Below are 71,657 nucleotides of genomic sequence, written 5' to 3' on the forward strand. Positions count from 1 at the left end.
TGGCTGTTGGCAATTTCCACCCCGCCCATCAGCGTAGCAAGGCTCCCATGTCTCCATGGCCTGTCCTGCATTTCTGGTTTTTACACATTTTTCAGCATGGCCCTTTTGACCTCTGGCAAGCCAGACTTCTTTGTAGCGCCGATTTGCCTTTCCGGCTTGCTTGGTTGGCCAAAAAGGGCGTATGCGTTTTTTCCTGAATATATTCAGGAAAAAACGCATACGCCCTTTTTGGCCAAGGGCATCATTGTCAACGCTTTGCCGCTTTTCATGTGCTTTCAAGGCGAGTCGAATCTACCTCCTGAAATCGGTTTCCTGCAATTCTGCCTTGCTTTCAAATCCTCTTCGTTGCCTTCCCTCAATATATTTGTGGACGAGAGTTATCATTTATAACTCTGCAGGTTTGTGAATTGCAGTGCCCCTGAGCTCCATGTGTCAACTCGCTTTTTTGGGAGCTGGCCGCAAAAGCGCAGGATTGCTTCAGGCCCTATTCTGGTTCCGGGGGGCAGGCTGAGCCTGTGGTTCATTCTTCTTCCTGATGGGAAAATAGGGTGACCTGTGCCTGTCCCAACACCTAGAGCTAGTCTCTCATTGGTTCCCCCTCTTCCCGTTCATCCTCGGGACAAATTGCGACCTGTACGAAACAGGAGGTCAACGGTGCTGATTCTCCACGTAGGGAGATTGTTAGTGAAGCGGCTGGAATGGCGAACCCGAGCACAAGGAGAGGAGAAATGAGGTGCGTTTTAGAAACCTTTCCCGATCACACGGTGTACCATCTTCTGGGTTTCCCAGGCATGTTTTCGATGTAGGAAGATGCCCTTGAACCTGGAGATTTGGGACCCATGGCATGGGTACCACGCAGTATTACTTTAAAGGGTCTGCGTTTGCTCACCCAACCTCACCAATCCTCTCAGCCCCAAGAGTGTCCAGCCTTATGTCTCATCCAGCTGTGGGTCTAGATATGGTCAATCCAGGTTGCATCAGAGCCCCTGAACGGATTTTGTAAGAATTTCTCTCTCTTTCACTGTCTTTGTTTTATGGGTTTTTTTTGAAGTAATCTATTTTTATAATGGGGTTTAGCTGCTTTTCCGTGCTGTGTTTATGCCGCTTTACACCCTCTTGATTCACTTCCAGAGAGATATCAATACATAGGTTTGAAGACTCTTCCTAGTCAGATATATTCTTGGGCGGTGAATAGGGGGTGTTGAGTCCAGTTCACTGAGCAGGGAGTAGGTCTTGTCTATTACATATTTGGCTTCTGGAATGGTATCTGAGCTAATTTCAAACCCTTGTTTTATGCATCGCCCCACCTCAGCTTTCCCGTTAAGCAGCCATAGTGTGTTTTCTAAATGTGTGACTCTGTTCTGTTTTGCAATTCAATTCAGGTGTAGCGATTTTGACATTCCCTCTACAAGTGATAACTTAGGATAAGTTTCCTTTTCTGTGTGACTTACTTCACTTAGAGTCATCGTCCCTAAATCCACTCATCATGCTGCTACTAGCCTTATGACACTGATTTCATGGCTGAGTGATATTCCATTGTGCATAAGTACCACAACTTCTTTATCCATTTTTCTCTTTCCTGGGATATTTAAGGTGTACCGAAGTGGAAGTTCTTGGAAACAGAGCAGCCCTAAACTTTGGGGTGCCTGTGTCTTGTTGATTTTTAGGTTTCCCGATTTCTACGCCCATGAGTGGAAGTGCCCTATGCTCTCTAAGCTGTGTTTATTACATGTTTCAGGACGCAGCGTACACTTCTCCAGAGTGGCTGTTGGCAATTTCCACCCCGCCCATCAGCGTAGCAAGGCTCCCATGTCTCCATGGCCTGTCCTGCATTTCTGGTTTTTACACATTTTTCAGCATGGCCCTTTTGACCTCTGGCAAGCCAGACTTCTTTGTAGCGCCGATTTGCCTTTCCGGCTTGCTTGGTTGGCCAAAAAGGGCGTATGCGTTTTTTCCTGAATATATTCAGGAAAAAACGCATACGCCCTTTTTGGCCAAGGGCATCATTGTCAACGCTTTGCCGCTTTTCATGTGCTTTCAAGGCGAGTCGAATCTACCTCCTGAAATCGGTTTCCTGCAATTCTGCCTTGCTTTCAAATCCTCTTCGTTGCCTTCCCTCAATATATTTGTGGACGAGAGTTATCATTTATAACTCTGCAGGTTTGTGAATTGCAGTGCCCCTGAGCTCCATGTGTCAACTAGCTTTTTTGGGAGCTGGCCGCAAAAGCGCAGGATTGCTTCAGGCCCTATTCTGGTTCCGGGGGGCAGGCTGAGCCTGTGGTTCATTCTTCTTCCTGATGGGAAAATAGAGTGACCTGTGCCTGTCCCAACACCTAGAGCTAGTCTCTCATTGGTTCCCCCTCTTCCCGTTCATCCTCGGGACAAATTGCGACCTGTACGAAACAGGAGGTCAACGGTGCTGATTCTCCACGTAGGGAGATTGTTAGTGAAGCGGCTGGAATGGCGAACCCGAGCACAAGGAGAGGAGAAATGAGGTGCGTTTTAGAAACCTTTCCCGATCACACGGTGTACAATCTTCTGGGTTTCCCAGGCATGTTTTCGATGTAGGAAGATGCCCTTGAACCTGGAGATTTGGGAACCATGGCATGGGTACCACGCAGTATTACTTTAAAGGGTCTGCGTTTGCTCACCCAACCTCACCAATCCTCTCAGCCCCAAGAGTGTCCAGCCTTATGTCTCATCCAGCTGTGGGTCTAGATATGGTCAATCCAGGTTGCATCAGAGCCCCTGAACGGATTTTGTAAGAATTTCTCTCTCTTTCACTGTCTTTGTTTTATGGGGTTTTTTTTTTTAAGTAGTCAATTTTTATAAGGGGGTTTAGCTTCTTTTCCTTGCTGTGTTTATGCCGCTTTACGCCCTCTTGATTCACTTCCAGAGAGATATCAATACATAGGTTTTAAGACTCTTCCTAGTCAGATATATTCTTGGGTGGTGAATAGGGGGTGTTGAGTCCAGTTCACTGAGCAGGGAGTAGGTCTTGTCTGTTACATATTTGGCTTGTGGAACGGTATCTGAGCTAATTTCAAACCCTTGTTTTATGCATCGCCCCACCTCACCTTTCCCTTTAAGCAGCCATAGTGTGTTTTCTAAATGTGTGACTCTGTTCTGTTTTGGAATTCAGTTCAGGTGTAGCGATTTTGACATTCCCTCTATAAGTGATATCTTAGGATAAGTGTCCTTTTCTGTGTGACTTACTTCACTTAGAGTCATCGTCCCTAAATCCACTCATCATGCTGCTACTAGCCTTATAACACTGATTTCATGGCTGAGTGATATTCCATTGTGCATAAGTACCACAACTTCTTTATCCATTTTTCTCTTTCCTGGGATATTTAAGGTGTACCGAAGTGGAGGTTCTTGGAAACAGAGCAGCCCTAAACTTTGGGGTGCCTGTGTCTTGTTGATTTTTAGGTTTCCCGATTTCTACGCCCATGAGTGGAAGTGCCCTATGCTCTCTAAGCTGTGTTTATTCCATGTTTCAGGACGCAGCGTACACTTCTCCAGAGTGGCTGTTGGCAATTTCCATCCCGCCCATCAGCGTAGCAAGGCTCCCATGTCTCCATGGCCTGTCCTGCATTTCCGGTTTTTACACTTTTTTCAGCATGGCCCTTTTGACCTCTGGCATGCCAGACTTCTTTGTAGCGCCGATTTGCCTTTCCGGCTTGCTTGGTTGGCCAAAAAGGGCGTATGCGTTTTTTCCTGAATATATTCAGGAAAAAACGCATACGCCCTTTTTGGCCAAGGGCATCATTGTCAACGCTTTGCCGCTTTTCATGTGCTTTCAAGGCGAGTCGAATCTACCTCCTGAAACCGGTTTCCTGCAATTCTGCCTTGCTTTCAAATCCTCTTTGTTGCCTTCCCTCAATATATTTGTGGACGAGAGTTATCATTTACAACTCTGCAGGTTTGTGAATTGCAGTGCCCCTGAGCTCCATGTGTCAACTCGCTTTTTTGGGAGCTGGCCGCAAAAGCGCAGGATTGCTTCAGGCCTTATTCTGGTTCCGGGGGGCAGGCTGAGCCTGTGGTTCATTCTTCTTCCTGATGGGAAAATAGGGTGACCTGTGCCTGTCCCAACACCTAGAGCTAGTCTCTCATTGGTTCCCCCTCTTCCCGTTCATCCTCAGAATAAATTGCGACCTGTACGAAACAGGAGGTCAACGGTGCTGATTCTCCACGTAGGGAGATTGTTAGTGAAGCGGCTGGAATGGCGAACCCGAGCACAAGGAGAGGAGAAATGAGGTGCGTTTTAGAAACCTTTCCCGATCACACGGTGTACCATCTTCTGGGTTTCCCAGGCATGTTTTCGATGTAGGAAGATGCCCTTGAACCTGGAGATTTGGGACCCATGGCATGGGTACCACGCAGTATTACTTTAAAGGGTCTGCGTTTGCTCACCCAACCTCACCAATCCTCTCAGCCCCAAGAGTGTCCAGCCTTATGTCTCATCCAGCTGTGGGTCTAGATATGGTCAATGCAGTTTGCATCAGAGCCCCTGAAAGGATTTTGTAAGAATTTCTCTCTCTTTCACTGTCTTTGTTTTATGGGTTTTTTTTTTAAGTAGTCAATTTTTATAAGGGGGTTTAGCTTCTTTTCCTTGCTGTGTTTATGCCGCTTTACACCCTCTTGATTCACTTCCAGAGAGATATCAATACATAGGTTTTAAGACTCTTCCTAGTCAGATATATTCTTGGGCGGTGAATAGGGGGTGTTGAGTCCAGTTCACTGAGCAGGGAGTAGGTCTTGTCTATTAAATATTTGGCTTGTGGAACGGTATCTGAGCTAATTTCAAACCCTTGTTTTATGCATCGCCCCACCTCAGCTTTCCCGTTAAGCAGCCATAGTGTGTTTTCTAAATGTGTGACTCTGTTCTGTTTTGCAATTCAATTCAGGTGTAGCGATTTTGACATTCCCTCTACAAGTGATAACTTAGGATAAGTTTCCTTTTCTGTGTGACTTACTTCACTTAGAGTCATCGTCCCTAAATCCACTCATCATGCTGCTACTAGCCTTATGACACTGATTTCATGGCTGAGTGATATTCCATTGTGCATAAGTACCACAACTTCTTTATCCATTTTTCTCTTTCCTGGGATATTTAAGGTGTACCGAAGTGGAAGTTCTTGGAAACAGAGCAGCCCTAAACTTTGGGGTGCCTGTGTCTTGTTGATTTTTAGGTTTCCCGATTTCTACGCCCATGAGTGGAAGTGCCCTATGCTCTCTAAGCTGTGTTTATTACATGTTTCAGGACGCAGCGTACACTTCTCCAGAGTGGCTGTTGGCAATTTCCACCCCGCCCATCAGCGTAGCAAGGCTCCCATGTCTCCATGGCCTGTCCTGCATTTCTGGTTTTTACACATTTTTCAGCATGGCCCTTTTGACCTCTGGCAAGCCAGACTTCTTTGTAGCGCCGATTTGCCTTTCCGGCTTGCTTGGTTGGCCAAAAAGGGCGTATGCGTTTTTTCCTGAATATATTCAGGAAAAAACGCATACGCCCTTTTTGGCCAAGGGCATCATTGTCAACGCTTTGCCGCTTTTCATGTGCTTTCAAGGCGAGTCGAATCTACCTCCTGAAATCGGTTTCCTGCAATTCTGCCTTGCTTTCAAATCCTCTTCGTTGCCTTCCCTCAATATATTTGTGGACGAGAGTTATCATTTATAACTCTGCAGGTTTGTGAATTGCAGTGCCCCTGAGCTCCATGTGTCAACTAGCTTTTTTGGGAGCTGGCCGCAAAAGCGCAGGATTGCTTCAGGCCCTATTCTGGTTCCGGGGGGCAGGCTGAGCCTGTGGTTCATTCTTCTTCCTGATGGGAAAATAGAGTGACCTGTGCCTGTCCCAACACCTAGAGCTAGTCTCTCATTGGTTCCCCCTCTTCCCGTTCATCCTCGGGACAAATTGCGACCTGTACGAAACAGGAGGTCAACGGTGCTGATTCTCCACGTAGGGAGATTGTTAGTGAAGCGGCTGGAATGGCGAACCCGAGCACAAGGAGAGGAGAAATGAGGTGCGTTTTAGAAACCTTTCCCGATCACACGGTGTACAATCTTCTGGGTTTCCCAGGCATGTTTTCGATGTAGGAAGATGCCCTTGAACCTGGAGATTTGGGAACCATGGCATGGGTACCACGCAGTATTACTTTAAAGGGTCTGCGTTTGCTCACCCAACCTCACCAATCCTCTCAGCCCCAAGAGTGTCCAGCCTTATGTCTCATCCAGCTGTGGGTCTAGATATGGTCAATCCAGGTTGCATCAGAGCCCCTGAACGGATTTTGTAAGAATTTCTCTCTCTTTCACTGTCTTTGTTTTATGGGGTTTTTTTTTTTAAGTAGTCAATTTTTATAAGGGGGTTTAGCTTCTTTTCCTTGCTGTGTTTATGCCGCTTTACGCCCTCTTGATTCACTTCCAGAGAGATATCAATACATAGGTTTTAAGACTCTTCCTAGTCAGATATATTCTTGGGTGGTGAATAGGGGGTGTTGAGTCCAGTTCACTGAGCAGGGAGTAGGTCTTGTCTGTTACATATTTGGCTTGTGGAACGGTATCTGAGCTAATTTCAAACCCTTGTTTTATGCATCGCCCCACCTCACCTTTCCCTTTAAGCAGCCATAGTGTGTTTTCTAAATGTGTGACTCTGTTCTGTTTTGGAATTCAGTTCAGGTGTAGCGATTTTGACATTCCCTCTATAAGTGATATCTTAGGATAAGTGTCCTTTTCTGTGTGACTTACTTCACTTAGAGTCATCGTCCCTAAATCCACTCATCATGCTGCTACTAGCCTTATAACACTGATTTCATGGCTGAGTGATATTCCATTGTGCATAAGTACCACAACTTCTTTATCCATTTTTCTCTTTCCTGGGATATTTAAGGTGTACCGAAGTGGAGGTTCTTGGAAACAGAGCAGCCCTAAACTTTGGGGTGCCTGTGTCTTGTTGATTTTTAGGTTTCCCGATTTCTACGCCCATGAGTGGAAGTGCCCTATGCTCTCTAAGCTGTGTTTATTCCATGTTTCAGGACGCAGCGTACACTTCTCCAGAGTGGCTGTTGGCAATTTCCATCCCGCCCATCAGCGTAGCAAGGCTCCCATGTCTCCATGGCCTGTCCTGCATTTCCGGTTTTTACACTTTTTTCAGCATGGCCCTTTTGACCTCTGGCATGCCAGACTTCTTTGTAGCGCCGATTTGCCTTTCCGGCTTGCTTGGTTGGCCAAAAAGGGCGTATGCGTTTTTTCCTGAATATATTCAGGAAAAAACGCATACGCCCTTTTTGGCCAAGGGCATCATTGTCAACGCTTTGCCGCTTTTCATGTGCTTTCAAGGCGAGTCGAATCTACCTCCTGAAATCGGTTTCCTGCAATTCTGCCTTGCTTTCAAATCCTCTTCGTTGCCTTCCCTCAATATATTTGTGGACGAGAGTTATCATTTATAACTCTGCAGGTTTGTGAATTGCAGTGCCCCTGAGCTCCATGTGTCAACTCGCTTTTTTGGGAGCTGGCCGCAAAAGCGCAGGATTGCTTCAGGCCTTATTCTGGTTCCGGGGGGCAGGCTGAGCCTGTGGTTCATTCTTCTTCCTGATGGGAAAATAGGGTGACCTGTGCCTGTCCCAACACCTAGAGCTAGTCTCTCATTGGTTCCCCCTCTTCCCGTTCATCCTCAGAATAAATTGCGACCTGTACGAAACAGGAGGTCAACGGTGCTGATTCTCCACGTAGGGAGATTGTTAGTGAAGCGGCTGGAATGGCGAACCCGAGCACAAGGAGAGGAGAAATGAGGTGCGTTTTAGAAACCTTTCCCGATCACACGGTGTACCATCTTCTGGGTTTCCCAGGCATGTTTTCGATGTAGGAAGATGCCCTTGAACCTGGAGATTTGGGACCCATGGCATGGGTACCACGCAGTATTACTTTAAAGGGTCTGCGTTTGCTCACCCAACCTCACCAATCCTCTCAGCCCCAAGAGTGTCCAGCCTTATGTCTCATCCAGCTGTGGGTCTAGATATGGTCAATGCAGTTTGCATCAGAGCCCCTGAAAGGATTTTGTAAGAATTTCTCTCTCTTTCACTGTCTTTGTTTTATGGGTTTTTTTTTTAAGTAGTCAATTTTTATAAGGGGGTTTAGCTTCTTTTCCTTGCTGTGTTTATGCCGCTTTACACCCTCTTGATTCACTTCCAGAGAGATATCAATACATAGGTTTTAAGACTCTTCCTAGTCAGATATATTCTTGGGCGGTGAATAGGGGGTGTTGAGTCCAGTTCACTGAGCAGGGAGTAGGTCTTGTCTATTAAATATTTGGCTTGTGGAACGGTATCTGAGCTAATTTCAAACCCTTGTTTTATGCATCGCCCCACCTCAGCTTTCCCGTTAAGCAGCCATAGTGTGTTTTCTAAATGTGTGACTCTGTTCTGTTTTGCAATTCAATTCAGGTGTAGCGATTTTGACATTCCCTCTACAAGTGATAACTTAGGATAAGTTTCCTTTTCTGTGTGACTTACTTCACTTAGAGTCATCGTCCCTAAATCCACTCATCATGCTGCTACTAGCCTTATGACACTGATTTCATGGCTGAGTGATATTCCATTGTGCATAAGTACCACAACTTCTTTATCCATTTTTCTCTTTCCTGGGATATTTAAGGTGTACCGAAGTGGAGGTTCTTGGAAACAGAGCAGCCCTAAACTTTGGGGTGCCTGTGTCTTGTTGATTTTTAGGTTTCCCGATTTCTACGCCCATGAGTGGAAGTGCCCTATGCTCTCTAAGCTGTGTTTATTACATGTTTCAGGACGCAGCGTACACTTCTCCAGAGTGGCTGTTGGCAATTTCCACCCCGCCCATCAGCGTAGCAAGGCTCCCATGTCTCTATGGCCTGTCCTGCATTTCTGGTTTTTACACATTTTTCAGCATGGCCCTTTTGACCTCTGGCAAGCCAGACTTCTTTGTAGCGCCGATTTGCCTTTCCGGCTTGCTTGGTTGGCCAAAAAGGGCGTATGCGTTTTTTCCTGAATATATTCAGGAAAAAACGCATACGCCCTTTTTGGCCAAGGGCATCATTGTCAACGCTTTGCCGCTTTTCATGTGCTTTCAAGGCGAGTCGAATCTACCTCCTGAAATCGGTTTCCTGCAATTCTGCCTTGCTTTCAAATCCTCTTCGTTGCCTTCCCTCAATATATTTGTGGACGAGAGTTATCATTTATAACTCTGCAGGTTTGTGAATTGCAGTGCCCCTGAGCTCCATGTGTCAACTCGCTTTTTTGGGAGCTGGCCGCAAAAGCGCAGGATTGCTTCAGGCCCTATTCTGGTTCCGGGGGGCAGGCTGAGCCTGTGGTTCATTCTTCTTCCTGATGGGAAAATAGAGTGACCTGTGCCTGTCCCAACACCTAGAGCTAGTCTCTCATTGGTTCCCCCTCTTCCCGTTCATCCTCGGGACAAATTGCGACCTGTACGAAACAGGAGGTCAACGGTGCTGATTCTCCACGTAGGGAGATTGTTAGTGAAGCGGCTGGAATGGCGAACCCGAGCACAAGGAGAGGAGAAATGAGGTGCGTTTTAGAAACCTTTCCCGATCACACGGTGTACCATCTTCTGGGTTTCCCAGGCATGTTTTCGATGTAGGAAGATGCCCTTGAACCTGGAGATTTGGGACCCATGGCATGGGTACCACGCAGTATTACTTTAAAGGGTCTGCGTTTGCTCACCCAACCTCACCAATCCTCTCAGCCCCAAGAGTGTCCAGCCTTATGTCTCATCCAGCTGTGGGTCTAGATATGGTCAATGCAGTTTGCATCAGAGCCCCTGAAAGGATTTTGTAAGAATTTCTCTCTCTTTCACTGTCTTTGTTTTATGGGTTTTTTTTTTAAGTAGTCAATTTTTATAAGGGGGTTTAGCTTCTTTTCCTTGCTGTGTTTATGCCGCTTTACACCCTCTTGATTCACTTCCAGAGAGATATCAATACATAGGTTTTAAGACTCTTCCTAGTCAGATATATTCTTGGGCGGTGAATAGGGGGTGTTGAGTCCAGTTCAGTGAGCAGGGAGTAGGTCTTGTCTATTAAATATTTGGCTTGTGGAACGGTATCTGAGCTAATTTCAAACCCTTGTTTTATGCATCGCCCCACCTCAGCTTTCCCGTTAAGCAGCCATAGTGTGTTTTCTAAATGTGTGACTCTGTTCTGTTTTGCAATTCAATTCAGGTGTAGCGATTTTGACATTCCCTCTACAAGTGATAACTTAGGATAAGTTTCCTTTTCTGTGTGACTTACTTCACTTAGAGTCATCGTCCCTAAATCCACTCATCATGCTGCTACTAGCCTTATGACACTGATTTCATGGCTGAGTGATATTCCATTGTGCATAAGTACCACAACTTCTTTATCCATTTTTCTCTTTCCTGGGATATTTAAGGTGTACCGAAGTGGAGGTTCTTGGAAACAGAGCAGCCCTAAACTTTGGGGTGCCTGTGTCTTGTTGATTTTTAGGTTTCCCGATTTCTACGCCCATGAGTGGAAGTGCCCTATGCTCTCTAAGCTGTGTTTATTACATGTTTCAGGACGCAGCGTACACTTCTCCAGAGTGGCTGTTGGCAATTTCCACCCCGCCCATCAGCGTAGCAAGGCTCCCATGTCTCCATGGCCTGTCCTGCATTTCTGGTTTTTACACATTTTTCAGCATGGCCCTTTTGACCTCTGGCAAGCCAGACTTCTTTGTAGCGCCGATTTGCCTTTCCGGCTTGCTTGGTTGGCCAAAAAGGGCGTATGCGTTTTTTCCTAATATATTCAGGAAAAAACGCATACGCCCTTTTTGGCCAAGGGCATCATTGTCAACGCTTTGCCGCTTTTCATGTGCTTTCAAGGCGAGTCGAATCTACCTCCTGAAATCGGTTTCCTGCAATTCTGCCTTGCTTTCAAATCCTCTTCGTTGCCTTCCCTCAATATATTTGTGGACGAGAGTTATCATTTATAACTCTGCAGGTTTGTGAATTGCAGTGCCCCTGAGCTCCATGTGTCAACTCGCTTTTTTGGGAGCTGGCCGCAAAAGCGCAGGATTGCTTCAGGCCCTATTCTGGTTCCGGGGGGCAGGCTGAGCCTGTGGTTCATTCTTCTTCCTGATGGGAAAATAGAGTGACCTGTGCCTGTCCCAACACCTAGAGCTAGTCTCTCATTGGTTCCCCCTCTTCCCGTTCATCCTCGGGACAAATTGCGACCTGTACGAAACAGGAGGTCAACGGTGCTGATTCTCCACGTAGGGAGATTGTTAGTGAAGCGGCTGGAATGGCGAACCCGAGCACAAGGAGAGGAGAAATGAGGTGCGTTTTAGAAACCTTTCCCGATCACACGGTGTACCATCTTCTGGGTTTCCCAGGCATGTTTTCGATGTAGGAAGATGCCCTTGAACCTGGAGATTTGGGACCCATGGCATGGGTACCACGCAGTATTACTTTAAAGGGTCTGCGTTTGCTCACCCAACCTCACCAATCCTCTCAGCCCCAAGAGTGTCCAGCCTTATGTCTCATCCAGCTGTGGGTCTAGATATGGTCAATCCAGGTTGCATCAGAGCCCCTGAACGGATTTTGTAAGAATTTCTCTCTCTTTCACTGTCTTTGTTTTATGGGGTTTTTTTTTTTAAGTAGTCAATTTTTATAAGGGGGTTTAGCTTCTTTTCCTTGCTGTGTTTATGCCGCTTTACGCCCTCTTGATTCACTTCCAGAGAGATATCAATACATAGGTTTTAAGACTCTTCCTAGTCAGATATATTCTTGGGTGGTGAATAGGGGGTGTTGAGTCCAGTTCACTGAGCAGGGAGTAGGTCTTGTCTGTTACATATTTGGCTTGTGGAACGGTATCTGAGCTAATTTCAAACCCTTGTTTTATGCATCGCCCCACCTCACCTTTCCCTTTAAGCAGCCATAGTGTGTTTTCTAAATGTGTGACTCTGTTCTGTTTTGGAATTCAGTTCAGGTGTAGCGATTTTGACATTCCCTCTATAAGTGATATCTTAGGATAAGTGTCCTTTTCTGTGTGACTTACTTCACTTAGAGTCATCGTCCCTAAATCCACTCATCATGCTGCTACTAGCCTTATAACACTGATTTCATGGCTGAGTGATATTCCATTGTGCATAAGTACCACAACTTCTTTATCCATTTTTCTCTTTCCTGGGATATTTAAGGTGTACCGAAGTGGAGGTTCTTGGAAACAGAGCAGCCCTAAACTTTGGGGTGCCTGTGTCTTGTTGATTTTTAGGTTTCCCGATTTCTACGCCCATGAGTGGAAGTGCCCTATGCTCTCTAAGCTGTGTTTATTCCATGTTTCAGGACGCAGCGTACACTTCTCCAGAGTGGCTGTTGGCAATTTCCATCCCGCCCATCAGCGTAGCAAGGCTCCCATGTCTCCATGGCCTGTCCTGCATTTCCGGTTTTTACACTTTTTTCAGCATGGCCCTTTTGACCTCTGGCATGCCAGACTTCTTTGTAGCGCTGATTTGCCTTTCCGGCTTGCTTGGTTGGCCAAAAAGGGCGTATGCGTTTTTTCCTGAATATATTCAGGAAAAAACGCATACGCCCTTTTTGGCCAAGGGCATCATTGTCAACGCTTTGCCGCTTTTCATGTGCTTTCAAGGCGAGTCGAATCTACCTCCTGAAACCGGTTTCCTGCAATTCTGCCTTGCTTTCAAATCCTCTTTGTTGCCTTCCCTCAATATATTTGTGGACGAGAGTTATCATTTACAACTCTGCAGGTTTGTGAATTGCAGTGCCCCTGAGCTCCATGTGTCAACTCGCTTTTTTGGGAGCTGGCCGCAAAAGCGCAGGATTGCTTCAGGCCTTATTCTGGTTCCGGGGGGCAGGCTGAGCCTGTGGTTCATTCTTCTTCCTGATGGGAAAATAGGGTGACCTGTGCCTGTCCCAACACCTAGAGCTAGTCTCTCATTGGTTCCCCCTCTTCCCGTTCATCCTCAGGACAAATTGCGACCTGTACGAAACAGGAGGTCAACGGTGCTGATTCTCCACGTAGGGAGATTGTTAGTGAAGCGGCTGGAATGGCGAACCCGAGCACAAGGAGAGGAGAAATGAGGTGCGTTTTAGAAACCTTTCCCGATCACACGGTGTACCATCTTCTGGGTTTCCCAGGCATGTTTTCGATGTAGGAAGATGCCCTTGAACCTGGAGATTTGGGACCCATGGCATGGGTACCACGCAGTATTACTTTAAAGGGTCTGCGTTTGCTCACCCAACCTCACCAATCCTCTCAGCCCCAAGAGTGTCCAGCCTTATGTCTCATCCAGCTGTGGGTCTAGATATGGTCAATGCAGTTTGCATCAGAGCCCCTGAAAGGATTTTGTAAGAATTTCTCTCTCTTTCACTGTCTTTGTTTTATGGGTTTTTTTTTTTAAGTAGTCAATTTTTATAAGGGGGTTTAGCTTCTTTTCCTTGCTGTGTTTATGCCGCTTTACACCCTCTTGATTCACTTCCAGAGAGATATCAATACATAGGTTTTAAGACTCTTCCTAGTCAGATATATTCTTGGGCGGTGAATAGGGGGTGTTGAGTCCAGTTCAGTGAGCAGGGAGTAGGTCTTGTCTATTAAATATTTGGCTTGTGGAACGGTATCTGAGCTAATTTCAAACCCTTGTTTTATGCATCGCCCCACCTCAGCTTTCCCGTTAAGCAGCCATAGTGTGTTTTCTAAATGTGTGACTCTGTTCTGTTTTGCAATTCAATTCAGGTGTAGCGATTTTGACATTCCCTCTACAAGTGATAACTTAGGATAAGTTTCCTTTTCTGTGTGACTTACTTCACTTAGAGTCATCGTCCCTAAATCCACTCATCATGCTGCTACTAGCCTTATGACACTGATTTCATGGCTGAGTGATATTCCATTGTGCATAAGTACCACAACTTCTTTATCCATTTTTCTCTTTCCTGGGATATTTAAGGTGTACCGAAGTGGAGGTTCTTGGAAACAGAGCAGCCCTAAACTTTGGGGTGCCTGTGTCTTGTTGATTTTTAGGTTTCCCGATTTCTACGCCCATGAGTGGAAGTGCCCTATGCTCTCTAAGCTGTGTTTATTACATGTTTCAGGACGCAGCGTACACTTCTCCAGAGTGGCTGTTGGCAATTTCCACCCCGCCCATCAGCGTAGCAAGGCTCCCATGTCTCCATGGCCTGTCCTGCATTTCTGGTTTTTACACATTTTTCAGCATGGCCCTTTTGACCTCTGGCAAGCCAGACTTCTTTGTAGCGCCGATTTGCCTTTCCGGCTTGCTTGGTTGGCCAAAAAGGGCGTATGCGTTTTTTCCTGAATATATTCAGGAAAAAACGCATACGCCCTTTTTGGCCAAGGGCATCATTGTCAACGCTTTGCCGCTTTTCATGTGCTTTCAAGGCGAGTCGAATCTACCTCCTGAAATCGGTTTCCTGCAATTCTGCCTTGCTTTCAAATCCTCTTCGTTGCCTTCCCTCAATATATTTGTGGACGAGAGTTATCATTTATAACTCTGCAGGTTTGTGAATTGCAGTGCCCCTGAGCTCCATGTGTCAACTCGCTTTTTTGGGAGCTGGCCGCAAAAGCGCAGGATTGCTTCAGGCCCTATTCTGGTTCCGGGGGGCAGGCTGAGCCTGTGGTTCATTCTTCTTCCTGATGGGAAAATAGGGTGACCTGTGCCTGTCCCAACACCTAGAGCTAGTCTCTCATTGGTTCCCCCTCTTCCCGTTCATCCTCGGGACAAATTGCGACCTGTACGAAACAGGAGGTCAACGGTGCTGATTCTCCACGTAGGGAGATTGTTAGTGAAGCGGCTGGAATGGCGAACCCGAGCACAAGGAGAGGAGAAATGAGGTGCGTTTTAGAAACCTTTCCCGATCACACGGTGTACCATCTTCTGGGTTTCCCAGGCATGTTTTCGATGTAGGAAGATGCCCTTGAACCTGGAGATTTGGGACCCATGGCATGGGTACCACGCAGTATTACTTTAAAGGGTCTGCGTTTGCTCACCCAACCTCACCAATCCTCTCAGCCCCAAGAGTGTCCAGCCTTATGTCTCATCCAGCTGTGGGTTTAGATATGGTCAATCCAGGTTGCATCAGAGCCCCTGAAGGGATTTTGTAAGAATTTCTCTCTCTTTCACTGTCTTTGTTTTATGGGTTTTTTTTTTTTAAGTAGTCAGTTTTTATAAGGGGGTTTAGCTTCTTTTCCTTGCTGTGTTTATGCCGCTTTACACCCTCTTGATTCACTTCCAGAGAGATATCAATACATAGGTTTTAAGACTCTTCCTAGTCAGATATATTCTTGGGCGGTGAATAGGGGGTGTTGAGTCCAGTTCACTGAGCAGGGAGTAGGTCTTGTCTATTAAATATTTGGCTTGTGGAACGGTATCTGAGCTAATTTCAAACCCTTGTTTTATGCATCGCCCCACCTCAGCTTTCCCGTTAAGCAGCCATAGTGTGTTTTCTAAATGTGTGACTCTGTTCTGTTTTGCAATTCAATTCAGGTGTAGCGATTTTGACATTCCCTCTACAAGTGATAACTTAGGATAAGTTTCCTTTTCTGTGTGACTTACTTCACTTAGAGTCATCGTCCCTAAATCCACTCATCATGCTGCTACTAGCCTTATGACACTGATTTCATGGCTGAGTGATATTCCATTGTGCATAAGTACCACAACTTCTTTATCCATTTTTCTCTTTCCTGGGATATTTAAGGTGTACCGAAGTGGAGGTTCTTGGAAACAGAGCAGCCCTAAACTTTGGGGTGCCTGTGTCTTGTTGATTTTTAGGTTTCCCGATTTCTACGCCCATGAGTGGAAGTGCCCTATGCTCTCTAAGTTGTGTTTATTACATGTTTCAGGACGCAGCGTACACTTCTCCAGAGTGGCTGTTGGCAATTTCCACCCCGCCCATCAGCGTAGCAAGGCTCCCATGTCTCCATGGCCTGTCCTGCATTTCTGGTTTTTACACATTTTTCAGCATGGCCCTTTTGACCTCTGGCAAGCCAGACTTCTTTGTAGCGCCGATTTGCCTTTCCGGCTTGCTTGGTTGGCCAAAAAGGGCGTATGCGTTTTTTCCTGAATATATTCAGGAAAAAACGCATACGCCCTTTTTGGCCAAGGGCATCATTGTCAACGCTTTGCCGCTTTTCATGTGCTTTCAAGGCGAGTCGAATCTACCTCCTGAAATCGGTTTCCTGCAATTCTGCCTTGCTTTCAAATCCTCTTCGTTGCCTTCCCTCAATATATTTGTGGACGAGAGTTATCATTTATAACTCTGCAGGTTTGTGAATTGCAGTGCCCCTGAGCTCCATGTGTCAACTCGCTTTTTTGGGAGCTGGCCGCAAAAGCGCAGGATTGCTTCAGGCCCTATTCTGGTTCCGGGGGGCAGGCTGAGCCTGTGGTTCATTCTTCTTCCTGATGGGAAAATAGAGTGACCTGTGCCTGTCCCAACACCTAGAGCTAGTCTCTCATTGGTTCCCCCTCTTCCCGTTCATCCTCGGGACAAATTGCAACCTGTACGAAACAGGAGGTCAACGGTGCTGATTCTCCACGTAGGGAGATTGTTAGTGAAGCGGCTGGAATGGCGAACCCGAGCACAAGGAGAGGAGAAATGAGGTGCGTTTTAGAAACCTTTCCCGATCACACGGTGTACCATCTTCTGGGTTTCCCAGGCATGTTTTCGATGTAGGAAGATGCCCTTGAACCTGGAGATTTGGGACTCATGGCATGGGTACCACGCAGTATTACTTTAAAGGGTCTGCGTTTGCTCACCCAACCTCACCAATCCTCTCAGCCCCAAGAGTTTCCAGCCTTATGTCTCATCCAGCTGTGCGTCTAGATATGGTCAATCCAGGTTGCATCAGAGCCCCTGAACGGATTTTGTAAGAATTTCTCTCTCTTTCACTGTCTTTGTTTTATGGGTTTTTTTTTTTAAGTAGTCAATTTTTATAAGGGGGTTTAGCTTCTTTTCCTTGCTGTGTTTATGCCGCTTTACACCCTCTTGATTCACTTCCAGAGAGATATCAATACATAGGTTTTAAGACTCTTCCTAGTCAGATATATTCTTGGGTGGTGAATAGGGGGTGTTGAGTCCAGTTCACTGAGCAGGGAGTAGGTCTTGTCTGTTACATATTTGGCTTGTGGAACGGTATCTGAGCTAATTTCAAACCCTTGTTTTATGCATCGCCCCACCTCACCTTTCCCTTTAAGCAGCCATAGTGTGTTTTCTAAATGTGTGACTCTGTTCTGTTTTGGAATTCAGTTCAGGTGTAGCGATTTTGACATTCCCTCTATAAGTGATATCTTAGGATAAGTGTCCTTTTCTGTGTGACTTACTTCACTTAGAGTCATCGTCCCTAAATCCACTCATCATGCTGCTACTAGCCTTATAACACTGATTTCATGGCTGAGTGATATTCCATTGTGCATAAGTACCACAACTTCTTTATCCATTTTTCTCTTTCCTGGGATATTTAAGGTGTACCGAAGTGGAGGTTCTTGGAAACAGAGCAGCCCTAAACTTTGGGGTGCCTGTGTCTTGTTGATTTTTAGGTTTCCCGATTTCTACGCCCATGAGTGGAAGTGCCCTATGCTCTCTAAGCTGTGTTTATTCCATGTTTCAGGACGCAGCGTACACTTCTCCAGAGTGGCTGTTGGCAATTTCCATCCCGCCCATCAGCGTAGCAAGGCTCCCATGTCTCCATGGCCTGTCCTGCATTTCCGGTTTTTACACTTTTTTCAGCATGGCCCTTTTGACCTCTGGCATGCCAGACTTCTTTGTAGCGCCGATTTGCCTTTCCGGCTTGCTTGGTTGGCCAAAAAGGGCGTATGCGTTTTTTCCTGAATATATTCAGGAAAAAACGCATACGCCCTTTTTGGCCAAGGGCATCATTGTCAACGCTTTGCCGCTTTTCATGTGCTTTCAAGGCGAGTCGAATCTACCTCCTGAAACCGGTTTCCTGCAATTCTGCCTTGCTTTCAAATCCTCTTTGTTGCCTTCCCTCAATATATTTGTGGACGAGAGTTATCATTTACAACTCTGCAGGTTTGTGAATTGCAGTGCCCCTGAGCTCCATGTGTCAACTCGCTTTTTTGGGAGCTGGCCGCAAAAGCGCAGGATTGCTTCAGGCCTTATTCTGGTTCCGGGGGGCAGGCTGAGCCTGTGGTTCATTCTTCTTCCTGATGGGAAAATAGGGTGACCTGTGCCTGTCCCAACACCTAGAGCTAGTCTCTCATTGGTTCCCCCTCTTCCCGTTCATCCTCGGGACAAATTGCGACCTGTACGAAACAGGAGGTCAACGGTGCTGATTCTCCACGTAGGGAGATTGTTAGTGAAGCGGCTGGAATGGCGAACCCGAGCACAAGGAGAGGAGAAATGAGGTGCGTTTTAGAAACCTTTCCCGATCACACGGTGTACCATCTTCTGGGTTTCCCAGGCATGTTTTCGATGTAGGAAGATGCCCTTGAACCTGGAGATTTGGGACCCATGGCATGGGTACCACGCAGTATTACTTTAAAGGGTCTGCGTTTGCTCACCCAACCTCACCAATCCTCTCAGCCCCAAGAGTGTCCAGCCTTATGTCTCATCCAGCTGTGGGTCTAGATATGGTCAATGCAGTTTGCATCAGAGCCCCTGAAAGGATTTTGTAAGAATTTCTCTCTCTTTCACTGTCTTTGTTTTATGGGTTTTTTTTTTAAGTAGTCAATTTTTATAAGGGGGTTTAGCTTCTTTTCCTTGCTGTGTTTATGCCGCTTTACACCCTCTTGATTCACTTCCAGAGAGATATCAATACATAGGTTTTAAGACTCTTCCTAGTCAGATATATTCTTGGGCGGTGAATAGGGGGTGTTGAGTCCAGTTCACTGAGCAGGGAGTAGGTCTTGTCTATTAAATATTTGGCTTGTGGAACGGTATCTGAGCTAATTTCAAACCCTTGTTTTATGCATCGCCCCACCTCAGCTTTCCCGTTAAGCAGCCATAGTGTGTTTTCTAAATGTGTGACTCTGTTCTGTTTTGCAATTCAATTCAGGTGTAGCGATTTTGACATTCCCTCTACAAGTGATAACTTAGGATAAGTTTCCTTTTCTGTGTGACTTACTTCACTTAGAGTCATCGTCCCTAAATCCACTCATCATGCTGCTACTAGCCTTATGACACTGATTTCATGGCTGAGTGATATTCCATTGTGCATAAGTACCACAACTTCTTTATCCATTTTTCTCTTTCCTGGGATATTTAAGGTGTACCGAAGTGGAGGTTCTTGGAAACAGAGCAGCCCTAAACTTTGGGGTGCCTGTGTCTTGTTGATTTTTAGGTTTCCCGATTTCTACGCCCATGAGTGGAAGTGCCCTATGCTCTCTAAGCTGTGTTTATTACATGTTTCAGGACGCAGCGTACACTTCTCCAGAGTGGCTGTTGGCAATTTCCACCCCGCCCATCAGCGTAGCAAGGCTCCCATGTCTCCATGGCCTGTCCTGCATTTCTGGTTTTTACACATTTTTCAGCATGGCCCTTTTGACCTCTGGCAAGCCAGACTTCTTTGTAGCGCCGATTTGCCTTTCCGGCTTGCTTGGTTGGCCAAAAAGGGCGTATGCGTTTTTTCCTGAATATATTCAGGAAAAAACGCATACGCCCTTTTTGGCCAAGGGCATCATTGTCAACGCTTTGCCGCTTTTCATGTGCTTTCAAGGCGAGTCGAATCTACCTCCTGAAATCGGTTTCCTGCAATTCTGCCTTGCTTTCAAATCCTCTTCGTTGCCTTCCCTCAATATATTTGTGGACGAGAGTTATCATTTATAACTCTGCAGGTTTGTGAATTGCAGTGCCCCTGAGCTCCATGTGTCAACTCGCTTTTTTGGGAGCTGGCTGCAAAAGCGCAGGATTGCTTCAGGCCCTATTCTGGTTCCGGGGGGCAGGCTGAGCCTGTGGTTCATTCTTCTTCCTGATGGGAAAATAGAGTGACCTGTGCCTGTCCCAACACCTAGAGCTAGTCTCTCATTGGTTCCCCCTCTTCCCGTTCATCCTCGGGACAAATTGCGACCTGTACGAAACAGGAGGTCAACAGTGCTGATTCTCCACGTAGGGAGATTGTTAGTGAAGCGGCTGGAATGGCGAACCCGAGCACAAGGAGAGGAGAAATGAGGTGCGTTTTAGAAACCTTTCCCGATCACACGGTGTACCATCTTCTGGGTTTCCCAGGCATGTTTTCGATGTAGGAAGATGCCCTTGAACCTGGAGATTTGGGACCCATGGCATGGGTACCACGCAGTATTACTTTAAAGGGTCTGCGTTTGCTCACCCAACCTCACCAATCCTCTCAGCCCCAAGAGTGTCCAGCCTTATGTCTCATCCAGCTGTGGGTCTAGATATGGTCAATCCAGGTTGCATCAGAGCCCCTGAACGGATTTTGTAAGAATTTCTCTCTCTTTCACTGTCTTTGTTTTATGGGTTTTTTTTTAAGTAGTCAGTTTTTATAAGGGGGTTTAGCTTCTTTTCCTTGCTGTGTTTATGCCGCTTTACACCCTCTTGATTCACTTCCAGAGAGATATCAATACATATGTTTTAAGACTCTTCCTAGTCAGATATATTCTTGGGTGGTGAATAGGGGGTGTTGAGTCCAGTTCACTGAGCAGGGAGTAGGTCTTGTCTATTACATATTTGGCTTGTGGAACGGTATCTGAGCTAATTTCAAACCCTTGTTTTATGCATCGCCCCACCTCACCTTTCCCGTTAAGCAGCCATAGTGTGTTTTCTAAATGTGTGACTCTGTTGTGTTTTGGAATTCAGTTCAGGTGTAGCGATTTTGACATTCCCTCTATAAGTGATATCTTAGGATAAGTGTCCTTTTCTGTGTGACTTACTTCACTTAGAGTCATCGTCCCTAAATCCTCTCATCATGCTGCTACTAGCCTTATGACACTGATTTATGGCTGAGTGATATTCCATTGTGCATAAGTACCACAACTTCTTTATCCATTTTTCTCTTTCCTGGGATATTTAAGGTGTACCGAAGTGGAGGTTCTTGGAAACAGAGCAGCCCTAAACTTTGGGGTGCCTGTTTCTTGTTGATTTTTAGGTTTCCCGATTTCTACGCCCATGAGTGGAAGTGCCCTATGCTCTCTAAGCTGTGTTTATTCCATGTTTCAGGACGCAGCGTACACTTCTCCAGAGTGGCTGTTGGCAATTTCCATCCCGCCCATCAGCGTAGCAAGGCTCCCATGTCTCCATGGCCTGTCCTGCATTTCCGGTTTTTACACTTTTTTCAGCATGGCCCTTTTGACCTCTGGCAAGCCAGACTTCTTTGTAGCGCCGATTTGCCTTTCCGGCTTGCTTGGTTGGCCAAAAAGGGCGTATGCGTTTTTTCCTGAATATATTCAGGAAAAAACGCATACGCCCTTTTTGGCCAAGGGCATCATTGTCAACGCTTTGCCGCTTTTCATGTGCTTTCAAGGCGAGTCGAATCTACCTCCTGAAACCAGTTTCCTGCAATTCTGCCTTGCTTTCAAATCCTCTTCGTTGCCTTCCCTCAATATATTTGTGGACGAGAGTTATCATTTACAACTCTGCAGGTTTGTGAATTGCAGTGCCCCTGAGCTCCATTTGTCAACTCGCTTTTTTGGGAGCTGGCCGCAAAAGCGCAGGATTGCTTCAGGCCCTATTCTGGTTCCGGGGGGCAGGCTGAGCCTGTGGTTCATTCTTCTTCCTGATGGGAAAATAGAGTGACCTGTGCCTGTCCCAACACCTAGAGCTAGTCTCTCATTGGTTCCCCCTCTTCCCGTTCATCCTCGGGACAAATTGAGACCTGTACGAAACAGGAGGTCAACGGTGCTGATTCTCCACGTAGGGAGATTGTTAGTGAAGCGGCTGGAATGGCGAACCCGAGCACAAGGAGAGGAGAAATGAGGTGCGTTTTAGAAACCTTTCCCGATCACACGGTGTACCATCTTCTGGGTTTCCCAGGCATGTTTTCGATGTAGGAAGTTGCCCTTGAACCTGGAGATTTGGGACCCATGGCATGGGTACCACGCAGTATTACTTTAAAGGGTCTGCGTTTGCTCACCCAACCTCACCAATCCTCTCAGCCCCAAGAGTGTCCAGCCTTATGTCTCATCCAGCTGTGGGTCTAGATATGGTCAATCCAGGTTGCATCAGAGACCCTGAACGGATTTTGTAAGAATTTCTCTCTCTTTCACTGTCTTTGTTTTATGGGGTTTTTTTTTTTAAGTAGTCTATTTTTATAATGGGGTTTAGCTGCTTTTCCCTGCTGTGTTTATGCCACTTTACACCCTCTTGATTCACTTGCAGAGAGATATCGATACATAGGTTTTCAGATTCTTACTAGTCAGATATATTCTTGTGCGGTGACTAGGGGGTGTTGAGTCCAGTTCACTGAGCAGGGAGTAGGCCTTGTCTATTACATATTTGGCTTATGGAACGGTCTCTGAGCTAATTTCAAACCCTTGTTTTATGCATCAACCCACCTCATCTTTCCCGTTAAGCAGCCATAGTGTGTCTTCTAAAGGTGTGACTCTGTTCTGTTTTGTAATTCAATTCAAGTGTAGCGATTTTGACATTCCCTCTATAAGCGATATCTTAGGATAAGTGTCTTTTTCTGTGTGACTTATTTCACTTAGAATCATCGTCGCTAAATCCACTCATCATGCTGCTAACTAGCCTTATGACACTGATTTCATGGCTGAGTGATATTCCATTGTGCCAAGTACCACCATGTCTTTATCCATTTTTCTCTTTCCTGGGATATTGAAGGTGTACCGAAGTGGAGGTTCTTGGAAACAGAGCAGCCGTCAAGTTTGGGGTGCCTGTGTCTTGTTGATTTTTAGTTTTCCCAATTTATACGCCCATGAGTGGAAGTGCCCTATGCTCTCTCAGCTGTGTTTATTACTTGTTTCAGGACACACCGTACACTTCTCCAGAGTGCCTGTTGGCAATTTACATCCCGCCCATCAGCGTAGCAAGGCTCCCATGTCTCCATGGCCTGTCCTGCTTTTCTGGTTTTTACACTTTTTTCAGCATGGCCCTTTTGACCGAGGGCAAGCGAGACTTCTTTGTAGCGCTGATTTGCCCTTCCGGCTTGCTTGGTTGGCCAAAAAGGGCGTATGCGTTTTTTCCTGAATATATTCAGGAAAAAACGCATACGCCCTTTTTGGCCAAGGGCATCATTGTCAACGTTTTGCCGCTTTTCATGTGCTTTAAAGGCGATTCGAATGTACCTCCTGAAATCTGTTTCCTGCAAATCTGTCTTGCTTTCAAATCCTCTTCGTTGCCTTCCCTCAATATATTTATGGACGAGAGTTATCATTTATAACTCTGCACGTTTGTGAATTGCAGTGCCCCTGAGCTCCATTTGTCTACTCGCTTTTTTGGGAGCTGGCCGCAAAAGCGCAGGATTGCTTCAGGCCCTATTTTGGTTCTGGGGGGCAGGCTGAGCCTGTGGTTCATTCTTCTTCCTGATGGGAAAATGGAGTGACCTGTGCCTGTCCCAACACCTAGGGGTAGTCTCTCGTTGGTTCCCCGTCTTCCCGTTCATCCTCAGGACAAATTGCAACCTGTACGAAACAGGAGGTAAAAGGTGGTGATTCTCCAAGTAGGGAGATGGTTAGTCAAGCGGCTGGAATGGCGAAACCGAGCACAAGGAGAGGAGAAATGAGGTCCGTTTTAGAAACCTTTCCCGATCTCACGGCATACCATCCTCTGGATTTCCCATGCATGTTTTGATGTAGGAAGATGCCCTTGTATCTGGAGATTTGAGACCCATGGGGTGGGTACCCCACGTTATTACTTTAAAATATCTGTGTTTGCTCACCCAACCTCACTAATCCTCTCAGCCCCAAGAGTGTCCAGCCTTATGTCTCATCTAGCTGTGGGTCTAGATACGGTCAATCCAGGTTGCATCAGAGACCCTGAACGGATTTTGTAAGAATTTCTCTCTCTTTCACTGTCTTTCTTTTGTGGGTTTTTTAAAGTAATTAGTGTTTAGAATGGGGCTTGACTGCTTTTCCCTGCTGTGTTTATGCCGCTTTACACCCTCTTGATTCACTTGCAGAGAGATATCGATACATAGGTTTTCAGATTCTTACTAGTCAGATATATTCTTGTGCGGTGACTAGGGGGTGTTGAGTCCAGTTCACTGAGCAGGGAGTAGGCCTTGTCTATTACATATTTGGCTTATGGAACGGTCTCTGAGCTAATTTCAAACCCTTGTTTTATGCATCACCCCACCTCACCTTTCCCGTTAAGCAGCCATAGTGTGTCTTCTAAAGGTGTGACTCTGTTCTGTTTTGTAATTCAGTTCAAGTGTAGCGATTTTGACATTCCCTCTATAAGCAATATCTTAGGATAAGGGCCTTTTTCTATGTGACTTATTTCACTTAGAATCATCGTACCTAAATCCACTCATCATGCTGCTAACTAGCCTTATGACACTGATTTCATGGCTGAGTGATATTCCGTTGTGCCAAATACCACCATTTCTTTATCTATTTTTCTCTTTCCTCGGATATTGAAGGTGTACCGAAGTGGCGGTTCTTGGAAACAGAGCAGCCGTAAAGATTGGGGTGCCTGTGTCTTGTTGATTTTTACTTTTCCCAATTTATACGCCCATGAATGGAAGTGCCCTATGCTCTCTAAGCTGTGTTTGTTACTTGCTTCAGGACACACCGTACACTTCTCCAGAGTGCCTGTTGGCAATTTACATCCCGCCCATCAGCGTAGCAAGGCTCCCATGTCTCCATGGCCTGTCCTGCTTTTCTGGTTTTTACACTTTTTTCAGCATGGCCCTTTTGACCGCGGGCAAGCGAGACTTCTTTGTAGCGCTGATTTGCCCTTCCGGCTTGCTTGGTTGGCCAAAAAGGGCGTATGCGTTTTTTCCTGAATATATTCAGGAAAAAACGCATACGCCCTTTTTGGCCAAGGGCATCATTGTCAACGTTTTGCCGCTTTTCATGTGCTTTAAAGGCGAGTCCAATGTACCTCCTGAAATCTGTTTCCTGCAAATCTGCCTTGCTTTCAAATCCTCTTCGTTGCCTTCCCTCAATATATTTATGGACGAGAGTTATCATTTATAACTCTGCAGGTTTGTGAATTGCAGTGCCCCTGAGCTCCATTTGTCAACTCGCTTTTTTGGGAGCTGGCCGCAAAAGCGCAGGATTGCTTCAGGCCCTATTCTGGTTCCGGGGGGCAGGCTGAGCCTGTGGTTCATTCTTCTTCCTGATGGGAAAATAGAGTGACCTGTGCCTGTCCCAACACCTAGAGCTAGTCTCTCATTGGTTCCCCCTCTTCCCGTTCATCCTCGGGACAAATTGCAACCTGTACGAAACAGGAGGTCAACGGTGCTGATTCTCCACGTAGGGAGATTGTTAGTGAAGCGGCTGGAATGGCGAACCCGAGCACAAGGAGAGGAGAAATGAGGTGCGTTTTAGAAACCTTTCCCGATCACACGGTGTACCATCTTCTGGGTTTCCCAGGCATGTTTTCGATGTAGGAAGATGCCCTTGAACCTGGAGATTTGGGACTCATGGCATGGGTACCACGCAGTATTACTTTAAAGGGTCTGCGTTTGCTCACCCAACCTCACCAATCCTCTCAGCCCCAAGAGTTTCCAGCCTTATGTCTCATCCAGCTGTGCGTCTAGATATGGTCAATCCAGGTTGCATCAGAGCCCCTGAACGGATTTTGTAAGAATTTCTCTCTCTTTCACTGTCTTTGTTTTATGGGTTTTTTTTTTAAAGTAGTCAATTTTTATAAGGGTTTTAGCTTCTTTTCCTTGCTGTGTTTATGCCGCTTTACACCCTCTTGATTCACTTCCAGAGAGATATCAATACATAGGTTTTAAGACTCTTCCTAGTCAGATATATTCTTGGGTGGTGAATAGGGGGTGTTGAGTCCAGTTCACTGAGCAGGGAGTAGGTCTTGTCTATTACATATTTGGCTTCTGGAACGGTATCTGAGCTAATTTCAAACCCTTGTTTTATGCATCGCCCCACCTCACCTTTCCCGTTAAGCAGCCATAGTGTGTTTTCTAAATGTGTGACTCTGTTGTGTTTTGGAATTCAGTTCAGGTGTAGCGATTTTGACATTCCCTCTATAAGTGATATCTTAGGATAAGTGTCCTTTTCTGTGTGACTTACTTCACTTAGAGTCATCGTCCCTAAATCCACTCATCATGCTGCTACTAGCCTTATGACACTGATTTATGGCTGAGTGATATTCCATTGTGCATAAGTACCACAACTTCTTTATCCATTTTTCTCTTTCCTGGGATATTTAAGGTGTACCGAAGTGGAGGTTCTTGGAAACAGAGCAGCCCTGAACTTTGGGGTGCCTGTGTCTTGTTGAATTTTAGGTTTCCCGATTTCTACGCCAATGAGTGGAAGTGCCCTATGCTCTCTAAGCTGTGTTTATTACATGTTTCAGGACGCAGCGTACACTTCTCCAGAGTGGCTGTTGGCAATTTCCACCCCGCCCATCAGCGTAGCAAGGCTCCCATGTCTCCATGGCCTGTCCTGCATTTCCGGTTTTTACACTTTTTTCAGCATGGCCCTTTTGACCTCTGGCAAGCGAGACTTCTTTGTAGCGCCGATTTGCCTTTCCGGCTTGCTTGGTTGGCCAAAAAGGGCGTATGCGTTTTTTCCTGAATATATTCAGGAAAAAACGCATACGCCCTTTTTAGCCAAGGGCATCATTGTCAACGCTTTGCCGCTTTTCATGTGCTTTCAAGGCGAGTCGAATCTACCTCCTGAAACCGGTTTCCTGCAATTCTGCCTTGCTTTCAAATCCTCTTCGTTGCCTTCCCTCAATATATTTGTGGACGAGAGTTATCATTTACAACTCTGCAGGTTTGTGAATTGCAGTGCCCCTGAGCTCCATTTGTCAACTCGCTTTTTTGGGAGCTGGCCGCAAAAGCGCAGGATTGCTTCAGGCCCTATTCTGGTTCCGGGGGGCAGGCTGAGCCTGTGGTTCATTCTTCTTCCTGATGGGAAAATAGAGTGACCTGTGCCTGTCCCAACACCTAGAGCTAGTCTCTAATTGGTTCCCCCTCTTCCCGTTCATCCTCGGGACAAATTGCGACCTGTACGAAACAGGAGGTCAACGGTGCTGATTCTCCACGTAGGGAGATTGTTAGTGAAGCGGCTGGAATGGCGAACCCGAGCACAAGGAGAGGAGAAATGAGGTGCGTTTTAGAAACCTTTCCCGATCACACGGTGTACCATCTTCTGGGTTTCCCAGGCATGTTTTCGATGTAGGAAGTTGCCCTTGAACCTGGAGATTTGGGACCCATGGCATGGGTACCACGCAGTATTACTTTAAAGGGTCTGCGTTTGCTCACCCAACCTCACCAATCCTCTGAGCCCCAAGAGTGTCCAGCCTTATGTCTCATCCAGCTGTGGGTCTAGATATGGTCAATCCAGGTTGCATCAGAGCCCCTGAAGGGATTTTGTAAGAATTTCTCTCTCTTTCACTGTCTTTGTTTTATGGGTTTTTTTTTTTAAGTAGTCAATTTTTATAAGGGGGTTTAGCTTCTTTTCCTTGCTGTGTTTATGCGGCTTTACACCCTCTTGATTCACTTCCAGAGAGATATCAATACATAGGTTTTAAGACTCTTCCTAGTCAGATATATTCTTGGGTGGTGAATAGGGGGTGTTGAGTCCAGTTCACTGAGCAGGGAGTAGGTCTTGTCTGTTACATATTTGGCTTGTGGAACGGTATCTGAGCTAATTTCAAACCCTTGTTTTATGCATCGCCCCACCTCACCTTTCCCGTTAAGCAGCCATAGTGTGTTTTCTAAATGTGTGACTCTGTTGTGTTTTGGAATTCAGTTCAGGTGTAGCGATTTTGACATTCCCTCTATAAGTGATATCTTAGGATACGTGTCCTTTTCTGTGTGACTTACTTCACTTAGAGTCATCGTCCCTAAATCCACTCATCATGCTGCTACTAGCCTTATGACACTGATTTATGGCTGAGTGATATTCCATTGTGCATAAGTACCACAACTTCTTTATCCATTTTTCTCTTTCCTGGGATATTTAAGGTGTACCGAAGTGGAGGTTCTTGGAAACAGTGCAGCCCTAAACTTTGGGGTGCCTGTGTCTTGTTGATTTTTAGGTTTCCCGATTTCTACGCGCGTGAGTGGAAGTGCCCTATGCTCTCTAAGCTGTGTTTATTATACGTTTCAGGACGCAGCGTACACTTCTACAGAGTGGCTGTTGGCAATTTCCATCCCGCCCATCAGCGTAGCAAGGCTCCCATGTCTCCATGGCCTGTCCTGCATTTCTGGTTTTTACACTTTTTTCAGCATGGCCCTTTTGACCGCTGGCAAGCGAGACTTCTTTGTAGCGCCGATTTGCCTTTCCGGCTTGCTTGGTTGGCCAAAAAGGGCGTATGCGTTTTTTCCTGAATATATTCAGGAAAAAACGCATACGCCCTTTTTGGGCAAGGGCATCATTGTCAACGCTTTGCCGCTTTTCATGTGCTTTCAAGGCGAGTCGAATCTACCTCCTGAAACCGGTTTCCTGCAATTCTGCCTTGCTTTCAAATCCTCTTCGTTGCCTTCCCTCAATATATTTGTGGACAAGAGTTATCATTTACAACTCTGCAGGTTTGTGAATTGCAGTGCCCCTGAGCTCCATGTGTCAACTCGCTTTTTTGGGAGCTGGCCGCAAAAGCGCAGGATTGCTTCAGGCCCTATTCTGGTTCCGGGGGGCAGGCTGAGCCTGTGGTTCATTCTTCTTCCTGATGGGAAAATAGAGTGACCTGTGCCTGTCCCAACACCTAGAGCTAGTCTCTCATTGGTTCCCCCTCTTCCCGTTCATCCTCGGGACAAATTGCGACCTGTACGAAACAGGAGGTCAACGGTGCTGATTCTCCACGTAGGGAGATTGTTAGTGAAGCGGCTGGAATGGCGAACCCGAGCACAAGGAGAGGAGAAATGAGGTGCGTTTTAGAAACCTTTCCCGATCACACGGTGTACCATCTTCTGGGTTTCCCAGGCATGTTTTCGATGTAGGAAGATGCCCTTGAACCTGGAGATTTGGGACCCATGGCATGGGTACCACGCAGTATTACTTTAAAGGGTCTGTGTTTGCTCACCCAACCTCACCAATCCTCTCAGCCCCAAGAGTGTCCAGCCTTATGTCTCATCCAGCTGTGGGTCTACATATGGTCAATCCAGGTTTCATCAGAGCCCCTGAACGGATTTTGTAAGAATTTCTCTCTCTTTCACTGTCTTTGTTTTATGGGTTTTTTTTTTTTAAGTAGCCTATTTTTATAACGGGATTTAGCTGCTTTTCCCTGCTGTGTTTATGCCGCTTTACACCCTCTTGATTCACTTCCAGAGAGATATCAATACATAGGTTTTAAGACTCTTCCTAGTCAGATATATTCTTGGGCGGTGAATAGGGGGTGTTGAGTCCAGTTCACTGAGCAGGGAGTAGGTCTTGTCTATTACATATTTGGCTTGTGGAACGGTATCTGAGCTAATTTCAAACCCTTGTTTTATGCATCGCCCCACCTCACCTTTCCCGTTAAGCAGCCATAGTGTGTTTTCTAAATGTGTGACTCTGTTGTGTTTTGGAATTCAGTTCAGGTGTAGCGATTTTGACATTCCCTCTATAAGTGATATCTTAGGATACGTGTCCTTTTCTGTGTGACTTACTTCACTTAGAGTCATCGTCCCTAAATCCACTCATCATGCTGCTACTAGCCTTATGACACTGATTTCATGGCTGAGTGATATTCCATTGTGCATAAGTACCACAACTTCTTTATCCATTTTTCTCTTTCCTGGGATATTTAAGGTGTACCGAAGTGGAGGTTCTTGGAAACAGTGCAGCCCTAAACTTTGGGGTGCCTGTGTCTTGTTGATTTTTAGGTTTCCCGATTTTACGCCCATGAGTGGAAGTGCCCTATGCTCTCTAAGCTGTGTTTATTACATGTTTCAGGACGCAGCGTACACTTCTCCAGAGTGGCTGTTGGCAATTTCCATCCCGCCCATCAGCGTAGCAAGGCTCCCATGTCTCCATGGCCTGTCCTGCATTTCCGGTTTTTACACTTTTTTCAGCATGGCCCTTTTGACCTCTGGCAAGCGAGACTTCTTTGTAGCGCCGATTTGCCTTTCTGGCTTGCTTGGTTGGCCAAAAAGGACGTATGCGTTTTTTCCTGAATATATTCAGGAAAAAACGCATACGTCCTTTTTGGCCAAGGGCATCATTGTCAAAGCTTTGCCGCTTTTCATGTGCTTTCAAGGCGAGTCGAATCTACCTCCTGAAACCGGTTTCCTGCAATTCTGCCTTGCTTTCAAATCCTCTTCGTTGCCTTCCCTCAATATATTTGTGGACAAGAGTTATCATTTACAACTTTGCAGGTTTGTGAATTGCAGTGCCCCTGAGCTCCATTTGTCAACTCGCTTTTTTGGGAGCTCGCGCAAAAGCGCAGGATTGCTTCAGGCCCTATTCTGGTTCCGGGGGCCAGGCTGAGCCTGTGGTTCATTCTTCTTCCTGATGGGAAAATAGGGTGACCTGTGCCTGTCCCAACACCTAGAGCTAGTCTCTAATTGGTTCCCCCTCTTCCCGTTCATCCTCGGGACAAATTGCGACCTGTACGAAACAGGAGGTCAACGGTGCTGATTCTCCACGTAGGGAGATTGTTAGTGAAGCGGCTGGAATGGCGAACCCGAGCACAAGGAGAGGAGAAATGAGGTGCGTTTTAGAAACCTTTCCCGATCACACGGTGTACCATCTTCTGGGTTTCCCAGGCATGTTTTCGATGTAGGAAGATGCCCTTGAACCTGGAGATTTGGGACCCATGGCATGGGTACCACGCAGTATTACTTTAAAGGGTCTGCGTTTGCTCACCCAACCTCACCAATCCTCTCAGCTCCAAGAGTGTCCAGCCTTATGTCTATCCAGCTGTGGGTCTAGATATGGTCAATGCAGTTTGCATCAGAGCCCCTGAAAGGATTTTGTAAGAATTTCTCTCTCTTTCACTGTCTTTGTTTTATGGGTTTTTTTTTTAAGTAGTCAATTTTTATAAGGGGGTTTAGCTTCTTTTCCTTGCTGTGTTTATGCCGCTTTACACCCTCTTGATTCACTTCCAGAGAGATATCAATACATAGGTTTTAAGACTCTTCCTAGTCAGATATATTCTTGGGCGGTGAATAGGGGGTGTTGAGTCCAGTTCACTGAGCAGGGAGTAGGTCTTGTCTATTAAATATTTGGCTTGTGGAACGGTATCTGAGCTAATTTCAAACCCTTGTTTTATGCATCGCCCCACCTCAGCTTTCCCGTTAAGCAGCCATAGTGTGTTTTCTAAATGTGTGACTCTGTTCTGTTTTGCAATTCAATTCAGGTGTAGCGATTTTGACATTCCCTCTACAAGTGATAACTTAGGATAAGTTTCCTTTTCTGTGTGACTTACTTCACTTAGAGTCATCGTCCCTAAATCCACTCATCATGCTGCTACTAGCCTTATGACACTGATTTCATGGCTGAGTGATATTCCATTGTGCATAAGTACCACAACTTCTTTATCCATTTTTCTCTTTCCTGGGATATTTAAGGTGTACCGAAGTGGAGGTTCTTGGAAACAGAGCAGCCCTAAACTTTGGGGTGCCTGTGTCTTGTTGATTTTTAGGTTTCCCGATTTCTACGCCCATGAGTGGAAGTGCCCTATGCTCTCTAAGCTGTGTTTATTACATGTTTCAGGACGCAGCGTACACTTCTCCAGAGTGGCTGTTGGCAATTTCCACCCCGCCCATCAGCGTAGCAAGGCTCCCATGTCTCCATGGCCTGTCCTGCATTTCTGGTTTTTACACATTTTTCAGCATGGCCCTTTTGACCTCTGGCAAGCCAGACTTCTTTGTAGCGCCGATTTGCCTTTCCGGCTTGCTTGGTTGGCCAAAAAGGGCGTATGCGTTTTTTCCTAATATATTCAGGAAAAAACGCATACGCCCTTTTTGGCCAAGGGCATCATTGTCAACGCTTTGCCGCTTTTCATGTGCTTTCAAGGCGAGTCGAATCTACCTCCTGAAATCGGTTTCCTGCAATTCTGCCTTGCTTTCAAATCCTCTTCGTTGCCTTCCCTCAATATATTTGTGGACGAGAGTTATCATTTATAACTCTGCAGGTTTGTGAATTGCAGTGCCCCTGAGCTCCATGTGTCAACTCGCTTTTTTGGGAGCTGGCCGCAAAAGCGCAGGATTGCTTCAGGCCCTATTCTGGTTCCGGGGGGCAGGCTGAGCCTGTGGTTCATTCTTCTTCCTGATGGGAAAATCGGGTGACCTGTGCCTGTCCCAACACCTAGAGCTAGTCTCTCATTGGTTCCCCCTCTTCCCGTTCATCCTCGGGACAAATTGCGACCTGTACGAAACAGGAGGTCAACGGTGCTGATTCTCCACGTAGGGAGATTGTTAGTGAAGCGGCTGGAATGGCGAACCCGAGCACAAGGAGAGGAGAAATGAGGTGCGTTTTAGAAACCTTTCCCGATCACACGGTGTACCATCTTCTGGGTTTCCCAGGCATGTTTTCGATGTAGGAAGATGCCCTTGAACCTGGAGATTTGGGACCCATGGCATGGGTACCACGCAGTATTACTTTAAAGGGTCTGCGTTTGCTCACCCAACCTCACCAATCCTCTCAGCCCCAAGAGTGTCCAGCCTTATGTCTCATCCAGCTGTGGGTCTAGATATGGTCAATCCAGGTTGCATCAGAGACCCTGAACGGATTTTGTAAGAATTTCTCTCTCTTTCACTGTCTTTGTTTTATGGGGTTTTTTTTTTTAAGTAGTCTATTTTTATAATGGGGTTTAGCTGCTTTTCCCTGCTGTGTTTATGCCACTTTACACCCTCTTGATTCACTTGCAGAGAGATATCGATACATAGGTTTTCAGATTCTTACTAGTCAGATATATTCTTGTGCGGTGACTAGGGGGTGTTGAGTCCAGTTCACTGAGCAGGGAGTAGGCCTTGTCTATTACATATTTGGCTTATGGAACGGTCTCTGAGCTAATTTCAAACCCTTGTTTTATGCATCAACCCACCTCATCTTTCCCGTTAAGCAGCCATAGTGTGTCTTCTAAAGGTGTGACTCTGTTCTGTTTTGTAATTCAATTCAAGTGTAGCGATTTTGACATTCCCTCTATAAGCGATATCTTAGGATAAGTGTCTTTTTCTGTGTGACTTATTTCACTTAGAATCATCGTCGCTAAATCCACTCATCATGCTGCTAACTAGCCTTATGACACTGATTTCATGGCTGAGTGATATTCCATTGTGCCAAGTACCACCATGTCTTTATCCATTTTTCTCTTTCCTGGGATATTGAAGGTGTACCGAAGTGGAGGTTCTTGGAAACAGAGCAGCCGTCAAGTTTGGGGTGCCTGTGTCTTGTTGATTTTTAGTTTTCCCAATTTATACGCCCATGAGTGGAAGTGCCCTATGCTCTCTCAGCTGTGTTTATTACTTGTTTCAGGACACACCGTACACTTCTCCAGAGTGCCTGTTGGCAATTTACATCCCGCCCATCAGCGTAGCAAGGCTCCCATGTCTCCATGGCCTGTCCTGCTTTTCTGGTTTTTACACTTTTTTCAGCATGGCCCTTTTGACCGAGGGCAAGCGAGACTTCTTTGTAGCGCTGATTTGCCCTTCCGGCTTGCTTGGTTGGCCAAAAAGGGCGTATGCGTTTTTTCCTGAATATATTCAGGAAAAAACGCATACGCCCTTTTTGGCCAAGGGCATCATTGTCAACGTTTTGCCGCTTTTCATGTGCTTTAAAGGCGATTCGAATGTACCTCCTGAAATCTGTTTCCTGCAAATCTGTCTTGCTTTCAAATCCTCTTCGTTGCCTTCCCTCAATATATTTATGGACGAGAGTTATCATTTATAACTCTGCACGTTTGTGAATTGCAGTGCCCCTGAGCTCCATTTGTCTACTCGCTTTTTTGGGAGCTGGCCGCAAAAGCGCAGGATTGCTTCAGGCCCTATTTTGGTTCTGGGGGGCAGGCTGAGCCTGTGGTTCATTCTTCTTCCTGATGGGAAAATGGAGTGACCTGTGCCTGTCCCAACACCTAGGGGTAGTCTCTCGTTGGTTCCCCGTCTTCCCGTTCATCCTCAGGACAAATTGCAACCTGTACGAAACAGGAGGTAAAAGGTGGTGATTCTCCAAGTAGGGAGATGGTTAGTCAAGCGGCTGGAATGGCGAACCCGAGCACAAGGAGAGGAGAAATGAGGTCCGTTTTAGAAACCTTTCCCGATCTCACGGCATACCATCCTCTGGATTTCCCATGCATGTTTTGATGTAGGAAGATGCCCTTGTATCTGGAGATTTGAGACCCATGGGGTGGGTACCCCACGTTATTACTTTAAAATATCTGTGTTTGCTCACCCAACCTCACTAATCCTCTCAGCCCCAAGAGTGTCCAGCCTTATGTCTCATCTAGCTGTGGGTCTAGATACGGTCAATCCAGGTTGCATCAGAGACCCTGAACGGATTTTGTAAGAATTTCTCTCTCTTTCACTGTCTTTCTTTTGTGGGTTTTTTAAAGTAATTAGTGTTTAGAATGGGGCTTGACTGCTTTTCCCTGCTGTGTTTATGCCGCTTTACACCCTCTTGATTCACTTGCAGAGAGATATCGATACATAGGTTTTCAGATTCTTACTAGTCAGATATATTCTTGTGCGGTGACTAGGGGGTGTTGAGTCCAGTTCACTGAGCAGGGAGTAGGCCTTGTCTATTACATATTTGGCTTATGGAACGGTCTCTGAGCTAATTTCAAACCCTTGTTTTATGCATCACCCCACCTCACCTTTCCCGTTAAGCAGCCATAGTGTGTCTTCTAAAGGTGTGACTCTGTTCTGTTTTGTAATTCAGTTCAAGTGTAGCGATTTTGACATTCCCTCTATAAGCAATATCTTAGGATAAGGGCCTTTTTCTATGTGACTTATTTCACTTAGAATCATCGTACCTAAATCCACTCATCATGCTGCTAACTAGCCTTATGACACTGATTTCATGGCTGAGTGATATTCCGTTGTGCCAAATACCACCATTTCTTTATCTATTTTTCTCTTTCCTGGGATATTGAAGGTGTACCGAAGTGGCGGTTCTTGGAAACAGAGCAGCCGTAAAGATTGGGGTGCCTGTGTCTTGTTGATTTTTACTTTTCCCAATTTATACGCCCATGAGTGGAAGTGCCCTATGCTCTCTAAGCTGTGTTTGTTACTTGCTTCAGGACACACCGTACACTTCTCCAGAGTGCCTGTTGGCAATTTACATCCCGCCCATCAGCGTAGCAAGGCTCCCATGTCTCCATGGCCTGTCCTGCTTTTCTGGTTTTTACACTTTTTTCAGCATGGCCCTTTTGACCGAGGGCAAGCGAGACTTCTTTGTAGCGCTGATTTGCCCTTCCTGCTTGCTTGGTTGGCCAAAAAGGGCGTATGCGTTTTTTCCTGAATATATTCAGGAAAAAACGCATACGCCCTTTTTGGCCAAGGGCATCATTGTCAACGTTTTGCCGCTTTTCATGTGCTTTAAAGGCGAGTCCAATGTACCTCCTGAAATCTGTTTCCTGAAAATCTGCCTTGCTTTCAAATCCTCTTCGTTGCCTTCCCTCAATATATTTATGGACGAGAGTTATCATTTATAACTCTGCAGGTTTGTGAATTGCAGTGCCCCTGAGCTCCATTTGTCAACTCGCTTTTTTGGGAGCTGGCCGCAAAAGCGCAGGATTGCTTCAGGCCCTATTCTGGTTCCGGGGGGCAGGCTGAGCCTGTGGTTCATTCTTCTTCCTGATGGGAAAATAGAGTGACCTGTGCCTGTCCCAACACCTAGAGCTAGTCTCTCATTGGTTCCCCCTCTTCCCGTTCATCCTCGGGACAAATTGCAACCTGTACGAAACAGGAGGTCAACGGTGCTGATTCTCCACGTAGGGAGATTGTTAGTGAAGCGGCTGGAATGGCGAACCCGAGCACAAGGAGAGGAGAAATGAGGTGCGTTTTAGAAACCTTTCCCGATCACACGGTGTACCATCTTCTGGGTTTCCCAGGCATGTTTTCGATGTAGGAAGATGCCCTTGAACCTGGAGATTTGGGACTCATGGCATGGGTACCACGCAGTATTACTTTAAAGGGTCTGCGTTTGCTCACCCAACCTCACCAATCCTCTCAGCCCCAAGAGTTTCCAGCCTTAAGTCTCATCCAGCTCTGCGACTAGATATGGTCAATCCAGGTTGCATCAGAGCCCCTGAACGGATTTTGTAAGAATTTCTCTCTCTTTCACTGTCTTTGTTTTATGGGGTTTTTTTTTTAAGTAGTCAATTTTTATAAGGGGGTTTAGCTTCTTTTCCTTGCTGTGTTTATGCCGCTTTACACCCTCTTGATTCACTTCCAGAGAGATATCAATACATAGGTTTTAAGACTCTTCCTAGTCAGATATATTCTTGGGTGGTGAATAGGGGGTGTTGAGTCCAGTTCACTGAGCAGGGAGTAGGTCTTGTCTATTACATATTTGGCTTCTGGAACGGTATCTGAGCTAATTTCAAACCCTTGTTTTATGCATCGCCCCACCTCACCTTTCCCGTTAAGCAGCCATAGTGTGTTTTCTAAATGTGTGACTCTGTTGTGTTTTGGAATTCAGTTCAGGTGTAGCGATTTTGACATTCCCTCTATAAGTGATATCTTAGGATAAGTGTCCTTTTCTGTGTGACTTACTTCACTTAGAGTCATCGTCCCTAAATCCACTCATCATGCTGCTACTAGCCTTATGACACTGATTTATGGCTGAGTGATATTCCATTGTGCATAAGTACCACAACTTCTTTATCCATTTTTCTCTTTCCTGGGATATTTAAGGTGTACCGAAGTGGAGGTTCTTGGAAACAGAGCAGCCCTAAATTTTGGGGTGCCTGTGTCTTGTTGATTTTTAGGTTTCCCGATTTCTACGCGCGTGAGTGGAAGTGCCCTATGCTCTCTAAGCTGTGTTTATTATACGTTTCAGGACGCAGCGTACACTTCTCCAGAGTGGCTGTTGGCAATTTCCATCCCGCCCATCAGCGTAGCAAGGCTCCCATGTCTCCATGGCCTGTCCTGCATTTCTGGTTTTTACACTTTTTTCAGCATGGCCCTTTTGACCGCTGGCAAGCGAGACTTCTTTGTAGCGCCGATTTGCCTTTCCGGCTTGCTTGGTTGGCCAAAAAGGGCGTATGCGTTTTTTCCTGAATATATTCAGGAAAAAACGCATACGCCCTTTTTGGGCAAGGGCATCATTGTCAACGCTTTGCCGCTTTTCATGTGCTTTCAAGGCGAGTCGAATCTACCTCCTGAAACCGGTTTCCTGCAATTCTGCCTTGCTTTCAAATCCTCTTCGTTGCCTTCCCTCAATATATTTGTGGACAAGAGTTATCATTTACAACTCTGCAGGTTTGTGAATTGCAGTGCCCCTGAGCTCCATTTGTCAACTCGCTTTTTTGGGAGCTGGCCTCAAAAGCGCAGGATTGCTTCAGGCCCTATTCTGGTTCCGGGGGGCAGGCTGAGCCTGTGGTTCATTCTTCTTCCTGATGGGAAAATAGAGTGACCTGTGCCTGTCCCAACACCTAGAGCTAGTCTCTCATTCGTTCCCCCTCTTCCCGTTCATCCTCAGAACAAATTGCGACCTGTACGAAACAGGAGGTCAACGGTGCTGATTCTCCACGTAGGGAGATTGTTAGTGAAGCGGCTGGAATGGCGAACCCGAGCACAAGGAGAGGAGAAATGAGGTGCGTTTTAGAAACCTTTCCCGATCACACGGTGTACCATTTTCTGGGTTTCCCAGGCATGTTTTCGATGTAGGAAGATGCCCTTGAACCTGGAGATTTGGGACCCATGGCATGGGTACCACGCAGTATTACTTTAAAGGGTCTGCGTTTGCTCACCCAACCTCACCAATCCTCTCAGCCCCAAGAGTGTCCAGCCTTATGTCTCATCCAGCTGTGGGTCTAGATATGGTCAATCCAGGTTGCATCAGAGCCCCTGAAGGGATTTTGTAAGAATTTCTCTCTCTTTCACTGTCTTTGTTTTATGGGTTTTTTTTTTTTAAGTAGTCAGTTTTTATAAGGGGGTTTAGCTTCTTTTCCTTGCTGTGTTTATGCCGCTTTACACCCTCTTGATTCACTTCCAGAGAGATATCAATACATAGGTTTTAAGACTCTTCCTAGTCAGATATATTCTTGGGCGGTGAATAGGGGGTGTTGAGTCCAGTTCAGTGAGCAGGGAGTAGGTCTTGTCTATTAAATATTTGGCTTGTGGAACGGTATCTGAGCTAATTTCAAACCCTTGTTTTATGCATCGCCCCACCTCAGCTTTCCCGTTAAGCAGCCATAGTGTGTTTTCTAAATGTGTGACTCTGTTCTGTTTTGGAATTCAGTTCAGGTGTAGCGATTTTGACATTCCCTCTACAAGTGATAACTTAGGATAAGTTTCCTTTTCTGTGTGACTTACTTCACTTAGAGTCATCGTCCCTAAATCCACTCATCATGCTGCTACTAGCCTTATGACACTGATTTCATGGCTGAGTGATATTCCATTGTGCATAAGTACCACAACTTCTTTATCCATTTTTCTCTTTCCTGGGATATTTAAGGTGTACCGAAGTGGAGGTTCTTGGAAACAGAGCAGCCCTAAACTTTGGGGTGCCTGTGTCTTGTTGATTTTTAGGTTTCCCGATTTCTACGCCCATGAGTGGAAGGGCCCTATGCTCTCTAAGCTGTGTTTATTACATGTTTCAGGACGCAGCGTACACTTCTCCAGAGTGGCTGTTGGCAATTTCCACCCCGCCCATCAGCGTAGCAAGGCTCCCATGTCTCCATGGCCTGTCCTGCATTTCTGGTTTTTACACATTTTTCAGCATGGCCCTTTTGACCTCTGGCAAGCCAGACTTCTTTGTAGCGCCGATTTGCCTTTCCGGCTTGCTTGGTTGGCCAAAAAGGGCGTATGCGTTTTTTCCTGAATATATTCAGGAAAAAACGCATACGCCCTTTTTGGCCAAGGGCATCATTGTCAACGCTTTGCCGCTTTTCATGTGCTTTCAAGGCGAGTCGAATCTACCTCCTGAAACCGGTTTCCTGCAATTCTGCCTTGCTTTCAAATCCTCTTCGTTGCCTTCCCTCAATATATTTGTGGACGAGAGTTATCATTTATAACTCTGCAGGTTTGTGAATTGCAGTGCCCCTGAGCTCCATGTGTCAACTCGCTTTTTTGGGAGCTGGCCGCAAAAGCGCAGGATTGCTTCAGGCCCTATTCTGGTTCCGGGGGGCAGGCTGAGCCTGTGGTTCATTCTTCTTCCTGATGGGAAAATAGAGTGACCTGTGCCTGTCCCAACACCTAGAGCTAGTCTCTCATTGGTTCCCCCTCTTCCCGTTCATCCTCGGGACAAATTGCGACCTGTATGAAACAGGAGGTCAACGGTGCTGATTCTCCACGTAGGGAGATTGTTAGTGAAGCGGCTGGAATGGCGAACCCGAGCACAAGGAGAGGAGAAATGAGGTGCGTTTTAGAAACCTTTCCCGATCACACGGTGTACCATCTTCTGGGTTTCCCAGGCATGTTTTCGATGTAGGAAGATGCCCTTGAACCTGGAGATTTGGGACCCATGGCATGGGTACCACGCAGTATTACTTTAAAGGGTCTGCGTTTGCTCACCCAACCTCACCAATCCTCTCAGCCCCAAGAGTGTCCAGCCTTATGTCTCATCCAGCTGTGGGTCTAGATATGGTCAATCCAGGTTGCATCAGAGCCCCTGAACGGATTTTGTAAGAATTTCTCTCTCTTTCACTGTCTTTGTTTTATGGGTTTTTTTTTTAAGTAGTCAGTTTTTATAAGGGGGTTTAGCTTCTTTTCCTTGCTGTGTTTATGCCGCTTTACACCCTCTTGATTCACTTCCAGAGAGATATCAATACATATGTTTTAAGACTCTTCCTAGTCAGATATATTCTTGGGTGGTGAATAGGGGGTGTTGAGTCCAGTTCACTGAGCAGGGAGTAGGTCTTGTCTATTACATATTTGGCTTGTGGAACGGTATCTGAGCTAATTTCAAACCCTTGTTTTATGCATCGCCCCACCTCACCTTTCCCGTTAAGCAGCCATAGTGTGTTTTCTAAATGTGTGACTCTGTTGTGTTTTGGAATTCAGTTCAGGTGTAGCGATTTTGACATTCCCTCTATAAGTGATATCTTAGGATAAGTGTCCTTTTCTGTGTGACTTACTTCACTTAGAGTCATCGTCCCTAAATCCACTCATCATGCTGCTACTAGCCTTATGACACTGATTTATGGCTGAGTGATATTCCATTGTGCATAAGTACCACAACTTCTTTATCCATTTTTCTCTTTCCTGGGATATTTAAGGTGTACCGAAGTGGAGGTTCTTGGAAACAGAGCAGCCCTAAACTTTGGGGTGCCTGTGTCTTGTTGATTTTTAGGTTTCCCGATTTCTACGCCCATGAGTGGAAGTGCCCTATGCTCTCTAAGCTGTGTTTATTCCATGTTTCAGGACGCAGCGTACACTTCTCCAGAGTGGCTGTTGGCAATTTCCATCCCGCCCATCAGCGTAGCAAGGCTCCCATGTCTCCATGGCCTGTCCTGCATTTCCGGTTTTTACACTTTTTTCAGCATGGCCCTTTTGACCTCTGGCAAGCCAGACTTCTTTGTAGCGCCGATTTGCCGTTCCGGCTTGCTTGGTTGGCCAAAAAGGGCGTATGCGTTTTTTCCTGAATATATTCAGGAAAAAACGCATACGCCCTTTTTGGCCAAGGGCATCATTGTCAACGCTTTGCCGCTTTTCATGTGCTTTCAAGGCGAGTCGAATCTACCTCCTGAAACCGGTTTCTTGCAATTCTGCCTTGCTTTCAAATCCTCTTCGTTGCCTTCCCTCAATATATTTGTGGACGAGAGTTATCATTTACAACTCTGCAGGTTTGTGAATTGCAGTGCCCCTGAGCTCCATGTGTCAACTCGCTTTTTTGGGAGCTGGCCGCAAAAGCGCAGGATTGCTTCAGGCCCTATTCTGGTTCCGGGGGGCAGGCTGAGCCTGTGGTTCATTCTTCTTCCTGATGGGAAAATAGAGTGACCTGTGCCTGTCCCAACACCTAGAGCTAGTCTCTCATTGGTTCCCCCTCTTCCCGTTCATCCTCGGGACAAATTGCGACCTGTACGAAACAGGAGGTCAACGGTGCTGATTCTCCACGTAGGGAGATTGTTAGTGAAGCGGCTGGAATGGCGAACCCGAGCACAAGGAGAGGAGAAATGAGGTGCGTTTTAGAAACCTTTCCCGATCACACGGTGTACCATCTTCTGGGTTTCCCAGGCATGTTTTCGATGTAGGAAGATGCCCTTGAACCTGGAGATTTGGGACCCATGGCATGGGTACCACGCAGTATTACTTTAAAGGGTCTGCGTTTGCTCACCCAACCTCACCAATCCTCTCAGCCCCAAGAGTGTCCAGCCTTATGTCTCATCCAGCTGTGGGTCTAGATATGGTCAATCCAGGTTGCATCAGAGACCCTGAACGGATTTTGTAAGAATTTCTCTCTCTTTCACTGTCTTTGTTTTATGGGGTTTTTTTTTTTAAGTAGTCTATTTTTATAATGGGGTTTAGCTGCTTTTCCCTGCTGTGTTTATGCCACTTTACACCCTCTTGATTCACTTGCAGAGAGATATCGATACATAGGTTTTCAGATTCTTACTAGTCAGATATATTCTTGTGCGGTGACTAGGGGGTGTTGAGTCCAGTTCACTGAGCAGGGAGTAGGCCTTGTCTATTACATATTTGGCTTATGGAACGGTCTCTGAGCTAATTTCAAACCCTTGTTTTATGCATCAACCCACCTCATCTTTCCCGTTAAGCAGCCATAGTGTGTCTTCTAAAGGTGTGACTCTGTTCTGTTTTGTAATTCAATTCAAGTGTAGCGATTTTGACATTCCCTCTATAAGCGATATCTTAGGATAAGTGTCTTTTTCTGTGTGACTTATTTCACTTAGAATCATCGTCGCTAAATCCACTCATCATGCTGCTAACTAGCCTTATGACACTGATTTCATGGCTGAGTGATATTCCATTGTGCCAAGTACCACCATGTCTTTATCCATTTTTCTCTTTCCTGGGATATTGAAGGTGTACCGAAGTGGAGGTTCTTGGAAACAGAGCAGCCGTCAAGTTTGGGGTGCCTGTGTCTTGTTGATTTTTAGTTTTCCCAATTTATACGCCCATGAGTGGAAGTGCCCTATGCTCTCTCAGCTGTGTTTATTACTTGTTTCAGGACACACCGTACACTTCTCCAGAGTGCCTGTTGGCAATTTACATCCCGCCCATCAGCGTAGCAAGGCTCCCATGTCTCCATGGCCTGTCCTGCTTTTCTGGTTTTTACACTTTTTTCAGCATGGCCCTTTTGACCGAGGGCAAGCGAGACTTCTTTGTAGCGCTGATTTGCCCTTCCGGCTTGCTTGGTTGGCCAAAAAGGGCGTATGCGTTTTTTCCTGAATATATTCAGGAAAAAACGCATACGCCCTTTTTGGCCAAGGGCATCATTGTCAACGTTTTGCCGCTTTTCATGTGCTTTAAAGGCGATTCGAATGTACCTCCTGAAATCTGTTTCCTGCAAATCTGTCTTGCTTTCAAATCCTCTTCGTTGCCTTCCCTCAATATATTTATGGACGAGAGTTATCATTTATAACTCTGCACGTTTGTGAATTGCAGTGCCCCTGAGCTCCATTTGTCTACTCGCTTTTTTGGGAGCTGGCCGCAAAAGCGCAGGATTGCTTCAGGCCCTATTTTGGTTCTGGGGGGCAGGCTGAGCCTGTGGTTCATTCTTCTTCCTGATGGGAAAATGGAGTGACCTGTGCCTGTCCCAACACCTAGGGGTAGTCTCTCGTTGGTTCCCCGTCTTCCCGTTCATCCTCAGGACAAATTGCAACCTGTACGAAACAGGAGGTAAAAGGTGGTGATTCTCCAAGTAGGGAGATGGTTAGTCAAGCGGCTGGAATGGCGAAACCGAGCACAAGGAGAGGAGAAATGAGGTCCGTTTTAGAAACCTTTCCCGATCTCACGGCATACCATCCTCTGGATTTCCCATGCATGTTTTGATGTAGGAAGATGCCCTTGAACCTGGAGATTTGAGACCCATGGGGTGGGTACCCCACGTTATTACTTTAAAATATCTGTGTTTGCTCACCCAACCTCACTAATCCTCTCAGCCCCAAGAGTGTCCAGCCTTATGTCTCATCTAGCTGTGGGTCTAGATACGGTCAATCCAGGTTGCATCAGAGACCCTGAACGGATTTTGTAAGAATTTCTCTCTCTTTCACTGTCTTTCTTTTGTGGGTTTTTTAAAGTAATTAGTGTTTAGAATGGGGCTTGACTGCTTTTCCCTGCTGTGTTTATGCCGCTTTACACCCTCTTGATTCACTTGCAGAGAGATATCGATACATAGGTTTTCAGATTCTTACTAGTCAGATATATTCTTGTGCGGTGACTAGGGGGTGTTGAGTCCAGTTCACTGAGCAGGGAGTAGGCCTTGTCTATTACATATTTGGCTTATGGAACGGTCTCTGAGCTAATTTCAAACCCTTGTTTTATGCATCACCCCACCTCACCTTTCCCGTTAAGCAGCCATAGTGTGTCTTCTAAAGGTGTGACTCTGTTCTGTTTTGTAATTCAGTTCAAGTGTAGCGATTTTGACATTCCCTCTATAAGCAATATCTTAGGATAAGGGCCTTTTTCTATGTGACTTATTTCACTTAGAATCATCGTACCTAAATCCACTCATCATGCTGCTAACTAGCCTTATGACACTGATTTCATGGCTGAGTGATATTCCGTTGTGCCAAATACCACCATTTCTTTATCTATTTTTCTCTTTCCTGGGATATTGAAGGTGTACCGAAGTGGCGGTTCTTGGAAACAGAGCAGCCGTAAAGATTGGGGTGCCTGTGTCTTGCTGATTTTTACTTTTCCCAATTTATACGCCCATGAGTGGAAGTGCCCTATGCTCTCTAAGCTGTGTTTGTTACTTGCTTCAGGACACACCGTACACTTCTCCAGAGTGCCTGTTGGCAATTTACATCCCGCCCATCAGCGTAGCAAGGCTCCCATGTCTCCATGGCCTGTCCTGCTTTTCTGGTTTTTACACTTTTTTCAGCATGGCCCTTTTGACCGAGGGCAAGCGAGACTTCTTTGTAGCGCTGATTTGCCCTTCCTGCTTGCTTGGTTGGCCAAAAAGGGCGTATGCGTTTTTTCCTGAATATATTCAGGAAAGAACGCATACGCCCTTTTTGGCCAAGGGCATCATTGTCAACGTTTTGCCGCTTTTCATGTGCTTTAAAGGCGAGTCCAATGTACCTCCTGAAATCTGTTTCCTGCAAATCTGCCTTGCTTTCAAATCCTCTTCGTTGCCTTCCCTCAATATATTTATGGACGAGAGTTATCATTTATAACTCTGCAGGTTTGTGAATTGCAGTGCCCCTGAGCTCCATTTGTCAACTCGCTTTTTTGGGAGCTGGCCGCAAAAGCGCAGGATTGCTTCAGGCCCTATTCTGGTTCCGGGGGGCAGGCTGAGCCTGTGGTTCATTCTTCTTCCTGATGGGAAAATAGAGTGACCTGTGCCTGTCCCAACACCTAGAGCTAGTCTCTCATTGGTTCCCCCTCTTCCCGTTCATCCTCGGGACAAATTGCAACCTGTACGAAACAGGAGGTCAACGGTGCTGATTCTCCACGTAGGGAGATTGTTAGTGAAGCGGCTGGAATGGCGAACCCGAGCACAAGGAGAGGAGAAATGAGGTGCGTTTTAGAAACCTTTCCCGATCACACGGTGTACCATCTTCTGGGTTTCCCAGGCATGTTTTCGATGTAGGAAGATGCCCTTGAACCTGGAGATTTGGGACTCATGGCATGGGTACCACGCAGTATTACTTTAAAGGGTCTGCGTTTGCTCACCCAACCTCACCAATCCTCTCAGCCCCAAGAGTTTCCAGCCTTAAGTCTCATCCAGCTGTGCGTCTAGATATGGTCAATCCAGGTTGCATCAGAGCCCCTGAACGGATTTTGTAAGAATTTCTCTCTCTTTCACTGTCTTTGTTTTATGGGTTTTTTTTTTTAAGTAGTCAATTTTTATAAGGGGGTTTAGCTTCTTTTCCTTGCTGTGTTTATGCCGCTTTACACCCTCTTGATTCACTTCCAGAGAGATATCAATACATAGGTTTTAAGACTCTTCCTAGTCAGATATATTCTTGGGTGGTGAATAGGGGGTGTTGAGTCCAGTTCACTGAGCAGGGAGTAGGTCTTGTCTATTACATATTTGGCTTCTGGAACGGTATCTGAGCTAATTTCAAACCCTTGTTTTATGCATCGCCCCACCTCACCTTTCCCGTTAAGCAGCCATAGTGTGTTTTCTAAATGTGTGACTCTGTTGTGTTTTGGAATTCAGTTCAGGTGTAGCGATTTTGACATTCCCTCTATAAGTGATATCTTAGGATAAGTGTCCTTTTCTGTGTGACTTACTTCACTTAGAGTCATCGTCCCTAAATCCACTCATCATGCTGCTACTAGCCTTATGACACTGATTTATGGCTGAGTGATATTCCATTGTGCATAAGTACCACAACTTCTTTATCCATTTTTCTCTTTCCTGGGATATTTAAGGTGTACCGAAGTGGAGGTTCTTGGAAACAGAGCAGCCCTGAACTTTGGGGTGCCTGTGTCTTGTTGAATTTTAGGTTTCCCGATTTCTACGCCCATGAGTGGAAGTGCCCTATGCTCTCTAAGCTGTGTTTATTACATGTTTCAGGACGCAGCGTACACTTCTCCAGAGTGGCTGTTGGCAATTTCCACCCCGCCCATCAGCGTAGCAAGGCTCCCATGTCTCCATGGCCTGTCCTGCATTTCCGGTTTTTATACTTTTTTCAGCATGACCCTTTTGACCTCTGGCAAGCGAGACTTCTTTGTAGCGACGATTTGCCTTTCTGGCTTGCTTGGTTGGCCAAAAAGGGCGTATGCGTTTTTTCCTGAATATATTCAGGAAAAAACGCATACGCCCTTTTTAGCCAAGGGCATCATTGTCAACGCTTTGCCGCTTTTCATGTGCTTTCAAGGCGAGTCGAATCTACCTCCTGAAACCGGTTTCCTGCAATTCTGCCTTGCTTTCAAATCCTCTTCGTTGCCTTCCCTCAATATATTTGTGGACGAGAGTTATCATTTACAACTCTGCAGGTTTGTGAATTGCAGTGCCCCTGAGCTCCATTTGTCAACTCGCTTTTTTGGGAGCTGGCCGCAAAAGCGCAGGATTGCTTCAGGCCCTATTCTGGTTCCGGGGGGCAGGCTGAGCCTGTGGTTCATTCTTCTTCCTGATGGGAAAATAGAGTGACCTGTGCCTGTCCCAACACCTAGAGCTAGTCTCTAATTGGTTCCCCCTCTTCCCGTTCATCCTCGGGACAAATTGCGACCTGTACGAAACAGGAGGTCAACGGTGCTGATTCTCCACGTAGGGAGATTGTTAGTGAAGCGGCTGGAATGGCGAACCCGAGCACAAGGAGAGGAGAAATGAGGTGCGTTTTAGAAACCTTTCCCGATCACACGGTGTACCATCTTCTGGGTTTCCCAGGCATGTTTTCGATGTAGGAAGTTGCCCTTGAACCTGGAGATTTGGGACCCATGGCATGGGTACCACGCAGTATTACTTTAAAGGGTCTGCGTTTGCTCACCCAACCTCACCAATCCTCTGAGCCCCAAGAGTGTCCAGCCTTATGTCTCATCCAGCTGTGGGTCTAGATATGGTCAATCCAGGTTGCATCAGAGCCCCTGAAGGGATTTTGTAAGAATTTCTCTCTCTTTCACTGTCTTTGTTTTATGGGTTTTTTTTTTTAAGTAGTCAATATTTATAAGGGGGTTTAGCTTCTTTTCCTTGCTGTGTTTATGCGGCTTTACACCCTCTTGATTCACTTCCAGAGAGATATCAATACATAGGTTTTAAGACTCTTCCTAGTCAGATATATTCTTGGGTGGTGAATAGGGGGTGTTGAGTCCAGTTCACTGAGCAGGGAGTAGGTCTTGTCTGTTACATATTTGGCTTGTGGAACGGTATCTGAGCTAATTTCAAACCCTTGTTTTATGCATCGCCCCACCTCACCTTTCCCTTTAAGCAGCCATAGTGTGTTTTCTAAATGTGTGACTCTGTTGTGTTTTGGAATTCAGTTCAGGTGTAGCGATTTTGACATTCCCTCTATAAGTCATATCTTAGGATAAGTGTCCTTTTCTGTGTGACTTACTTCACTTAGAGTCATCGTCCCTAAATCCACTCATCATGCTGCTACTAGCCTTATGACACTGATTTCATGGCTGAGTGATATTCCATTGTGCATAAGTACCACAACTTCTTTATCCATTTTTCTCTTTCCTGGGATATTTAAGGTGTACCGAAGTGGAGGTTCTTGGAAACAGAGCAGCCCTAAATTTTGGGGTGCCTGTGTCTTGTTGATTTTTAGGTTTCCCGATTTCTACGCGCGTGAGTGGAAGTGCCCTATGCTCTCTAAGCTGTGTTTATTATACGTTTCAGGACGCAGCGTACACTTCTCCAGAGTGGCTGTTGGCAATTTCCATCCCGCCCATCAGCGTAGCAAGGCTCCCATGTCTCCATGGCCTGTCCTGCATTTCTGGTTTTTACACTTTTTTCAGCATGGCCCTTTTGACCGCTGGCAAGCGAGACTTCTTTGTAGCGCCGATTTGCCTTTCCGGCTTGCTTGGTTGGCCAAAAAGGGCGTATGCGTTTTTTCCTGAATATATTCAGGAAAAAACGCATACGCCCTTTTTGGGCAAGGGCATCATTGTCAACGCTTTGCCGCTTTTCATGTGCTTTCAAGGCGAGTCGAATCTACCTCCTGAAACCGGTTTCCTGCAATTCTGCCTTGCTTTCAAATCCTCTTTGTTGCCTTCCCTCAATATATTTGTGGACAAGAGTTATCATTTACAACTCTGCAGGTTTGTGAATTGCAGTGCCCCTGAGCTCCATTTGTCAACTCGCTTTTTTGGGAGCTGGCCTCAAAAGCGCAGGATTGCTTCAGGCCCTATTCTGGTTCCGGGGGGCAGGCTGAGCCTGTGGTTCATTCTTCTTCCTGATGGGAAAATAGAGTGACCTGTGCCTGTCCCAACACCTAGAGCTAGTCTCTCATTGGTTCCCCCTCTTCCCGTTCATCCTCAGAACAAATTGCGACCTGTACGAAACAGGAGGTCAACGGTGCTGATTCTCCACGTAGGGAGATTGTTAGTGAAGCGGCTGGAATGGCGAACCCGAGCACAAGGAGAGGAGAAATGAGGTGCGTTTTAGAAACCTTTCCCGATCACACGGTGTACCATCTTCTGGGTTTCCCAGGCATGTTTTCGATGTAGGAAGATGCCCTTGAACCTGGAGATTTGGGACCCATGGCATGGGTACCACGCAGTATTACTTTAAAGGGTCTGTGTTTGCTCACCCAACCTCACCAATCCTCTGAGGCCCAAGAGTGTCCAGCGTTATGTCTCATCCAGCTGTGGGTCTAGATATGGTCAATCCAGGTTTCATCAGAGCCCCTGAACGGATTTTGTAAGAATTTCTCTCTCTTTCACTGTCTTTGTTTTATGGGTTTTTTTTTTTAAGTAGCCTATTTTTATAACGGGATTTAGCTGCTTTTCCCTGCTGTGTTTATGCCGCTTTACACCCTCTTGATTCACTTCCAGAGAGATATCAATACATAGGTTTTAAGACTCTTCCTAGTCAGATATATTCTTGGGCGGTGAATAGGGGGTGTTGAGTCCAGTTCACTGAGCAGGGAGTAGGTCTTGTCTATTACATATTTGGCTTGTGGAACGGTATCTGAGCTAATTTCAAACCCTTGTTTTATGCATCGCCCCACCTCACCTTTCCCGTTAAGCAGCCATAGTGTGTTTTCTAAATGTGTGACTCTGTTGTGTTTTGGAATTCAGTTCAGGTGTAGCGATTTTGACATTCCCTCTATAAGTGATATCTTAGGATACGTGTCCTTTTCTGTGTGACTTACTTCACTTAGAGTCATCGTCCCTAAATCCACTCATCATGCTGCTACTAGCCTTATGACACTGATTTATGGCTGAGTGATATTCCATTGTGCATAAGTACCACAACTTCTTTATCCATTTTTCTCTTTCCTGGGATATTTAAGGTGTACCGAAGTGGAGGTTCTTGGAAACAGTGCAGCCCTAAACTTTGGGGTGCCTGTGTCTTGTTGATTTTTAGGTTTCCCGATTTTACGCCCATGAGTGGAAGTGCCCTATGCTCTCTAAGCTGTGTTTATTACATGTTTCAGGACGCAGCGTACACTTCTCCAGAGTGGCTGTTGGCAATTTCCATCCCGCCCATCAGCGTAGCAAGGCTCCCATGTCTCCATGGCCTGTCCTGCATTTCCGGTTTTTACACTTTTTTCAGCATGGCCCTTTTGACCTCTGGCAAGCGAGACTTCTTTGTAGCGCCGATTTGCCTTTCCGGCTTGCTTGGTTGGCCAAAAAGGGCGTATGCGTTTTTTCCTAATATATTCAGGAAAAAACGCATACGCCCTTTTTGGCCAAGGGCATCATTGTCAACGCTTTGCCGCTTTTCATGTGCTTTCAAGGCGAGTCGAATCTACCTCCTGAAATCGGTTTCCTGCAATTCTGCCTTGCTTTCAAATCCTCTTCGTTGCCTTCCCTCAATATATTTGTGGACGAGAGTTATCATTTATAACTCTGCAGGTTTGTGAATTGCAGTGCCCCTGAGCTCCATGTGTCAACTCGCTTTTTTGGGAGCTGGCCGCAAAAGCGCAGGATTGCTTCAGGCCCTATTCTGGTTCCGGGGGGCAGGCTGAGCCTGTGGTTCATTCTTCTTCCTGATGGGAAAATAGAGTGACCTGTGCCTGTCCCAACACCTAGAGCTAGTCTCTCATTGGTTCCCCCTCTTCCCGTTCATCCTCGGGACAAATTGCGACCTGTACGAAACAGGAGGTCAACGGTGCTGATTCTCCACGTAGGGAGATTGTTAGTGAAGCGGCTGGAATGGCGAACCCGAGCACAAGGAGAGGAGAAATGAGGTGCGTTTTAGAAACCTTTCCCGATCACACGGTGTACCATCTTCTGGGTTTCCCAGGCATGTTTTCGATGTAGGAAGATGCCCTTGAACCTGGAGATTTGGGACCCATGGCATGGGTACCACGCAGTATTACTTTAAAGGGTCTGCGTTTGCTCACCCAACCTCACCAATCCTCTCAGCCCCAAGAGTGTCCAGCCTTATGTCTCATCCAGCTGTGGGTCTAGATATGGTCAATCCAGGTTGCATCAGAGCCCCTGAACGGATTTTGTAAGAATTTCTCTCTCTTTCACTGTCTTTGTTTTATGGGTTTTTTTTTTAAGTAGTCAGTTTTTATAAGGGGGTTTAGCTTCTTTTCCTTGCTGTGTTTATGCCGCTTTACACCCTCTTGATTCACTTCCAGAGAGATATCAATACATATGTTTTAAGACTCTTCCTAGTCAGATATATTCTTGGGTGGTGAATAGGGGGTGTTGAGTCCAGTTCACTGAGCAGGGAGTAGGTCTTGTCTATTACATATTTGGCTTGTGGAACGGTATCTGAGCTAATTTCAAACCCTTGTTTTATGCATCGCCCCACCTCACCTTTCCCGTTAAGCAGCCATAGTGTGTTTTCTAAATGTGTGACTCTGTTGTGTTTTGGAATTCAGTTCAGGTGTAGCGATTTTGACATTCCCTCTATAAGTGATATCTTAGGATAAGTGTCCTTTTCTGTGTGACTTACTTCACTTAGAGTCATCGTCCCTAAATCCACTCATCATGCTGCTACTAGCCTTATGACACTGATTTATGGCTGAGTGATATTCCATTGTGCATAAGTACCACAACTTCTTTATCCATTTTTCTCTTTCCTGGGATATTTAAGGTGTACCGAAGTGGAGGTTCTTGGAAACAGAGCAGCCCTAAACTTTGGGGTGCCTGTTTCTTGTTGATTTTTAGGTTTCCCGATTTCTACGCCCATGAGTGGAAGTGCCCTATGCTCTCTAAGCTGTGTTTATTCCATGTTTCAGGACGCAGCGTACACTTCTCCAGAGTGGCTGTTGGCAATTTCCATCCCGCCCATCAGCGTAGCAAGGCTCCCATGTCTCCATGGCCTGTCCTGCATTTCCGGTTTTTACACTTTTTTCAGCATGGCCCTTTTGACCTCTGGCAAGCCAGACTTCTTTGTAGCGCCGATTTGCCTTTCCGGCTTGCTTGGTTGGCCAAAAAGGGCGTATGCGTTTTTTCCTGAATATATTCAGGAAAAAACGCATACGCCCTTTTTGGCCAAGGGCATCATTGTCAACGCTTTGCCGCTTTTCATGTGCTTTCAAGGCGAGTCGAATCTACCTCCTGAAACCGGTTTCCTGCAATTCTGCCTTGCTTTCAAATCCTCTTCGTTGCCTTCCCTCAATATATTTGTGGACGAGAGTTATCATTTACAACTCTGCAGGTTTGTGAATTGCAGTGCCCCTGAGCTCCATGTGTCAACTCGCTTTTTTGGGAGCTGGCCGCAAAAGCGCAGGATTGCTTCAGGCCCTATTCTGGTTCCGGGGGGCAGGCTGAGCCTGTGGTTCATTCTTCTTCCTGATGGGAAAATAGAGTGACCTGTGCCTGTCCCAACACCTAGAGCTAGTCTCTCATTGGTTCCCCCTCTTCCCGTTCATCCTCGGGACAAATTGCGACCTGTACGAAACAGGAGGTCAACGGTGCTGATTCTCCACGTAGGGAGATTGTTAGTGAAGCGGCTGGAATGGCGAACCCGAGCACAAGGAGAGGAGAAATGAGGTGCGTTTTAGAAACCTTTCCCGATCACACGGTGTACCATCTTCTGGGTTTCCCAGGCATGTTTTCGATGTAGGAAGATGCCCTTGAACCTGGAGATTTGGGACCCATGGCATGGGTACCACGCAGTATTACTTTAAAGGGTCTGCGTTTGCTCACCCAACCTCACCAATCCTCTCAGCCCCAAGAGTGTCCAGCCTTATGTCTCATCCAGCTGTGGGTCTAGATATGGTCAATCCAGGTTGCATCAGAGACCCTGAACGGATTTTGTAAGAATTTCTCTCTCTTTCACTGTCTTTGTTTTATGGGGTTTTTTTTTTAAGTAGTCTATTTTTATAATGGGGTTTAGCTGCTTTTCCCTGCTGTGTTTATGCCACTTTACACCCTCTTGATTCACTTGCAGAGAGATATCGATACATAGGTTTTCAGATTCTTACTAGTCAGATATATTCTTGTGCGGTGACTAGGGGGTGTTGAGTCCAGTTCACTGAGCAGGGAGTAGGCCTTGTCTATTACATATTTGGCTTATGGAACGGTCTCTGAGCTAATTTCAAACCCTTGTTTTATGCATCAACCCACCTCATCTTTCCCGTTAAGCAGCCATAGTGTGTCTTCTAAAGGTGTGACTCTGTTCTGTTTTGTAATTCAATTCAAGTGTAGCGATTTTGACATTCCCTCTATAAGCGATATCTTAGGATAAGTGTCTTTTTCTGTGTGACTTATTTCACTTAGAATCATCGTCGCTAAATCCACTCATCATGCTGCTAACTAGCCTTATGACACTGATTTCATGGCTGAGTGATATTCCATTGTGCCAAGTACCACCATGTCTTTATCCATTTTTCTCTTTCCTGGGATATTGAAGGTGTACCGAAGTGGAGGTTCTTGGAAACAGAGCAGCCGTCAAGTTTGGGGTGCCTGTGTCTTGTTGATTTTTAGTTTTCCCAATTTATACGCCCATGAGTGGAAGTGCCCTATGCTCTCTCAGCTGTGTTTATTACTTGTTTCAGGACACACCGTACACTTCTCCAGAGTGCCTGTTGGCAATTTACATCCCGCCCATCAGCGTAGCAAGGCTCCCATGTCTCCATGGCCTGTCCTGCTTTTCTGGTTTTTACACTTTTTTCAGCATGGCCCTTTTGACCGAGGGCAAGCGAGACTTCTTTGTAGCGCTGATTTGCCCTTCCGGCTTGCTTGGTTGGCCAAAAAGGGCGTATGCGTTTTTTCCTGAATATATTCAGGAAAAAACGCATACGCCCTTTTTGGCCAAGGGCATCATTGTCAACGTTTTGCCGCTTTTCATGTGCTTTAAAGGCGATTCGAATGTACCTCCTGAAATCTGTTTCCTGCAAATCTGTCTTGCTTTCAAATCCTCTTCGTTGCCTTCCCTCAATATATTTATGGACGAGAGTTATCATTTATAACTCTGCACGTTTGTGAATTGCAGTGCCCCTGAGCTCCATTTGTCTACTCGCTTTTTTGGGAGCTGGCCGCAAAAGCGCAGGATTGCTTCAGGCCCTATTTTGGTTCTGGGGGGCAGGCTGAGCCTGTGGTTCATTCTTCTTCCTGATGGGAAAATGGAGTGACCTGTGCCTGTCCCAACACCTAGGGGTAGTCTCTCGTTGGTTCCCCGTCTTCCCGTTCATCCTCAGGACAAATTGCAACCTGTACGAAACAGGAGGTAAAAGGTGGTGATTCTCCAAGTAGGGAGATGGTTAGTCAAGCGGCTGGAATGGCGAAACCGAGCACAAGGAGAGGAGAAATGAGGTCCGTTTTAGAAACCTTTCCCGATCTCACGGCATACCATCCTCTGGATTTCCCATGCATGTTTTGATGTAGGAAGATGCCCTTGTATCTGGAGATTTGAGACCCATGGGGTGGGTACCCCACGTTATTACTTTAAAATATCTGTGTTTGCTCACCCAACCTCACTAATCCTCTCAGCCCCAAGAGTGTCCAGCCTTATGTCTCATCTAGCTGTGGGTCTAGATACGGTCAATCCAGGTTGCATCAGAGACCCTGAACGGATTTTGTAAGAATTTCTCTCTCTTTCACTGTCTTTCTTTTGTGGGTTTTTTAAAGTAATTAGTGTTTAGAATGGGGCTTGACTGCTTTTCCCTGCTGTGTTTATGCCGCTTTACACCCTCTTGATTCACTTGCAGAGAGATATCGATACATAGGTTTTCAGATTCTTACTAGTCAGATATATTCTTGTGCGGTGACTAGGGGGTGTTGAGTCCAGTTCACTGAGCAGGGAGTAGGCCTTGTCTATTACATATTTGGCTTATGGAACGGTCTCTGAGCTAATTTCAAACCCTTGTTTTATGCATCACCCCACCTCACCTTTCCCGTTAAGCAGCCATAGTGTGTCTTCTAAAGGTGTGACTCTGTTCTGTTTTGTAATTCAGTTCAAGTGTAGCGATTTTGACATTCCCTCTATAAGCAATATCTTAGGATAAGGGCCTTTTTCTATGTGACTTATTTCACTTAGAATCATCGTACCTAAATCCACTCATCATGCTGCTAACTAGCCTTATGACACTGATTTCATGGCTGAGTGATATTCCGTTGTGCCAAATACCACCATTTCTTTATCTATTTTTCTCTTTCCTGGGATATTGAAGGTGTACCGAAGTGGCGGTTCTTGGAAACAGAGCAGCCGTAAAGATTAGGGTGCCTGTGTCTTGTTGATTTTTACTTTTCCCAATTTATACGCCCATGAGTGGAAGTGCCCTATGCTCTCTAAGCTGTGTTTGTTACTTGCTTCAGGACACACCGTACACTTCTCCAGAGTGCCTGTTGGCAATTTACATCCCGCCCATCAGCGTAGCAAGGCTCCCATGTCTCCATGGCCTGTCCTGCTTTTCTGGTTTTTACACTTTTTTCAGCATGGCCCTTTTGACCGAGGGCAAGCGAGACTTCTTTGTAGCGCTGATTTGCCCTTTCCTGCTTGCTTGGTTGGCCAAAAAGGGCGTATGCGTTTTTTCCTGAATATATTCAGGAAAAAACGCATACGCCCTTTTTGGCCAAGGGCATCATTGTCAACGTTTTGCCGCTTTTCATGTGCTTTAAAGGCGAGTCCAATGTACCTCCTGAAATCTGTTTCCTGCAAATCTGCCTTGCTTTCAAATCCTCTTCGTTGCCTTCCCTCAATATATTTATGGACGAGAGTTATCATTTATAACTCTGCAGGTTTGTGAATTGCAGTGCCCCTGAGCTCCATTTGTCAACTCGCTTTTTTGGGAGCTGGCCGCAAAAGCGCAGGATTGCTTCAGGCCCTATTCTGGTTCCGGGGGGCAGGCTGAGCCTGTGGTTCATTCTTCTTCCTGATGGGAAAATAGAGTGACCTGTGCCTGTCCCAACACCTAGAGCTAGTCTCTCATTGGTTCCCCCTCTTCCCGTTCATCCTCGGGACAAATTGCAACCTGTACGAAACAGGAGGTCAACGGTGCTGATTCTCCACGTAGGGAGATTGTTAGTGAAGCGGCTGGAATGGCGAACCCGAGCACAAGGAGAGGAGAAATGAGGTGCGTTTTAGAAACCTTTCCCGATCACACGGTGTACCATCTTCTGGGTTTCCCAGGCATGTTTTCGATGTAGGAAGATGCCCTTGAACCTGGAGATTTGGGACTCATGGCATGGGTACCACGCAGTATTACTTTAAAGGGTCTGCGTTTGCTCACCCAACCTCACCAATCCTCTCAGCCCCAAGAGTTTCCAGCCTTATGTCTCATCCAGCTGTGCGTCTAGATATGGTCAATCCAGGTTGCATCAGAGCCCCTGAACGGATTTTGTAAGAATTTCTCTCTCTTTCACTGTCTTTGTTTTATGGGTTTTTTTTTTTAAGTAGTCAATTTTTATAAGGGGGTTTAGCTTCTTTTCCTTGCTGTGTTTATGCCGCTTTACACCCTCTTGATTCACTTCCAGAGAGATATCAATACATAGGTTTTAAGACTCTTCCTAGTCAGATATATTCTTGGGTGGTGAATAGGGGGTGTTGAGTCCAGTTCACTGAGCAGGGAGTAGGTCTTGTCTATTACATATTTGGCTTCTGGAACGGTATCTGAGCTAATTTCAAACCCTTGTTTTATGCATCGCCCCACCTCACCTTTCCCGTTAAGCAGCCATAGTGTGTTTTCTAAATGTGTGACTCTGTTGTGTTTTGGAATTCAGTTCAGGTGTAGCGATTTTGACATTCCCTCTATAAGTGATATCTTAGGATAAGTGTCCTTTTCTGTGTGACTTACTTCACTTAGAGTCATCGTCCCTAAATCCACTCATCATGCTGCTACTAGCCTTATGACACTGATTTATGGCTGAGTGATATTCCATTGTGCATAAGTACCACAACTTCTTTATCCATTTTTCTCTTTCCTGGGATATTTAAGGTGTACCGAAGTGGAGGTTCTTGGAAACAGAGCAGCCCTGAACTTTGGGGTGCCTGTGTCTTGTTGAATTTTAGGTTTCCCGATTTCTACGCCCATGAGTGGAAGTGCCCTATGCTCTCTAAGCTGTGTTTATTACATGTTTCAGGACGCAGCGTACACTTCTCCAGAGTGGCTGTTGGCAATTTCCACCCCGCCCATCAGCGTAGCAAGGCTCCCATGTCTCCATGGCCTGTCCTGCATTTCCGGTTTTTACACTTTTTTCAGCATGGCCCTTTTGACCTCTGGCAAGCGAGACTTCTTTGTAGCGCCGATTTGCCTTTCCGGCTTGCTTGGTTGGCCAAAAAGGGCGTATGCGTTTTTTCCTGAATATATTCAGGAAAAAACGCATACGCCCTTTTTGGGCAAGGGCATCATTGTCAACGCTTTGCCGCTTTTCATGTGCTTTCAAGGCGAGTCGAATCTACCTCCTGAAACCGGTTTCCTGCAATTCTGCCTTGCTTTCAAATCCTCTTCGTTGCCTTCCCTCAATATATTTGTGGACAAGAGTTATCATTTACAACTCTGCAGGTTTGTGAATTGCAGTGCCCCTGAGCTCCATTTGTCAACTCGCTTTTTTGGGAGCTGGCCGCAAAAGCGCAGGATTGCTTCAGGCCCTATTCTGGTTCCGGGGGGCAGGCTGAGCCTGTGGTTCATTCTTCTTCCTGATGGGAAAATAGAGTGACCTGTGCCTGTCCCAACACCTAGAGCTAGTCTCTCATTGGTTCCCCCTCTTCCCGTTCATCCTCAGGACAAATTGCGACCTGTACGAAACAGGAGGTCAACGGTGCTGATTCTCCACGTAGGGAGATTGTTAGTGAAGCGGCTGGAAAGGCGAACCCGAGCACAAGGAGAGGAGAAATGAGGTGCGTTTTAGAAACCTTTCCCGATCACACGGTGTACCATCTTCTGGGTTTCCCAGGCATGTTTTCGATGTAGGAAGATGCCCTTGAACCTGGAGATTTGGGACCCATGGCATGGGTACCACGCAGTATTACTTTAAAGGGTCTGTGTTTGCTCACCCAACCTCACCAATCCTCTCAGCCCCAAGAGTGTCCAGCCTTATGTCTCATCCAGCTGTGGGTCTACATATGGTCAATCCAGGTTTCATCAGAGCCCCTGAACGGATTTTGTAAGAATTTCTCTCTCTTTCACTGTCTTTGTTTTATGGGTTTTTTTTTTTTAAGTAGCCTATTTTTATAACGGGATTTAGCTGCTTTTCCCTGCTGTGTTTATGCCGCTTTACACCCTCTTGATTCACTTCCAGAGAGATATCAATACATAGGTTTTAAGACTCTTCCTAGTCAGATATATTCTTGGGCGGTGAATAGGGGGTGTTGAGTCCAGTTCACTGAGCAGGGAGTAGGTCTTGTCTATTACATATTTGGCTTGTGGAACGGTATCTGAGCTAATTTCAAACCCTTGTTTTATGCATCGCCCCACCTCACCTTTCCCGTTAAGCAGCCATAGTGTGTTTTCTAAATGTGTGACTCTGTTGTGTTTTGGAATTCAGTTCAGGTGTAGCGATTTTGACATTCCCTCTATAAGTGATATCTTAGGATACGTGTCCTTTTCTGTGTGACTTACTTCACTTAGAGTCATCGTCCCTAAATCCACTCATCATGCTGCTACTAGCCTTATGACACTGATTTATGGCTGAGTGATATTCCATTGTGCATAAGTACCACAACTTCTTTATCCATTTTTCTCTTTCCTGGGATATTTAAGGTGTACCGAAGTGGAGGTTCTTGGAAACAGTGCAGCCCTAAACTTTGGGGTGCCTGTGTCTTGTTGATTTTTAGGTTTCCCGATTTTACGCCCATGAGTGGAAGTGCCCTATGCTCTCTAAGCTGTGTTTATTACATGTTTCAGGACGCAGCGTACACTTCTCCAGAGTGGCTGTTGGCAATTTCCATCCCGCCCATCAGCGTAGCAAGGCTCCCATGTCTCCATGGCCTGTCCTGCATTTCCGGTTTTTACACTTTTTTCAGCATGGCCCTTTTGACCTCTGGCAAGCGAGACTTCTTTGTAGCGCCGATTTGCCTTTCTGGCTTGCTTGGTTGGCCAAAAAGGACGTATGCGTTTTTTCCTGAATATATTCAGGAAAAAACGCATACGTCCTTTTTGGCCAAGGGCATCATTGTCAAAGCTTTGCCGCTTTTCATGTGCTTTCAAGGCGAGTCGAATCTACCTCCTGAAACCGGTTTCCTGCAATTCTGCCTTGCTTTCAAATCCTCTTCGTTGCCTTCCCTCAATATATATGTGGACAAGAGTTATCATTTACAACTTTGCAGGTTTGTGAATTGCAGTGCCCCTGAGCTCCATTTGTCAACTCGCTTTTTTGGGAGCTCGCGCAAAAGCGCAGGATTGCTTCAGGCCCTATTCTGGTTCCGGGGGCCAGGCTGAGCCTGTGGTTCATTCTTCTTCCTGATGGGAAAATAGGGTGACCTGTGCCTGTCCCAACACCTAGAGCTAGTCTCTAATTGGTTCCCCCTCTTCCCGTTCATCCTCGGGACAAATTGCGACCTGTACGAAACAGGAGGTCAACGGTGCTGATTCTCCACGTAGGGAGATTGTTAGTGAAGCGGCTGGAATGGCGAACCCGAGCACAAGGAGAGGAGAAATGAGGTGCGTTTTAGAAACCTTTCCCGATCACACGGTGTACCATCTTCTGGGTTTCCCAGGCATGTTTTCGATGTAGGAAGATGCCCTTGAACCTGGAGATTTGGGACCCATGGCATGGGTACCACGCAGTATTACTTTAAAGGGTCTGCGTTTGCTCACCCAACCTCACCAATCCTCTCAGCCCCAAGAGTGTCCAGCCTTATGTCTCATCCAGCTGTGGGTCTAGATATGGTCAATCCAGGTTGCATCAGAGACCCTGAACGGATTTTGTAAGAATTTCTCTCTCTTTCACTGTCTTTGTTTTATGGGGTTTTTTTTTTTAAGTAGTCTATTTTTATAATGGGGTTTAGCTGCTTTTCCCTGCTGTGTTTATGCCACTTTACACCCTCTTGATTCACTTGCAGAGAGATATCGATACATAGGTTTTCAGATTCTTACTAGTCAGATATATTCTTGTGCGGTGACTAGGGGGTGTTGAGTCCAGTTCACTGAGCAGGGAGTAGGCCTTGTCTATTACATATTTGGCTTATGGAACGGTCTCTGAGCTAATTTCAAACCCTTGTTTTATGCATCAACCCACCTCATCTTTCCCGTTAAGCAGCCATAGTGTGTCTTCTAAAGGTGTGACTCTGTTCTGTTTTGTAATTCAATTCAAGTGTAGCGATTTTGACATTCCCTCTATAAGCGATATCTTAGGATAAGTGTCTTTTTCTGTGTGACTTATTTCACTTAGAATCATCGTCGCTAAATCCACTCATCATGCTGCTAACTAGCCTTATGACACTGATTTCATGGCTGAGTGATATTCCATTGTGCCAAGTACCACCATGTCTTTATCCATTTTTCTCTTTCCTGGGATATTGAAGGTGTACCGAAGTGGAGGTTCTTGGAAACAGAGCAGCCGTCAAGTTTGGGGTGCCTGTGTCTTGTTGATTTTTAGTTTTCCCAATTTATACGCCCATGAGTGGAAGTGCCCTATGCTCTCTCAGCTGTGTTTATTACTTGTTTCAGGACACACCGTACACTTCTCCAGAGTGCCTGTTGGCAATTTACATCCCGCCCATCAGCGTAGCAAGGCTCCCATGTCTCCATGGCCTGTCCTGCTTTTCTGGTTTTTACACTTTTTTCAGCATGGCCCTTTTGACCGAGGGCAAGCGAGACTTCTTTGTAGCGCTGATTTGCCCTTCCGGCTTGCTTGGTTGGCCAAAAAGGGCGTATGCGTTTTTTCCTGAATATATTCAGGAAAAAACGCATACGCCCTTTTTGGCCAAGGGCATCATTGTCAACGTTTTGCCGCTTTTCATGTGCTTTAAAGGCGATTCGAATGTACCTCCTGAAATCTGTTTCCTGCAAATCTGTCTTGCTTTCAAATCCTCTTCGTTGCCTTCCCTCAATATATTTATGGACGAGAGTTATCATTTATAACTCTGCACGTTTGTGAATTGCAGTGCCCCTGAGCTCCATTTGTCTACTCGCTTTTTTGGGAGCTGGCCGCAAAAGCGCAGGATTGCTTCAGGCCCTATTTTGGTTCTGGGGGGCAGGCTGAGCCTGTGGTTCATTCTTCTTCCTGATGGGAAAATGGAGTGACCTGTGCCTGTCCCAACACCTAGGGGTAGTCTCTCGTTGGTTCCCCGTCTTCCCGTTCATCCTCAGGACAAATTGCAACCTGTACGAAACAGGAGGTAAAAGGTGGTGATTCTCCAAGTAGGGAGATGGTTAGTCAAGCGGCTGGAATGGCGAACCCGAGCACAAGGAGAGGAGAAATGAGGTCCGTTTTAGAAACCTTTCCCGATCTCACGGCATACCATCCTCTGGATTTCCCATGCATGTTTTGATGTAGGAAGATGCCCTTGTATCTGGAGATTTGAGACCCATGGGGTGGGTACCCCACGTTATTACTTTAAAATATCTGTGTTTGCTCACCCAACCTCACTAATCCTCTCAGCCCCAAGAGTGTCCAGCCTTATGTCTCATCTAGCTGTGGGTCTAGATACGGTCAATCCAGGTTGCATCAGAGACCCTGAACGGATTTTGTAAGAATTTCTCTCTCTTTCACTGTCTTTCTTTTGTGGGTTTTTTAAAGTAATTAGTGTTTAGAATGGGGCTTGACTGCTTTTCCCTGCTGTGTTTATGCCGCTTTACACCCTCTTGATTCACTTGCAGAGAGATATCGATACATAGGTTTTCAGATTCTTACTAGTCAGATATATTCTTGTGCGGTGACTAGGGGGTGTTGAGTCCAGTTCACTGAGCAGGGAGTAGGCCTTGTCTATTACATATTTGGCTTATGGAACGGTCTCTGAGCTAATTTCAAACCCTTGTTTTATGCATCACCCCACCTCACCTTTCCCGTTAAGCAGCCATAGTGTGTCTTCTAAAGGTGTGACTCTGTTCTGTTTTGTAATTCAGTTCAAGTGTAGCGATTTTGACATTCCCTCTATAAGCAATATCTTAGGATAAGGGCCTTTTTCTATGTGACTTATTTCACTTAGAATCATCGTACCTAAATCCACTCATCATGCTGCTAACTAGCCTTATGACACTGATTTCATGGCTGAGTGATATTCCGTTGTGCCAAATACCACCATTTCTTTATCTATTTTTCTCTTTCCTGGGATATTGAAGGTGTACCGAAGTGGCGGTTCTTGGAAACAGAGCAGCCGTAAAGATTGGGGTGCCTGTGTCTTGTTGATTTTTACTTTTCCCAATTTATACGCCCATGAGTGGAAGTGCCCTATGCTCTCTAAGCTGTGTTTGTTACTTGCTTCAGGACACACCGTACACTTCTCCAGAGTGCCTGTTGGCAATTTACATCCCGCCCATCAGCGTAGCAAGGCTCCCATGTCTCCATGGCCTGTCCTGCTTTTCTGGTTTTTACACTTTTTTCAGCATGGCCCTTTTGACCGAGGGCAAGCGAGACTTCTTTGTAGCGCTGATTTGCCCTTCCTGCTTGCTTGGTTGGCCAAAAAGGGCGTATGCGTTTTTTCCTGAATATATTCAGGAAAAAACGCATACGCCCTTTTTGGCCAAGGGCATCATTGTCAACGTTTTGCCGCTTTTCATGTGCTTTAAAGGCGAGTCCAATGTACCTCCTGAAATCTGTTTCCTGAAAATCTGCCTTGCTTTCAAATCCTCTTCGTTGCCTTCCCTCAATATATTTATGGACGAGAGTTATCATTTATAACTCTGCAGGTTTGTGAATTGCAGTGCCCCTGAGCTCCATTTGTCAACTCGCTTTTTTGGGAGCTGGCCGCAAAAGCGCAGGATTGCTTCAGGCCCTATTCTGGTTCCGGGGGGCAGGCTGAGCCTGTGGTTCATTCTTCTTCCTGATGGGAAAATAGAGTGACCTGTGCCTGTCCCAACACCTAGAGCTAGTCTCTCATTGGTTCCCCCTCTTCCCGTTCATCCTCGGGACAAATTGCAACCTGTACGAAACAGGAGGTCAACGGTGCTGATTCTCCACGTAGGGAGATTGTTAGTGAAGCGGCTGGAATGGCGAACCCGAGCACAAGGAGAGGAGAAATGAGGTGCGTTTTAGAAACCTTTCCCGATCACACGGTGTACCATCTTCTGGGTTTCCCAGGCATGTTTTCGATGTAGGAAGATGCCCTTGAACCTGGAGATTTGGGACTCATGGCATGGGTACCACGCAGTATTACTTTAAAGGGTCTGCGTTTGCTCACCCAACCTCACCAATCCTCTCAGCCCCAAGAGTTTCCAGCCTTAAGTCTCATCCAGCTCTGCGTCTAGATATGGTCAATCCAGGTTGCATCAGAGCCCCTGAACGGATTTTGTAAGAATTTCTCTCTCTTTCACTGTCTTTGTTTTATGGGGTTTTTTTTTTAAGTAGTCAATTTTTATAAGGGGGTTTAGCTTCTTTTCCTTGCTGTGTTTATGCCGCTTTACACCCTCTTGATTCACTTCCAGAGAGATATCAATACATAGGTTTTAAGACTCTTCCTAGTCAGATATATTCTTGGGTGGTGAATAGGGGGTGTTGAGTCCAGTTCACTGAGCAGGGAGTAGGTCTTGTCTATTACATATTTGGCTTCTGGAACGGTATCTGAGCTAATTTCAAACCCTTGTTTTATGCATCGCCCCACCTCACCTTTCCCGTTAAGCAGCCATAGTGTGTTTTCTAAATGTGTGACTCTGTTGTGTTTTGGAATTCAGTTCAGGTGTAGCGATTTTGACATTCCCTCTATAAGTGATATCTTAGGATAAGTGTCCTTTTCTGTGTGACTTACTTCACTTAGAGTCATCGTCCCTAAATCCACTCATCATGCTGCTACTAGCCTTATGACACTGATTTATGGCTGAGTGATATTCCATTGTGCATAAGTACCACAACTTCTTTATCCATTTTTCTCTTTCCTGGGATATTTAAGGTGTACCGAAGTGGAGGTTCTTGGAAACAGAGCAGCCCTAAATTTTGGGGTGCCTGTGTCTTGTTGATTTTTAGGTTTCCCGATTTCTACGCGCGTGAGTGGAAGTGCCCTATGCTCTCTAAGCTGTGTTTATTATACGTTTCAGGACGCAGCGTACACTTCTCCAGAGTGGCTGTTGGCAATTTCCATCCCGCCCATCAGCGTAGCAAGGCTCCCATGTCTCCATGGCCTGTCCTGCATTTCTGGTTTTTACACTTTTTTCAGCATGGCCCTTTTGACCGCTGGCAAGCGAGACTTCTTTGTAGCGCCGATTTGCCTTTCCGGCTTGCTTGGTTGGCCAAAAAGGGCGTATGCGTTTTTTCCTGAATATATTCAGGAAAAAACGCATACGCCCTTTTTGGGCAAGGGCATCATTGTCAACGCTTTGCCGCTTTTCATGTGCTTTCAAGGCGAGTCGAATCTACCTCCTGAAACCGGTTTCCTGCAATTCTGCCTTGCTTTCAAATCCTCTTCGTTGCCTTCCCTCAATATATTTGTGGACAAGAGTTATCATTTACAACTCTGCAGGTTTGTGAATTGCAGTGCCCCTGAGCTCCATTTGTCAACTCGCTTTTTTGGGAGCTGGCCTCAAAAGCGCAGGATTGCTTCAGGCCCTATTCTGGTTCCGGGGGGCAGGCTGAGCCTGTGGTTCATTCTTCTTCCTGATGGGAAAATAGAGTGACCTGTGCCTGTCCCAACACCTAGAGCTAGTCTCTCATTCGTTCCCCCTCTTCCCGTTCATCCTCAGAACAAATTGCGACCTGTACGAAACAGGAGGTCAACGGTGCTGATTCTCCACGTAGGGAGATTGTTAGTGAAGCGGCTGGAATGGCGAACCCGAGCACAAGGAGAGGAGAAATGAGGTGCGTTTTAGAAACCTTTCCCGATCACACGGTGTACCATTTTCTGGGTTTCCCAGGCATGTTTTCGATGTAGGAAGATGCCCTTGAACCTGGAGATTTGGGACCCATGGCATGGGTACCACGCAGTATTACTTTAAAGGGTCTGCGTTTGCTCACCCAACCTCACCAATCCTCTCAGCCCCAAGAGTGTCCAGCCTTATGTCTCATCCAGCTGTGGGTCTAGATATGGTCAATCCAGGTTGCATCAGAGCCCCTGAAGGGATTTTGTAAGAATTTCTCTCTCTTTCACTGTCTTTGTTTTATGGGTTTTTTTTTTTTAAGTAGTCAGTTTTTATAAGGGGGTTTAGCTTCTTTTCCTTGCTGTGTTTATGCCGCTTTACACCCTCTTGATTCACTTCCAGAGAGATATCAATACATAGGTTTTAAGACTCTTCCTAGTCAGATATATTCTTGGGCGGTGAATAGGGGGTGTTGAGTCCAGTTCAGTGAGCAGGGAGTAGGTCTTGTCTATTAAATATTTGGCTTGTGGAACGGTATCTGAGCTAATTTCAAACCCTTGTTTTATGCATCGCCCCACCTCAGCTTTCCCGTTAAGCAGCCATAGTGTGTTTTCTAAATGTGTGACTCTGTTCTGTTTTGGAATTCAGTTCAGGTGTAGCGATTTTGACATTCCCTCTACAAGTGATAACTTAGGATAAGTTTCCTTTTCTGTGTGACTTACTTCACTTAGAGTCATCGTCCCTAAATCCACTCATCATGCTGCTACTAGCCTTATGACACTGATTTCATGGCTGAGTGATATTCCATTGTGCATAAGTACCACAACTTCTTTATCCATTTTTCTCTTTCCTGGGATATTTAAGGTGTACCGAAGTGGAGGTTCTTGGAAACAGAGCAGCCCTAAACTTTGGGGTGCCTGTGTCTTGTTGATTTTTAGGTTTCCCGATTTCTACGCCCATGAGTGGAAGGGCCCTATGCTCTCTAAGCTGTGTTTATTACATGTTTCAGGACGCAGCGTACACTTCTCCAGAGTGGCTGTTGGCAATTTCCACCCCGCCCATCAGCGTAGCAAGGCTCCCATGTCTCCATGGCCTGTCCTGCATTTCTGGTTTTTACACATTTTTCAGCATGGCCCTTTTGACCTCTGGCAAGCCAGACTTCTTTGTAGCGCCGATTTGCCTTTCCGGCTTGCTTGGTTGGCCAAAAAGGGCGTATGCGTTTTTTCCTGAATATATTCAGGAAAAAACGCATACGCCCTTTTTGGCCAAGGGCATCATTGTCAACGCTTTGCCGCTTTTCATGTGCTTTCAAGGCGAGTCGAATCTACCTCCTGAAACCGGTTTCCTGCAATTCTGCCTTGCTTTCAAATCCTCTTCGTTGCCTTCCCTCAATATATTTGTGGACGAGAGTTATCATTTATAACTCTGCAGGTTTGTGAATTGCAGTGCCCCTGAGCTCCATGTGTCAACTCGCTTTTTTGGGAGCTGGCCGCAAAAGCGCAGGATTGCTTCAGGCCCTATTCTGGTTCCGGGGGGCAGGCTGAGCCTGTGGTTCATTCTTCTTCCTGATGGGAAAATAGAGTGACCTGTGCCTGTCCCAACACCTAGAGCTAGTCTCTCATTGGTTCCCCCTCTTCCCGTTCATCCTCGGGACAAATTGCGACCTGTATGAAACAGGAGGTCAACGGTGCTGATTCTCCACGTAGGGAGATTGTTAGTGAAGCGGCTGGAATGGCGAACCCGAGCACAAGGAGAGGAGAAATGAGGTGCGTTTTAGAAACCTTTCCCGATCACACGGTGTACCATCTTCTGGGTTTCCCAGGCATGTTTTCGATGTAGGAAGATGCCCTTGAACCTGGAGATTTGGGACCCATGGCATGGGTACCACGCAGTATTACTTTAAAGGGTCTGCGTTTGCTCACCCAACCTCACCAATCCTCTCAGCCCCAAGAGTGTCCAGCCTTATGTCTCATCCAGCTGTGGGTCTAGATATGGTCAATCCAGGTTGCATCAGAGCCCCTGAACGGATTTTGTAAGAATTTCTCTCTCTTTCACTGTCTTTGTTTTATGGGTTTTTTTTTTAAGTAGTCAGTTTTTATAAGGGGGTTTAGCTTCTTTTCCTTGCTGTGTTTATGCCGCTTTACACCCTCTTGATTCACTTCCAGAGAGATATCAATACATATGTTTTAAGACTCTTCCTAGTCAGATATATTCTTGGGTGGTGAATAGGGGGTGTTGAGTCCAGTTCACTGAGCAGGGAGTAGGTCTTGTCTATTACATATTTGGCTTGTGGAACGGTATCTGAGCTAATTTCAAACCCTTGTTTTATGCATCGCCCCACCTCACCTTTCCCGTTAAGCAGCCATAGTGTGTTTTCTAAATGTGTGACTCTGTTGTGTTTTGGAATTCAGTTCAGGTGTAGCGATTTTGACATTCCCTCTATAAGTGATATCTTAGGATAAGTGTCCTTTTCTGTGTGACTTACTTCACTTAGAGTCATCGTCCCTAAATCCACTCATCATGCTGCTACTAGCCTTATGACACTGATTTATGGCTGAGTGATATTCCATTGTGCATAAGTACCACAACTTCTTTATCCATTTTTCTCTTTCCTGGGATATTTAAGGTGTACCGAAGTGGAGGTTCTTGGAAACAGAGCAGCCCTAAACTTTGGGGTGCCTGTGTCTTGTTGATTTTTAGGTTTCCCGATTTCTACGCCCATGAGTGGAAGTGCCCTATGCTCTCTAAGCTGTGTTTATTCCATGTTTCAGGACGCAGCGTACACTTCTCCAGAGTGGCTGTTGGCAATTTCCATCCCGCCCATCAGCGTAGCAAGGCTCCCATGTCTCCATGGCCTGTCCTGCATTTCCGGTTTTTACACTTTTTTCAGCATGGCCCTTTTGACCTCTGGCAAGCCAGACTTCTTTGTAGCGCCGATTTGCCGTTCCGGCTTGCTTGGTTGGCCAAAAAGGGCGTATGCGTTTTTTCCTGAATATATTCAGGAAAAAACGCATACGCCCTTTTTGGCCAAGGGCATCATTGTCAACGCTTTGCCGCTTTTCATGTGCTTTCAAGGCGAGTCGAATCTACCTCCTGAAACCGGTTTCTTGCAATTCTGCCTTGCTTTCAAATCCTCTTCGTTGCCTTCCCTCAATATATTTGTGGACGAGAGTTATCATTTACAACTCTGCAGGTTTGTGAATTGCAGTGCCCCTGAGCTCCATGTGTCAACTCGCTTTTTTGGGAGCTGGCCGCAAAAGCGCAGGATTGCTTCAGGCCCTATTCTGGTTCCGGGGGGCAGGCTGAGCCTGTGGTTCATTCTTCTTCCTGATGGGAAAATAGAGTGACCTGTGCCTGTCCCAACACCTAGAGCTAGTCTCTCATTGGTTCCCCCTCTTCCCGTTCATCCTCGGGACAAATTGCGACCTGTACGAAACAGGAGGTCAACGGTGCTGATTCTCCACGTAGGGAGATTGTTAGTGAAGCGGCTGGAATGGCGAACCCGAGCACAAGGAGAGGAGAAATGAGGTGCGTTTTAGAAACCTTTCCCGATCACACGGTGTACCATCTTCTGGGTTTCCCAGGCATGTTTTCGATGTAGGAAGATGCCCTTGAACCTGGAGATTTGGGACCCATGGCATGGGTACCACGCAGTATTACTTTAAAGGGTCTGCGTTTGCTCACCCAACCTCACCAATCCTCTCAGCCCCAAGAGTGTCCAGCCTTATGTCTCATCCAGCTGTGGGTCTAGATATGGTCAATCCAGGTTGCATCAGAGACCCTGAACGGATTTTGTAAGAATTTCTCTCTCTTTCACTGTCTTTGTTTTATGGGGTTTTTTTTTTTAAGTAGTCTATTTTTATAATGGGGTTTAGCTGCTTTTCCCTGCTGTGTTTATGCCACTTTACACCCTCTTGATTCACTTGCAGAGAGATATCGATACATAGGTTTTCAGATTCTTACTAGTCAGATATATTCTTGTGCGGTGACTAGGGGGTGTTGAGTCCAGTTCACTGAGCAGGGAGTAGGCCTTGTCTATTACATATTTGGCTTATGGAACGGTCTCTGAGCTAATTTCAAACCCTTGTTTTATGCATCAACCCACCTCATCTTTCCCGTTAAGCAGCCATAGTGTGTCTTCTAAAGGTGTGACTCTGTTCTGTTTTGTAATTCAATTCAAGTGTAGCGATTTTGACATTCCCTCTATAAGCGATATCTTAGGATAAGTGTCTTTTTCTGTGTGACTTATTTCACTTAGAATCATCGTCGCTAAATCCACTCATCATGCTGCTAACTAGCCTTATGACACTGATTTCATGGCTGAGTGATATTCCATTGTGCCAAGTACCACCATGTCTTTATCCATTTTTCTCTTTCCTGGGATATTGAAGGTGTACCGAAGTGGAGGTTCTTGGAAACAGAGCAGCCGTCAAGTTTGGGGTGCCTGTGTCTTGTTGATTTTTAGTTTTCCCAATTTATACGCCCATGAGTGGAAGTGCCCTATGCTCTCTCAGCTGTGTTTATTACTTGTTTCAGGACACACCGTACACTTCTCCAGAGTGCCTGTTGGCAATTTACATCCCGCCCATCAGCGTAGCAAGGCTCCCATGTCTCCATGGCCTGTCCTGCTTTTCTGGTTTTTACACTTTTTTCAGCATGGCCCTTTTGACCGAGGGCAAGCGAGACTTCTTTGTAGCGCTGATTTGCCCTTCCGGCTTGCTTGGTTGGCCAAAAAGGGCGTATGCGTTTTTTCCTGAATATATTCAGGAAAAAACGCATACGCCCTTTTTGGCCAAGGGCATCATTGTCAACGTTTTGCCGCTTTTCATGTGCTTTAAAGGCGATTCGAATGTACCTCCTGAAATCTGTTTCCTGCAAATCTGTCTTGCTTTCAAATCCTCTTCGTTGCCTTCCCTCAATATATTTATGGACGAGAGTTATCATTTATAACTCTGCACGTTTGTGAATTGCAGTGCCCCTGAGCTCCATTTGTCTACTCGCTTTTTTGGGAGCTGGCCGCAAAAGCGCAGGATTGCTTCAGGCCCTATTTTGGTTCTGGGGGGCAGGCTGAGCCTGTGGTTCATTCTTCTTCCTGATGGGAAAATGGAGTGACCTGTGCCTGTCCCAACACCTAGGGGTAGTCTCTCGTTGGTTCCCCGTCTTCCCGTTCATCCTCAGGACAAATTGCAACCTGTACGAAACAGGAGGTAAAAGGTGGTGATTCTCCAAGTAGGGAGATGGTTAGTCAAGCGGCTGGAATGGCGAAACCGAGCACAAGGAGAGGAGAAATGAGGTCCGTTTTAGAAACCTTTCCCGATCTCACGGCATACCATCCTCTGGATTTCCCATGCATGTTTTGATGTAGGAAGATGCCCTTGAACCTGGAGATTTGAGACCCATGGGGTGGGTACCCCACGTTATTACTTTAAAATATCTGTGTTTGCTCACCCAACCTCACTAATCCTCTCAGCCCCAAGAGTGTCCAGCCTTATGTCTCATCTAGCTGTGGGTCTAGATACGGTCAATCCAGGTTGCATCAGAGACCCTGAACGGATTTTGTAAGAATTTCTCTCTCTTTCACTGTCTTTCTTTTGTGGGTTTTTTAAAGTAATTAGTGTTTAGAATGGGGCTTGACTGCTTTTCCCTGCTGTGTTTATGCCGCTTTACACCCTCTTGATTCACTTGCAGAGAGATATCGATACATAGGTTTTCAGATTCTTACTAGTCAGATATATTCTTGTGCGGTGACTAGGGGGTGTTGAGTCCAGTTCACTGAGCAGGGAGTAGGCCTTGTCTATTACATATTTGGCTTATGGAACGGTCTCTGAGCTAATTTCAAACCCTTGTTTTATGCATCACCCCACCTCACCTTTCCCGTTAAGCAGCCATAGTGTGTCTTCTAAAGGTGTGACTCTGTTCTGTTTTGTAATTCAGTTCAAGTGTAGCGATTTTGACATTCCCTCTATAAGCAATATCTTAGGATAAGGGCCTTTTTCTATGTGACTTATTTCACTTAGAATCATCGTACCTAAATCCACTCATCATGCTGCTAACTAGCCTTATGACACTGATTTCATGGCTGAGTGATATTCCGTTGTGCCAAATACCACCATTTCTTTATCTATTTTTCTCTTTCCTGGGATATTGAAGGTGTACCGAAGTGGCGGTTCTTGGAAACAGAGCAGCCGTAAAGATTGGGGTGCCTGTGTCTTGCTGATTTTTACTTTTCCCAATTTATACGCCCATGAGTGGAAGTGCCCTATGCTCTCTAAGCTGTGTTTGTTACTTGCTTCAGGACACACCGTACACTTCTCCAGAGTGCCTGTTGGCAATTTACATCCCGCCCATCAGCGTAGCAAGGCTCCCATGTCTCCATGGCCTGTCCTGCTTTTCTGGTTTTTACACTTTTTTCAGCATGGCCCTTTTGACCGAGGGCAAGCGAGACTTCTTTGTAGCGCTGATTTGCCCTTCCTGCTTGCTTGGTTGGCCAAAAAGGGCGTATGCGTTTTTTCCTGAATATATTCAGGAAAGAACGCATACGCCCTTTTTGGCCAAGGGCATCATTGTCAACGTTTTGCCGCTTTTCATGTGCTTTAAAGGCGAGTCCAATGTACCTCCTGAAATCTGTTTCCTGCAAATCTGCCTTGCTTTCAAATCCTCTTCGTTGCCTTCCCTCAATATATTTATGGACGAGAGTTATCATTTATAACTCTGCAGGTTTGTGAATTGCAGTGCCCCTGAGCTCCATTTGTCAACTCGCTTTTTTGGGAGCTGGCCGCAAAAGCGCAGGATTGCTTCAGGCCCTATTCTGGTTCCGGGGGGCAGGCTGAGCCTGTGGTTCATTCTTCTTCCTGATGGGAAAATAGAGTGACCTGTGCCTGTCCCAACACCTAGAGCTAGTCTCTCATTGGTTCCCCCTCTTCCCGTTCATCCTCGGGACAAATTGCAACCTGTACGAAACAGGAGGTCAACGGTGCTGATTCTCCACGTAGGGAGATTGTTAGTGAAGCGGCTGGAATGGCGAACCCGAGCACAAGGAGAGGAGAAATGAGGTGCGTTTTAGAAACCTTTCCCGATCACACGGTGTACCATCTTCTGGGTTTCCCAGGCATGTTTTCGATGTAGGAAGATGCCCTTGAACCTGGAGATTTGGGACTCATGGCATGGGTACCACGCAGTATTACTTTAAAGGGTCTGCGTTTGCTCACCCAACCTCACCAATCCTCTCAGCCCCAAGAGTTTCCAGCCTTAAGTCTCATCCAGCTGTGCGTCTAGATATGGTCAATCCAGGTTGCATCAGAGCCCCTGAACGGATTTTGTAAGAATTTCTCTCTCTTTCACTGTCTTTGTTTTATGGGTTTTTTTTTTTAAGTAGTCAATTTTTATAAGGGGGTTTAGCTTCTTTTCCTTGCTGTGTTTATGCCGCTTTACACCCTCTTGATTCACTTCCAGAGAGATATCAATAC

Source organism: Eubalaena glacialis, chromosome 12, assembly GCF_028564815.1.
Source record: "Eubalaena glacialis isolate mEubGla1 chromosome 12, mEubGla1.1.hap2.+ XY, whole genome shotgun sequence".
In the NCBI taxonomy this organism is placed as follows: Eukaryota; Metazoa; Chordata; class Mammalia; order Artiodactyla; family Balaenidae; genus Eubalaena; species Eubalaena glacialis.